Source organism: Carcharodon carcharias, chromosome 26, assembly GCF_017639515.1.
Source record: "Carcharodon carcharias isolate sCarCar2 chromosome 26, sCarCar2.pri, whole genome shotgun sequence".
Taxonomy (NCBI): Eukaryota; Metazoa; Chordata; class Chondrichthyes; order Lamniformes; family Lamnidae; genus Carcharodon; species Carcharodon carcharias.
In genome coordinates this window covers 28,958,537-29,030,625 of record NC_054492.1, presented here as the reverse complement: position 1 = coordinate 29,030,625, position 72,089 = coordinate 28,958,537, and the positions used below count along the sequence as shown (strand labels likewise).

At 43.2% G+C, this 72,089-nt stretch overlaps 1 protein-coding gene across 1 annotated transcript; it reads left to right on the top strand.

Annotated features, from left to right (window-relative positions):
* The first annotated feature begins 17,888 nt into the window (after positions 1 to 17,888).
* anp32a (acidic (leucine-rich) nuclear phosphoprotein 32 family, member A) lies at positions 17,889 to 52,419 on the top strand. The gene is made up of 7 exons (XM_041174780.1): positions 17,889 to 18,173; positions 39,231 to 39,380; positions 40,725 to 40,847; positions 42,257 to 42,455; positions 46,119 to 46,258; positions 50,213 to 50,279; positions 51,287 to 52,419. The coding sequence occupies exons 1-7, from the start codon at positions 18,120 to 18,122 to the stop codon at positions 51,343 to 51,345; spliced, it is 792 nt and encodes a 263-aa protein (XP_041030714.1). The 5' UTR covers positions 17,889 to 18,119; the 3' UTR covers positions 51,346 to 52,419.
* Positions 52,420 to 72,089: the final 19,670 nt, after the last annotated feature.

Here is a 72,089-nt window from a genome sequence, read left to right as displayed (position 1 = left end):
GTTCAGGACATTGAGAAGAGTGTGATGGCTCCACATGTGTGGGAAAGTGCTTGCACAAGTTTCCAGAAGGCTCTGCCACACGCACACTTCTCCCTCCAGAATCACTTGTGGTCTGGCTGTGTGAAGCTGAACTGCTAGTTGGGGGAATGCAGTGGGAGGACTCGCAAAGCCTGTCAATGAAGCTGAAGGACACCATTACACATTATTTAGTGAAAGTGAATATATTTTCAGCTTATATAGTGACACCTGTGCAACCACTTGTGATCAGAAATTCTTAACTTTTCTTGGCCTACCACTTGCCCTGACATCTGCAGCAGGGCTGGAGACAGCCTGTGCAATGGTTGCCTGTTGCCCTCTGATGGCTTTGGTGTGGGTCCTCTGGGGAGCCGAGGCCTGAGGGGCCCTGGCTTGCTTTGGCTGTCCACCTGTGGTGACAGAGGACGAGGTTGAGGAGGTCACAGGCAAAGGAGGCTCAGAGGGAGTGGACAGCCTCTGAGATTCCTGAGTGGATGACCCAGGGGTGTCCAGCTTCCACTCCTCCTCCCTTAGGGTTCGCAAGGGCCCCAGCCTGACTCCTTGAGGGGAAGGAGCAGCTAGAGGGACTTCGAGGTGCCCTGTTTTCCCCCTTGTGTTGCCACTGCAGGAATTCACCCGTGGGTACTGCGATGGGGTGCAGGTCTGCATGCATCTCCTTAGTCTGCTGGACCAGGATCATCATATCATCCTCCGCCCTTCCCACAGAGACCTCCATATGTGCACATGTGAGCACCACTTCATCGGAGAGCAGACAGATGCACTCTTCTGACACACGTGCCATTCTGTTGAGGGATTCCAACAGCTCTACATGATGTTCCTCCACCTTCTGCTGACTCTCCATAATGAGTTGGGAGGCCGAATCCAGAGGCTCGTCATCTGACTCAAACCACACAGATGCCTCTTTCCCAGCAGTGCCCGGAATGCTGGGGAGCTTGGCTGAACCTGCCTCTTCCTGCTGCGGACATGTGTGGTGAACCTGAGCCTGCTCTAGTCTAGGTCTCACCAAGGTATGTATCTCTATGCTGGTGGAGGGTATGGGTAAGCGCTGTGACAGGTCTTCCAGGCTGCTTATTTTCAGCTCTTCAATGGAGGAGGTGTCCCCTTAGCTGAAGGTGCGGACCTGGATGAAGCTGAGGGAGTGGCTGGCTGAGGTTGTCAGTCACTTGGATGACCCAATGGTATCCAGCTGCCACTCCTCCTCCCTGTGAACCAAAATAGTGATGATTAGTGCATGACAGTAGAGTCAAAAGCAGGAGAGAGAGCACTTGCAGTTGCGTTGATAGAGGGATGATGTGGTGCAGGATCCTCACAAGGGTGTTCACCGCCAACCTCAACATTGCCGCAGGCACAGTCCATGTCCTCACCAGTTAGTGCGAAGGCATGATCCTCAAATTGAGTGAGGGGCCTAATATGGGCCACTCCACCCCCAGTCTTGGACCTCACCTGGTGCTGTGAGCCAGCTTCTCCTGCATGAAAACAGATGGAGAGAGTGAGCAGGACACATGGCACTGTGTGGAATGTTTGTGTGGTGAGTGGAGCCATGGACGGGATGAGAATGCGAGCTCGAGAGGGTATGAGCCTGATGGAGATGTGAGGGTGTGTGTGTGAAAGTTAGTGGTGTTGACCCTTGAGGTGTGAGCTCCCTGTGGATGTGTGATGGGTTTGTGAGTGCGAGTTGAGACTGCTGAGAGGAGTGACTTACCCTCGCGGAATGGATTTGACCATTCATCCTCTTTCGCCACTGGGTGGCTGTCCTCTTTTGCAGATGTTAATGCTGACCACCACTGCCACTGCCTCCCATGCAGGATTGGTTACCTTGCTTGCTGGCCTTGACCCAGAGCGGGGGGTAGAGGACATCATGGCGGGCCTCCACAGCGTCCAAAAGGCTTTCCAGAGTATGCGTCACTGCACCGGGGTGGGGTGGGGGGGGGGGGGGTGGTGGTGGGGTTGCTGCCACTTTCTTGCCTTTTGAGGCCATGTCTTCAGCCCTGTACTGTAAGCACTGAGAGGCGTGCGCGCTGCTGCACTTTAAATATGATGCCCGGTGTGGGGTAGTGGTGTGGTGACGGCCTGGCAGGCAAATCGGAGGCCACCCACCAGCGAAATGGCGTTTTTCCCTGGAATGTCTGATGAATGAGGCAGGATTGGGACGGGAAGGTGTGAAAACCCACCATTGCAGCCAGCGGGTGAAACATTCTTTTTCCCGCACTTAGTGCAAAGCTGGGACGATTCTGCCCTAAGCATATTAATGTTGACTACATTAACAACCTTGCTGCGTGCTGTTTAAATGGAGCACCTTAACATTTATCCTGGCAGGTATCCAGCAGCAATTTCAAATGAAGTAACTGCAGGAACAGTAGAAGGATGAGGATGCCATAGCCAAGACTGGCATAATGCCCTGTATTAGTGGGAACCATGAGAGTCATTATTTTTCAAAAACCTTGATTATTCAGGTGTAAGGGCTATTTCAAATTAGTCCCAACAACAAGCAGATTATCTTTAGGCCACGCAATGTACAACAGGCAGAATAGATTAAATAATCGTCTTTGGATTTTTTTCAAATATTGCCAGAGCAGAAAGTGTTAGAAGCTAAAGAAAAATATTCCAGCATTTCAACTATTAAATGGTAATGATGCATTCTGAAAAAGTGGGTACTCCAGACTTGTCAAACTGCACAATCTGAATGAAGCCAGCAGGGGTTTAACTCTGAGCTATTATATATATATATATATATATATATATATATTTATATAATATATATATATTTATATATATTATATATATATATATATATATATATATACACACACACACAATTTATATGCCAACTTTGTCAGATGCTGAGGCTTTAAAGTCATATTTTAATGAGGAATTGAATGATTTTACTTTTAAAAAATAAATATTCATTTTTTGTGTTATTGTGAATACATTTTTATTTTGTTTCCACCCTTACTTTGGACTTAGAAATTTCAGTTACTGAAAAAAATGACTCTGACCTTGAAATTCCAATACAGCCCCACCCTCAGGTATCACAGGTAATTACAAAAATGTGAGCATGTTTATTATGAAATGTCCCATAAAGTCTGGTTTACAAATAATGGAATGCAGCCCCAAGCACTAATTTAATATAGACATATATTAGGGCCAAGTGTTAATCAATCGAGTTACTTAGCTATCTACCTATCTAAAAATGGTGCAACCAACTTTCCTGACCTATGCCTCATGGAACATGTATTTGTCTGGGTATAAAAGTCAGGAGAAAGAATCGCAGACCGATTTCACCAGGCCTCAAACACTTTGCATTTCTGGGGCTCCTCTTGGAGGGGGAGCAGGGACACATGCCACTCACAGAAATACCAATGAGGCAGGAGAGGCACTCTAGCCTCCTGCCTTATTTTCCTAGCGGAATACTTGCTTGGCACATTACACTTGGATATGACTCAACCTTAGGATCATGTTATGGAATTACATGTAATTGAAGTCATGTCTTTATAGAACAGCATATCCCAAGAGTTACCATAATCTACACCGCAAGAGTCTAGTGTATAGAACAGTTCTGTTTATAGATCATGTCCATAGCTCATCAATCACAAAAGGGAATGTCATACCTAATACATTGTCATTACATGTCATACATATCCATAGAATGAAAATAAATCATAATTAGATGTAATGTATTGATAAATAACCAAACCACTCCCTTTTAGGCGAATATTTGCTGTTGAGCATTTTTTTCAAATTGGAAACAGCAGCAACTGCAAAATGAAGCAATCACATTTTCAAAATGAACGAGTCATAATTTCCTTTCCATACACAGGCAGGAAAGAGCTAAATTTCAGCAACCAGACAGCACAAGGAAGCAAACCAGTTTGATCACTCAGATTTTTTTCCAATTGGTTTTGGTGCCCATGTTAACTTATTGGCCAGCCTGGTTTACACCGAGGAAGTAACATTTAAAGCATTTATAATATAATAAATGTACGTTAAATTAAAAATTCACAACAGAAATATTAAACCCATACAGTTATCTCTAAACTGGTGCAAGTCCCTGCAAATACCTTCAAGGCTCAGGAGGCTAGAACCATAGTTTTCTGTATTTTATGACCATCAGTTGGTAAGCTCATTATTGTCTGCTTTATTGCTCCCCAAAGTCAGCATGCAAAACAAGTCTATTTTCCTTCAGATTTTGCCCAATTTGCTTCTTTTTGTAGCATTACTGCCTGATGCATAGAGTACAAGAGCAGGGAGGTTATGATGGTTAGACCTCAGCTAGAGTATTGTGTACAGTTCTGGGCACCACATTATAGGAAGGATGTGAACGCATTGGAGAAATTGCAGAAGAGATTTACAAGAATGGTTCCAGGGATGAGACACTTCAGTTATGAGGAAAGATTGGAGAAGTTGGGACTGTTTTCCTTGGAGAGGAGTAGGCTAAGAGGAGATTTGATAGAAGTTTTCAAAATAATGAGAGGCCTGGACAGAGTAGATAGGGAGCAACTGTTCCTGCTCATAAATGGATCAAGGACTAGAGGGCACAGTTCTAAAGTGCTTTGCAAAAGAAGCAAATGCGAGGTGAGAAAAAAACGTTTTCACACAGCGAGTAGTTAGTGTTTGGAATGCACTGCCTGGAAGTGCAGTGGAGGCAGGTTTAATTGAGGTATTCAAGAGGGCATTGGATAATTATCTTAATAGAAACAGCGTGGAGGGTTACACGGAAAAGGCAGGAGATTGGTACTAAGTTAAAATACTCAGCTGGTGCAGACATGATGGGCTGAATGGCCTCCTTCTACACTATAACAATTCTGTGATTCTGTGATCTCTATTTTGTTGCTATTCATTTTAGAAGTTTTTCTAAGAATCGGACTAATATTTCCATCATTACAAGGCATTGTATACTTAAATTCTTCTTAAGAAATAATGGGTAGTAGTATCAGCTAGTGGTTTGGGAAAACAGTGACAAGTAATGCCGGTGCTGCAATGTGGTGTGCCACAAAGTTATAGGATGGAGGTTTATGCAGTCAGTTCTGCACAAGGCAAATTCCTGAACTCCGGTATATAGCATCAGTGGCCCTTTACACAGACAGCAGTAGACTCCTGGAACAAGCTGGACCTGTTTTATTTGGCGGGCAGAGGAGACCACTTTTTACAAAAGGTAGAAACTGCAAGAAATTCAGAGCCGGTGTGATCTTCTGGACAAGTTTTGAGCTGGGTTAGGTAGAGGAATTTCCCATATTTCTTTCCCTCAAATTGGCCTGGGTTTTCATCTTTTTTGTCTCTCCTAGGACATTACATGGCTTTTGTGTGAGGCAGAGTGTGTATTTTGTTGTGCAACACAAAGTATCACAAATGTGTGGGGATGGCTGGATGGACCAAGAATATAAGAGAAAGGAACAGGAGTTGATCATTCGGCCACTTGAGCCTGTTCCGCCATTCAATAAGATCATGGCTGATCTTCTTGTGTTTCGATTTCCACATTCCCCCCTACCCCGATAACCTTTGTTTCCCTTGCCTGAATCTATCTACCTCTGCCTCGCAAATATTCAATGACCCTGCCTCCTCTGCCCTCTGAGGCAGAGTTGCAAAGTTGCACAAGCCTCTGAGGGAAAAAATTTCTCCTCATCTCTGTCCTAAAAGGGTGAGCCCCAAACAGTGCCCCCTAGTTCTGGACTCACCCAGAGGTTTTTTTTTTTCCTGTCTGCCATTGTTTGTGTTATGGGGAGGTGATAAGGGATGGAGCTGGACATTCTATCCACTCGAGTGAATTCCTTGTCAACCATCCTGAGAGTGGCTTTGGCGGAAGACTGAGAGCACAAGCCTTCTTGCACTCCCACTAATAATTAGTGTGATCTGCAACATTGTCTTTAATTATTTTATGGAGCGCGTGGACGACCCCGTTAATTTTTTTTTTGCTCATGATAATTTAAAGGAGTGGACTTGGGCATGACCTGTGCAAGGTTCTTTTGGGTTGTTGCTTGACCATGAAGCTTACAGGGGACGTTAGTAAGCTGCAGAGAGGTCAAACATGATGGGATAGAAATTTAAAAAGGAGAGAATTTTTGTTTTGCTTTAGAGATTAGACCACTAACTTCTGTACTGAGCACATCAAGGTGACAGAATTGTGCAACACTTACAAATAAAGGAGTGTACAAAGCCCAAGGATTTTGTGATATGTTTGAAGACATTTGCTGGAAAATGTGGTAACTCACTGTGTTTCTAAGTCTACTACTAACAGAGCAAGTTCTTGCCAGTGTTATAAAAAGACATCTATCTGAGGTCCAATTATTTCCAAAAAGTCAGAGGAAGAATGAAAGAAAGACTTGCATTTATATGACACCTTTCATAACTTTGGGATGTCCCAAAGTGCTTTACAGCCATCCCAAAGCAAAGTAGTTGGTGGTCACTGTTGGAAGTGAGTCAAACCAAATCTACTTATGCAGTTTCCTAGTGACCAATTATAGAGTAGTGATAGTTTCCCACATTACAATAGTGACTATATACTTCAAAAGCACTTCATTGGCTGCAAAGCACTTTGAGACATCTGGTGGTAGTGAAAAACGTTATATTAAATGCAAGTCTTTCTTTAGTAGTAGAGTTGCCAAAACTGGTTGGATATATTCCTGAATGTTTCATCACATGGCCCCCTGCCTCCAACTGCCCCACCTCCTTGCACCCACCATTGGACACCCAACTAAGGCCTTTCTATGTCAACTGGAAAGCAAGAAGACTTTTAATTACCTGATTGGATGATTCGTGACTATCAGCCAAGCATCCATTTTTTCCTCCAATATTTTAATATGTAAATATAAGTGTTCAAAGAAAACGAAAAATTATTTTCTTAATGCACCCATAATTTTTCTCCAATGTCGCTCACAGCAGTCCTGGGAATTAATCTTTCATTCCTAGAGAATCCAGGTCAATCCTGGAGGGTTGGCAACCTTAGATCGCAGGGTCATGTGACCACACAACCTGCCCATCATTTCAGTCAGGCAATGAAAGGGGTGAACAGGAAAAGGAGGGGAAAAAATCTTTTAAAATAAAATTGGGCCTGACGTGTATGTTCTGCAAAATGTTCTTGCTCTATAAAATTTCTTCCCCTCGTCTCCTAAAGACATGAACTAATCCAGGGGTACAATTCCACAGGTGTCAATGTTACAGGTGGGATTAGGAACTTAAATTCTCCACTACGAATCTGGCCATCCTGTGTGGTCATTTTACATTTATTGCTTTTCTTTCTATGTGGTCTCACTTTCTACCTCACTTGGGGCACATGAGTCAGTCGACTGTGGTCAAAAACAATTTTATTCACTGTTGAAGTGAATTTATTGAGTTGGCTGTGCTACAAACATTCAACAAACAGACTGTACCATCTGGCTAGAAGGTTGAGTTTTTATTATGAGAACTGAACACCAAAACTTAAGGATATATTTACCTAACTTGTATCCTTACTTCTTCACTAAACATCTGTGTAATAATACTTATTGTTACCAAAGAGTTCCCTCTTGTGTACCATCTGTATATTCAGAATTTCTAATCTATACTACTCTTTATGTCAATGTTCATGCAGTCTTTCTATCATCTCTCTTCTTTAGATTAAAATTTTATTTGTTGCTCTTATTTTCTTTGTTCTGTCTCAGATACACTGGAAAGAAGAGATTCAAGCACCCAAATCACATTTATTGCATGACGACAGGAAATTGTGACTGAGTGAGATCTACCTATAACTTCACCAGCTAACCAAAAACATATTGAATGTTTAAAGAGGACCTGTTTTTAAAAAACATACAAGAAACGATACTGACCAAAGATGGCTATCACCAGTCTCCTGATGTCTGGTATTGCAACTTGACCACTTTTCTGGAAAGTTCCGATATGAATTGCACTGCAGACCTGCCTTGACATGTTGCATGGAATTTCACACCTTGGTGGGTGCTAAGGTCCACTTCAAAAGTGAGACTTTTGAAAGGAAGGCATTAAAAATGCAAAGTGTTGAATTTTAATCAACAGCAGGCAGATACATTCCGAACGCGCTCCCTCTCTCTCGCGCTCTCTCTCTCTCTTGCGCACTCTCTCGTGCTCTCTCTCTCTCGCTCTCAAGCCAAGATTATCTCCAGCAAAGAGCAGTTACCTGGACTTCAGTGCAACTCAAGGATTTTAAAGGAAACCAACTAACTTCAAACGGCTGCAACATTCAACAATCAATGTCTCAAGGAGAAACAAAGCACTTAATCGTATGTTCTCTTAACTTTTATTTGGACTCTAACTTTTATTACTCCTGACAGCTGTGTGAGTATGTCGTCGTGTCTTTTGTTATTTTTTCTCGGGCTTAGTATCTAATAAACTTGCTTCTTCTTTGACTCAAGAAAACCTGGTTTGATTGACTCCTTATTAAAAAGGAAACACATTTGGATTGGAAAAGGCATCTATGGGGAAACGAAATTTTAAAAAACCTCTTTGTAACCAACTGAAGAGGCTGTATAAAGGGGAGCCAGTTCACTCCTCTTCACCCATTTAACACTATATATTAGGAAACTCTTACATAATGCATGCACTTCCTCTCCACAAATTCTACTTCCTAATATTATTTTGGTGATGCTGTTATATCATTATTTACCAATATAAATGCTATGTCAACATTTCCTGTTACATCTTGCTGTCAACTGTTCTGGTGTACTTTGAAGATCTGGCTACTAGGTGCCTCTATTGACACAGTTTCTGAAGTCTGCCATCCAACTGTGCCAGCATCTTGAATATATGAAAATATATTTTATACTCATCAATTTGCCAAGGGGAATTTACTAACTATGAAATAAATAAGAAGAGCAAAATTGGAAATCCAGATGTGGCTAGTTGCATTTCTGATTAGTAAATAAAATATAACTAATATACAGCATGGTTGGGCTTGTGATCTCAATGCTCAAATGTGCACAGTGCATGCATGTTTAATATTTTTGTCTTTTTTTCAGTAAAATGCTAAGACACAGGGGAGGTGGTGGCATAACAGTATTGTCACTGGACTAGTAATCCAGAGACCCAGGGTAATGCTCTGGAGTCCCAGGTTCGAATCCCACCATAAAATGAAACCATTGTCAACTGCAATGAAAACCCATCTGTTTCACTGATCCCCTTTAGGAATGGAAATCTGCCATCCTTACCTGGTCTGGCCTGCATGTGACTTCAGACCCACAATAATGTGGTTGACTCTTAAATGCCCTCTGAAATGGCCTAGAAAGCCGCTACGAAATCGATAAGGAATGAAACTGGACCGCTCAGCATCGACTTAGGCATCGGAAACTACAATGGCAAACTCAGCCCTGTCAACCCTGCAGAGTCCTCTTTATAACATATGGGGGCTTGTGCCAAAATTGGGAGAGTTGTCTCACAGACTAGTCAAGCAACAGCCTAACACAGTCATCATGGAATCATACCTCACAGACAAGGTCCCAGACACCACCATCACCATTCCTGGGTATGTCCTGTCCCACCGGCATGACAAACCCAGCAGATGTGCAGCACAGTGGTGTCCAGTCTAGAACAAATTACCCTGGGAGTCCTCAGCATGGACTCCGGACCCCATGAAATCTCATGGCATCAGGTCAAATATGGCAAGGAAATCTGCTGATTACCACGTACTGCCAGCCCCCACCATGGCTTCTCTCCCCCTTAACTGATGAATCCATACTCCTCCATGTTGAACACCACTTGGTGGAAGAACTCAGGGAGGCAAGGGTGGAGAATGTACTCTGGGTGTGGGACTTCAATGTCAATCACCAGTAGCACCAGCACAGATCAAGCTGGCCTAAAGGACATGGGTGCTAGATTGGGTCTGTGGTAGGTGGTGAGGGAACCAGCAATTTGCCTGCCACAGATGCATCTATCCATGACAGCATCAGTAGGAGTGACCACCGTACAGTCCTTGGGGAGAGAAAGTCCCAACTTCACACTGAGGATACCCTCCATTGTGTTTTGTGGTACAACCACCATGCTAAATGGGCTAGATTTTGAACAGACCCAGCGACTCAAAACTGGGCATCCATGAGGTGCTGTAAACCATCAGCAGAAGCAGAAATGTACTCAACCACAATCTGTAACCTCATGACCCGGCATATCCCTCACTCTACCATTACTATCAAGCCAGGGGATCAACCCTGGTTCAATGAAGAGTGCAGGAGAGCATGCCAGGAGCAGCACAAGGCATACTTAAAAATGAGGTGTCAACCTGGTGACACTATAACACAGGACTACTTGCATGGCAAATAGCACAAGTAGCAAGTGATAGACATGGCTAAGCGATCCCACAACCAATGGATTAGATCTAAGCTCTGCAGTCCTGCCATATCCAGTCATGAATTGTGGTGGACATTTAAACAACTCACTGGAGGAGGACAGTCCACAAATATTCCCATCCTCAGTGACAGGGGAGCCCAGCACATCAGTGCAAGAGATAAGGCTGAAGTATTTGCAACACAATGTTCAGCCAGAAGTGCCAAGTGGATGATCCATCTCAGACCCCTCCAGAGGTCCCCAGCATCACAGATGCCAGCCTTCAGTCAATTCAATTCACTCCATTCATTATCAAGAAAGGGCTGAAGGCACTGGATACTGCAAAGGCAACAGGCCCTGACAACATTCCGGCAATAGTACTGAAGATTGTGTCTCAGAACTTGCCACACCTCTAGCCAAGCTGTCCCAGTACAGCTACAACACTGACATTTTCCTGGCCTTGTGGAAAATTGCTCAGGTACATCGTGCACACAAAAAGAAGGACAAATCCAACCCGGCCAATTACTGCCCCATGAGTCTACTCTCGATCATCAATAAAGTAATGGAAGGGATCATCAACAGTGCTATCAAGTGGCAGTTGCTTAGCAATAACCTGCTCACTGACACTCAGTTTGGGTTCCGCCAGGGTTACACAGCTCCTAAATTCGTTACAGCCTTGGTTCAAACATGGACAGCAGAGGTGAGGAGAGAGTGACTACCTTTGACACCAAGGCAGCATTTGACCAAGTGTGGCATCAAGGAACCCTAGCAAAACTGGAGCCAAAAGGAATCAGGGGGAAAACTCGCCACTGGTTGGAGTCATACCTGGCACAAAGAAGATGTTTATGGTTGTTGGAGGTCAATCATCTCAGTTCCAGGACATCATTGCAGAAGATCCTCAGGGTAGTGACCTTGGCCCTACCATCTTGCTTTATCAGTGACCTTCCTTCCATCGTAAAGTCAGAAGTGGAGATGCTTGCTGATGATTGCATAATGTTCAGTACCATTTGTGACTCCTTAGATACTGAAGCAGTCCATGTACAAATGCAGCAGCTGGACAATATCCAGGTTTGGGCTGAAAAGTGGCAAATAACATACACAAGTGCCAGGAAATGATCATCTCCAACAAGAGAGAATCTAACCATCGCCCCTTGACAGTCAATGGCATTACCAATGCTGAATCCCCCACTATCAACACGCTGGGGGTTACCATTGACCAGAAACTGAACTGGACTGGCCACATAAATACTGTGGCTATAAAAGCAGGTCAGAGTTTAGGAATCCTGCGGTGAATAACTCACCTTTAACATAATAAAATATTCACAGGTGTATTATGAAACAAAACCTGACACTGAACCACATAAGGACATATCAGGTCAGATGACCAAAAGATTGGTCAAGGAGGTTGGCAGGTTTTAAGGAGTCTCTTAAAGGAGGAAAGCAAGGTGGAGCAATGGAGAGATGTAGGGAAGTAATTTGATAGTATGGGACCTAGGCAACTGAAGACATAGCCGCCAATGGTGGAGCAATTAAAATTAAAATCGGGAATGCCCAAGAAGCTGATGAGCATAGTATCTTGGAATGTTGTTGGGCTGAAGGAGATTACAAAGATAGGGAGGGGTGAGGCCATGGAGTGATTTGAAAACCAGGATGAGAACTTTTAAATCAAGAAATTGCCGGACTAGGAACCAGTGTAAGTTAGTGAACACAGGGGCACTAGGAAACATGACATGATACAAGTTAAAACACAGGTAGCAGATATTTCCTGTGACTGATATTTATTTGTTTGCAATACCTTTTCTAAAATAACCGAAAAGGAGATACAGGGTTGTCCTTGACATCAAAAACCAAACAAAAGTGTCCGCTTTTTAAAGGGACAAATTTAATTATGAAAACAAAAGAAACTTATAAACCTAAATAATAATATTGCTGATGGTGTCCACGAAATACTTCAATACTTTCAGTGCCCACTGGTCGTGGAAGGCCTCACCAGTATTGGTGGGCATTGCATACTTCGTCGACAGGGTGTGGACTGTACCATGGAAGAGAGGGAGGCAACCTCCCCATCCACCAGCACCAATCACCCCACCACCCCCTTACGTCCCTGCCTGCCACAGCAGCATCCACCTGTAGATGTCCACCTTCGTCGTGCCCAGGAGCAGATCAGGAGGACCTTCGACTTGCCCATCTCCACCCCCCCCAAACCGCCTCCTCCAATGGGTAAGCAAAGATCAGGAGGGTGGAACTGGTTGGCCAAGAAGTTGAGCAGTTTCTTCAAACAGTGGAAAAGGGGCTGTAACATACTGCACTGCACAAATACATGGAACTCAGGCCACAAAGGTAACAGGCATCCTTGAAGTCTGTAAAATAGTTTAAAAATCTATTGTGGAACTGCTCCATTCAACATTCCCCATGCCAGACCACCAATGGTGCAGGGGAGCACTCTCCCAGACAGAGCTTTCTGCTGGACAGAAAGTTAGCATGGCTGTTTGGCTATGTAACTTAACATTATATTTACGTTGTTAATCGTTGCTTTTGCATTAGTTGGGCATAAACACCATCAGGTCCACTGTGAATCCAAACTCTCTCCGCTCCACTTCAACCGTCCCTATTTCAACACCATTCATAAGAACTAGGAGCAGGAGTAGGCAATTCAGCCCCTGGAGCCTGCCCCGCCATTCAATACGATCATGGCTGATCTCATTTCGGCTTCAACTCCAATTTCCCACCTTCTCCCCATAACCTTTCAACCCGTTACTAATTAAAAATCTATCTCCCCCTTAAATTTATTCAGCATCCCAACATCCACTGTACTCTGAGGTAGTGAATTCCAGATTCACGACCCTTTGAGAAAAGCAATTCCTCCTCAATTCTGATTTAACTCTACCAACCCTTAGCCTAAAAATATGGCCTCTTGTTCTAGAATGCCCCACAAGGGGAAACATCCGCTCCACGTCTACTTTATCTATCCCCTTTAGCACCTTATATACCTCAATTAAATCTCCCCTCATCCTTCTAAACTCTAGCGAGTATAGGCCTAAACTGCTTAATCTCTCCTCATAAGACAAGCCCCGCATCTCTGGAATCAATTTAGTGAACCTCCTCTGAACCACCTTCAATGCAACTACATCCTTCCTCAAGTAAGGGGGCCAAAACTGTGCACAGTACTCCAGGTGCGGTCTCACCAATGCCTTGTACAGTTGCAACAACACTTCCCTATTTTTATACTCTATTCCTTTAGCAATAAATGCCAAAATTCCATTTGCCTTCCTTATTACCTGCTGTACCTGCATACTAGCTTTCAGTGATTCATGCACGAGGACACCCAGATCCCTCTGCACTGAAGCATTCTGAAGTTACTCTCCATTTAAATAATAAGTCACCTTTTTATTCTTCTGACCAAAATGGATAACCTCACACTTATCCACATTAAACTCCATTTGCCAAATTTTGGCCCATTCATCTAACCTGTCTATATCCATTTGTAAATTTCTTATTTCTTCATTGCAACTTACTTTCCCACCTATTTTGGTGTCATCTGCAAATTTAGCTCTTGTACCTTCTATCCCTGAATCCAAGTCATTAATATAGATTGTAAATAGGTGGGGCCCAAGGACTAAACCCTGTGGCACCCCACTAGTTACAGCTTGCCATCCAGAAAAAGACCCATTTATCCCGACTCTCTGCTTTTTGTTCAGGGAGTGTGTGTCTCTTGCTTTGTTTTCTTTGTGCAGTACCTTGCACTGCATAAAGCCTCATCCACAATTGATCTGTCCACATGCATACTTGTCCAATTCACTTCAATTTCTGAGCTGCTTTTTGATTCTACTGCTCCTCCCAATTTGCTAACGTCATAAAAATGTGACCACTGTCTTTTTTTATTCATTCATGGGATGTGGGCATCACTGGCTGGGCCAGCATTTGTTGCCTATCCCTAATTGCCCTTGAGAAGGTGGTGGTGAGCTGCCTTCTTGAACCACTGCATTCCATGCGGTGTAGGTACACCTACAATGATGTTAGGGAGGGCATTCCAGGATTTTGACCCAGCAACAGTGGAGGAACGGTGATATATTTCCAAGTCAGGATGGTGAGTGGCTTGGTGGGGAACTTCCAGGTATGTTGTGTTCCCTTGTGTCTGCTGCCTTTGTCCTTCTAGATGATAGTGGTCGTGGGTTTGGAAGGTGCTGTCTAGGGAGCCTTGGTGAGTTACTGCAGTGCATCTTGTGAATGGTACACACTGCTGCCACTGTACATTGGTGGTGGAGGGAGTGAATGTTTGTGGGCTACTTTGTCCTGAATGGTGTCATGCTTCTTGAGTTTCGTTAGAGCTGCACTCGTCCAGGCAAGTGGAGAGTATTCCATCACACCCCTGACTTGTACCTTGTAGATGATGGACAGGTTTTGGGGAGTCAGGAGGTGAGTTACTCGTCACAGGATTCCTAGCCTCTGACCTACTCTTGTAGCCACAGTACTTATATGGCTAGCCCAGTTCAGTTTCTGGTCAATGGTAACTCCAGGATGTTGATAGTGAGGGATTCAGTGATGGTAATGCCATTAAACGTCAAGGGACGATGGTTGGATTCTGTCTTGTTGAAGATGGTCATTGCCTAATACTTGTGATGCGCAAATGTTACTTGACACTTGTCAGCCCTAGCCTGGATATTGTCCAGGTTTTGCTGCATTTGGACATGGACTGCTTCAGTGTCTGAGGAGTCGCAAATGGTGCAAAATATTGTGTAACCATCAGTGAACATCCCCACTCCAGGATTTTGACCTAGTGACAGGGAGGGATGGCAACAGTGTATCAAGTCAGGATGGTGTGTGGCTTGGAGGGGAAACTTGCAGCTGTTGGTATTCCCCTATCTTCTGCCCTTGTCCTTCTAGGTGGTAGAGGTTGTGAGGTTTGGGAATTTTTGAGCCCAAGCCATTGGCATAAATGAAAAACATTAGTGGGGTCCACCACTGAGCTCCCTCTCAGTACTCCCAACCATCCCACCTAACTCCACTCATGTGTTGTTAAGGCTTTTTCACTGTCGACTTTGAACAAGATTCCCAGTTACAGAGCCAATTAAAGAAACAGAGTTCTGTTTGATTAAGAATAATATGCATCAAAAACATCACATTTTTCAACAAAAAATAAGTAATCCTTGACATATACCTTTAATAGAACTAATATTATGTTTTTAAAGTTGCATGTTAAAAATTCGCTTCCTTTACCCTTGTTCAAAAAGCTTTTCTGAAAAGATTTTTTTGCTTCTTGCTTTATTCAACAGAAGTAAAAGACAAGACACATTACTGTATTTCTGAACTAGTTATGTCACCCGGGCATCTCCAAGACGTTAAAATTAATGGCGCACAACACAGGCTAAAGCATCTCCAACAAATTAATTAATGTGCAGATTCATTCCAAATATGGGTGGGTGCAAGATTGTCAAAGTATTTTAAGCATATTTTTTATTAAGAATGATTTGGAATGGAACCAACCTGAAAATAATACATAGTTAATATATTTTGCAACAAGGTGGATTTTTTTTTAAAAAAATAGACCCTGCTACAAGTCTTGCAATGTTATTCATTCGAAAAGAGATTAAAACTATACAGATTATGAACGAAAACGCTACACAGCTCCACAAAGCTGGTGGGAGCGGTCAATGGTTGTTGGAGGGGGGGTTGGAGTAATGCGAATGCAATGCATTGTACAGACGGTTTAAAGAATAGCTTAAACCCCATCATTTGCGCACACGATGCACGCAGTCGCTGGCAAAACAGCAAAAACTTCGGTCGAGGGGCCGCCTGGTGACACACCCCAGCAGCCGAAAAAAACATTGAGAGGTGATCCGCGCAAGGAATTAAAAAAAATTATGGTGCAACAAAAAAAATGCCTTAAAAAGGGAGGGGGGAAGGGGTTCGCTGCAAAGTCCAGCTGTCGCGAAAGCTCGACAAGAGGACGCTATTATTGCAAATCCTATGATTGCATTATTTTTTTCTCTCTAAAACAAATGCACGTTTACAAAGACGGCCATGCCGCGTTGCAGCAGAGAAACTGTTGCGTAGTTACTGGGTCTGCATTATTTCTGTGCCTCTAGCGCGGCGCTGGAACTCGGCAGAGAGCGCCCGTGGGCAGGAGGTAAAACCACTTGCTTTATTTCATAGTTTGCATTGAGAATCGAAAGGTTTGATGTTGTGGAATTTGCAATTTTTAATGTTCTTTTTTCTTAAAAGAAAAGAAATGTTGCGAGCAAGATGGCGCCCGGACGCACACGTGACCCGCTGTATTATTATTATTATTATGATTATTTCTTCTTTGGTTACATCTGTTGTCGCCGGATTGGACGGTGGCTGTGCGTGTCCCCGCCTTGTCTCCTGCACGGTGCAGTTGGCTGTTCTGTGCCGTCAATCAGGCGGCCAGCTATCCCATTGGCCGGGCCGACTGTCAATCAGGCGAACCCCTTCCCCCATTGGTCCACTGGCATGTCGCTCAACTCAGCATTTCTCTTTCCCCCCCCCGCCGTCAATTCTTTGTTAATTATTTTCTCCCCCCCCCACCACCACCACCACCTCCTCTCTCTGGACTTGTAGTTAAAAATTGCGTGTGACGCACATTAAAATTTATAGCACTTCATTTGCTCCTGTGCATATGTACAAAAAGTTATAAAAAATAGGCATACGTGCCGCTTTCAATAATTTGAAATTTGCACTTAAAAAATATTTCTCTCAATGATTGGATAATAAGGTAATTAAATTTTTTGCATGCTAATGAAGAACCATGCGAGAAGGACGTTGACTTGTGTGCCTCATGACATGACAATGCCCTACCATTTTGTTGTGTACAGTAAGCGACTGTTGCTTGGGTGCTATGCTGTGTTATTTTGATGACTTGCATTAATGTGTAAACAAATCGAACGGCGATTTTAATTTCTTCTTTTGATTGAGGCTGGATTAGTTTTTGCAACTTAAAAAAAAATAAACAACGCCACGTGATGGGTGCTGTTTTTCTTCTCCCTCCTCTATCTCTCTCTTTCCCCCCCCCCCCCCAGCCCCCTCTCCTTGAAAAGGGATCCACAAAAATGTTTTAAGGATTTTCTGGTGGAGTTTTTGTAGCGCCGTGTTTGCTCGCTCTCCTCTCCTTTTCAAATGTTAACCTGAATCCCGTATGTTTCTCAATTCAACTATCGACATTGCAAAAACGCTGAACTTTCACAGTGAGGAACTTCTTCGGTTGGGACTATTTAAGTTGCAGCAACCCTGTCTTCGTATATATAATAATGTGTTGAGCTTTATTATAGGTTTTTATTTTTTCGTTTAAAGACAAAAGCAAGTTGGGGTTGGGATCGCAAAATTGAAATGTCACGGGTTGCGGGGGGGGGGGGGAGGCGGGCGTTTGTGGAACGAGAGCCCTTTTTATATTTGCACCCATATTAAAAGACGCCATTTGCCACCATGTCTTCGCTCTGGGCTGCGAAGGGCCATTAAATGCATTGGGGAGGGAGAGAGAGAGAGGAGGGGGGGGGGGGATGGTGGAAATCTTAGCTGCAACCCAACTTAACAGCTTCGAGCAGCTCCCGCCCCCGGCCACTTCTCCTCTCTGTCATTGGCGAGGCCCTGAGCTGGAAGGATCCTACTTGGCGAACTGGCATGTCCATCAGTGCAGCCTTGTCCCCGCCCTTCCCCGGGAGTTAGTTATCAAGTTGGGTTGGCTGGGCGGTGTAGTGGCGTGAGCTTGTATTACAAGCAGATCTCTTCTCCCTGTGTGAAACAGCATTTTGGTGACCACAGACAGCGTTTGACTTCATATTGTGTATAAATCAGCCTTGGTGGCAAAGATGGATATGAAGAAAAGAATTCATTTAGAGCTACGGAATAGGACGCCTTCAGATGTAAGATTTGTCAAAAAAATACAACTTCTAGACTTGATTGAAACCTTGCTTTTTTTTTTCTTTTTTTTAAAAAAAAGGAGGAAAAATAGTTGATCTGGGAGTCCCTGTGTGTTTATACATGGAGCGGTTCCCATACCTGCTTTCCCAGGAATCTAGTTGCAAGTGTGTGAAATATTTTATCCTGATTTTTAAGTGCGTGTAGTTATTGTTTTGAATTGCTAAAATTTAATAGTGTAGTCAAGGTCTTGTAACCTCAGTCGGATTGGATGAAATGCACCAAGAGTTTTGCAAGAGTCTCTCTGAAACTGATTACTTAATATAGCTGGAGCCGGAGCTCGGCAAACTTTTTACATTTTTTTTAAAAAGTGGAACGTTTGAAGTTTGTAAGACGTGTGAAAGGAACTTAAGTAATTAAAGATACAACGAGATATTCCAATCGGTGATCAAGGGAGAATGGGGAGCCATATTTGCAACTTCATAGTCATGAACGCGCCCATTCTCGGATATTTTTCTAAATTACAAAATACTCTAATAATGAACAACAATCCGAGGTTAACAGGACGAGGTGGCTGAGGTTAATCTCTTAGTTGGTTTCTTTTGAGAGGTTTTTAACCTTCTGCTTCTTTTAACTTTAGGTATAAAATCTTTTTAGAATAAGCGAAAGACCTTGTGGGACAAAAATAGTTGCTGTTTGACATGAATCTCTGCATTACGCGCGTATGAGCCTAGTGTGGATCATTTTGGAGACTGTAAATATGTTTAAAATGCACAGGAGACACAGCTTTTAAAGCTGAAACCTGCAGATTTCGCCTTCAGAAAGATTATAAACTCGAGTAGCCTCGACTGTGACAAAACTTGTTTTTAACGCACTTTTTTGATCTGGTTTTTGAACTCGCTTTTTATTTTTTTTAAAGAGGGAGAGGATGGGGTATTTAAATTACCGATTGCATTAAAAGTATTGTAATTTTATGGAAGGTTTTTGGGGCTGGTGAGGTGGGGGGGGGGAGGAAATATGATTGCATTTTTTTTCAATACCTCGATTCCTCAAATATCTGTTCGTGGACGATATCCCAGCAGGTTTACAATAGGAGGGAGGGAGGGGGGGGAAGCAGAATAGCTGTGCGTTACCTCAATTGATGTTTTTGTAACGTTGGTACAGTATCACCGAAAAGGGGGAGGGTGGATTTGAGTTGAGCTTGCAGCTTAAGCGGTGCTTTTTTTTTGATTATTTACAAGACGTTTTATCCTTTTGGGGGAAGGAACGGAGAGAAGTGCAAGTGTTAATAATTTACCCAAAAAAACCTGCCTCGGCCCCAGCGACACCAGCATTTGAGAAATTGGGGCCAACTTTGGAACTTTGTACCGCGTTGGCAGGATCCGAACCAGCAGAAGTAGGACGGCCGCCATTTTATTAAGGGCTTGGAATTAGAAATGAAGAATATAAATACCGCGCTCTTGAAGGGCTTTCTTTCAAATTAACCTGACGGTGGACCAGGAGGGAACGACAATACGGATTGGGTTTAAAGCGCTCTCGGGGGAAGCTGGTGGAGCCGGGGAGAGGTAACAGGCGAGAGAGAGAGAAAAACAACAAAAAAAAATGCCAGGACGAAAATACAGTAAGGTTACGTCATTGGGGAAATCGAGCCCATCAGCTTTTTTTTCCCACCTCGAGATGATTCTTGGTGTTGGGAGAGAATGGGGGGGGGGGGGGGTCAACTCTTCAGGAGTTATTATTTTAAAAAGAAAAATTCGCATTCGGAAGCTCTTGCTGGTTTGAGATGTGGGGGTGGAGAGGGGGGAGCTGGCGTCAGGCGGGTAAAAATATTGATGCTAAATCATTGAGAATAGCAGCCCAGGTAAAGTTTGCCTCCTTGCTTTGGCCCTGGTTGCCATTTTGTAATGTAGCGATTGTGTGGAAGGCGATGTAACAATTGTTGGTGTCGAACGTTCCAATTTGGAACTCTGCAACTTTGCAGTGGCAACATTCAACGTTCTATCGGGAGCCGCCGGCCAGCAAGGTCACCAGGGTCCTCCCTCAACTGTTGGGTGGGAAGGGGTCGTTGGCTCATTCTATAATCAGGACAGGATTTTGAGCGAGTGGTGCCCTCTCTGTTCCAGCCAGATGTGTGTGGATTTTCACTAATTTTAATACATAATTCTCCCCCCCCCCACCCCAGATGTTAATTTTCACACTGTACTGAGTTGGTGTGACTGCAAATCAGTCCTGTTCGTAACCATGCCTTTCTGATGGGTTGCGCTTTTCATGTTATTGTTGCACGGGGGGGAAGGGTGAGTTTGGTATAGTTTCTGATAATTGTGTGAATCCTGCACTAACTACTTAAGCCATGGGAAAGGAGTGCGACTTATACGTGAGGCACAAACACACAAAGGCCCTGTGAAACAGCTCCTCCCGAGTTTGTGGTGTGTTTCTTCTAGTTCCGAGTTTTAATCCCATGTTACCACAGCCCCAAATTACAGTACAAATGGACAATTGCTCTATGTTCTGATGCCATTGTGCCTTTTTTAAAAAAAACATTTTGATCGAGAACAGGCCACAATTTGACACTGGACAGTTGCACAACTCAGCTCTATATCCAAATTACTGTTTATAAACTTAGCATTTTTATGTTATTGTTTCCATTTCTGGCCTGACTTGGGTGTGCTTTATTTGTTTCTTATGTAAGTTTGCATACAGTTGGTTTGTAGCGGCTTGGTGATTTGCCATGGACCATTTTTAGTGTAGCCATGAATGGTGACACTGCATACATACAGTCTCAAGTGTGAATGACTGTTGCTGATGATGTAGGGAGTGTGAAGAATCCATTTCTTATGTTGCAATTAGGGGGCAAACAGAAAACGCACAGATTGGCTAACATCTTGAAGAGAAGTTTTGAGGCTTTGACTTGTTTCTTTCATTGTGCAAGGATGAAAATACAATGAGTTGAAAGGGAGAGTAAACTTGCCAATGATTTTTTTTAAAAATGTTAGTGCTGGGGCACTGTAAGTTTATTCATTTTGAAAGCACTGTTGGCATCCTGCACTCTTTCGGAATCAAGTTTAGTACAACCAGCTAAGGAGTTAAAGCTTTACCTCGCTACTTTCTGCCCAATGTATGGAGCTTGTAGCCTCTTGAGGGAAGTGGACATTAGTGCGATTAATGGTGAGTTTCTGAGCTGTGGGCCATTGCTCTCAAGGGCACATGGGGAGCCCTCAAGCTAAACAGTCTATGCTGTGCTCAGACTTAGAGACCTGAGAATTTAACCACCTGTGCCATCCAGGCATTATTTTAACATTTTGCTTCCAGTTGAGGATTTCATTGTCAGTGAGGGTGGGTTACAATATTGAACCTGAAATGACCAATGTGTTGCTAAATTCAATGCATTGCAGGCTGATTTCTTAGATATGTGGGGTAGATACTGTACAATTACATTTTGAAGTACTAAAACTTTTAGTTCTTGCAAAAGCTTTTTAGAATATTTCTGTTTGGAGGCATGATCAAGCCATTGGGCCCATTGAAGCCCATCCCTCCAGACTGCATCTTAAACATCTTGGCTGTTTATGCCTTAGTTGCACTGTCCGGTAGATCATTCGTATGTCTGCATACAATGTAGCTTGTGTGTTGCATTGACTTTCACTGTGTTAAGATTTGCATCTGAATGTTTAGACTGGTGTAAAGTAGGATTTGACAATATTCGGCCTTGAAGTAGGATTTTGGGATGTGCACACCTTGACTGGCTCTTAGGTTAAGGATTTGATAAGTCTGTCCATATGCATACTATCCCATTTGGAGATGTGGAGTGGATGACAATGATGATAACAATGAGCTTTAGATAGTTGTTTTAAAAATCCAGCTGGGTAGTAGACTAGATGGACATTTTGGCTGAAGAGGTCATGTCAGTGTTGCAGTCTATTCAGAGTAGCAAACATGACCTGACTGCAATTTGTATATTAAAATGAAATGAGGTAATGTAACAGAACCTTTGAATGGATTGGCAAAAGTATACACTGTTTGGAAATGGAACACTTTCCATTTTGGGCATCTGGTGTTAACATCAAGTGCTATCAGGTCAGGTTTGGCATGTGAGACTGCAAGTAAAACTTTGTTCACTACCTCAACAATCTGCCTTTGCCCGAACTCCAAGAGTACTGACGATACACCATTACATCATTGCCAGTTTCCTCTCCATCTCCGTTCAGTGCAGAATTAAACACGATGTTATGTTCTGGGCAAGTGGGCTGAAGCTGTACATTATCATTTGAGGTTGGAGGGCACGGCTTAGTATAGAATTTACAGCCATTCAATCCAACTAATCCATGCTGATGTTTATACCCTACACAGGGCACCTCCCACCCTACTTCATACAGCCCTGGTCTAATCCTTCTGTTCATTTCTTCCTCAATCACTTATCTGGCATTTCCTTAAATGCATTAACATGATTTACCTCTACTCCATTTGGTAGCAAGTTATGTAAGCACTGTAAGATCACTTTTTTGGGACCTTTCTCTATGTTAAAGAGTGCTATATAAGTGTAAGTTGTTGTTGTAAAGTGAGCCTGGTGACCTTAGTTTGAACCTGTCTCCAACAGTGGCTTGTGGACTTCATGTTTTCTCGTTTAAACTCACAAGTTGCCTGTGTTTTGCTTTTGATTGGAAGACGGTTGGGTGGGAGGAAGGGCTTAGGAATTCTAATATTGTTGTCAACAACATGGGTCGTCTTGATGCTAAGCCTCTGAGAATTATTCAATCATTTTCTTGAGTGCATAATTTCTTATTTGTGAATCAGTTTTTAGCCGTGTGTTCCAAGAGAACTATGGAATGCAGCATTATCAGCTTTGGGAACCTGTTGTCAACATTGAGTAACAGCAGCAACTTATACGTAGCTAAACGGACATTCCAATACACTTCATGGGGATATTTTTGAAACAAAATGTGACACCAAGCCACAAGAGGAGACATTAGGTCAGATAGCCAAAAGCTTGCTCAAAAAGGGATAGGTTTTAAGGAGTGTCTTAAAGGAGGAAAGTGAGGCGGGGAGGTTTACGGAGGGAATTCCAGAGTTGGGGCCCAGGCAACTGAAGACACAGCCGCCAATGGTGGAGTGATTTTAAAATAAAGGATGCTCAAGAAGCCAGACGTAGATGAGTATAGAGGAGGGGTTTGTGGGGCTGGAGGAGATTAGCGATGGGGAGGGGCGAGGCCGTGGGAGATTTGAAAACCAGGGATGTGAATTTTAAAATCCGAGATGTTGCTTGAGTGGGAGCCAGTGTAGGTCAGCGAGCACGGCAGGGTGGGAGGCGGGGGGATAGGGGAATGAGCAGCCGTCTTGTCAGGCATAGCATAAAGAGTTGATCAATCTCTACTCTTCCCTTGCTGCATTCGCACAATGTTTCATTTCTACCCTGGACTGAGTTACTGTAATAAGCAAGTTTGAGAATCTGCACTGCAATCCCACATTATTAGGGATTGTATTGACTCGCCAAGGCTGAAAAGGAGCATTGAAACCAGCACGGTCTTCACTGAGTTTGAGCACAGGTCTTGCGTATGAACATATGCATTAGGGGCAGGAGTAGGCCATTGGCCCCTGGAGCCTGTTCCGTCATTCAGTAAGATCATGGCTAATCTGATTGTGGCCTCAACTCCTCATTCATACCTACCTCCAATAACCTTTTGACTCCCTTGTTAGTCAAGAATCTATCTAGCTCTGCCTCAAAAATATTTGATGACCCTGCCTCCTCCACTCCCCAGGGAAGAGAGACAAAAAGACTCATGACCCTCTTGAGGGAAAAAAATGTCTTCTCATCTCTGTCTTAAATCAGAGACCCCTTATTGGGAGTTGAAAGACTGAACGACTCGAACATTTCTTTTGAAGGCAGTGAAGAGTTTATTGTAGGCTTAATTGTATGGATTCTTGGTTTGCTTTTTGTTGACGGCCCTTCAGTAGAAACTGGCCGTAATCTCAGACCGAATAGTTGAATTGCCCTCCAATGAATTAAGTGATTTATATTCTGAATGTGCAATTGTTCAGATTTTCAGTTCGGAGTCATTCACTTGTGGCCGAGCTGTTAGCTTGAACTTTTTATTGGTGCCTCGCGCATAATGGAACATGATTGGTTGCAACCTTATGTTGGGGTGTGGTGGAACTTTGACCTGGGTATGTATTTTTTGACCTGATCAAATCAGCCAGGGCGCACAATGGTAATTGTACTGTGGAAATGTGACTTAAAGAAAGGCACAGTGGTGCAGCTATGGATATTGCAGAGTTTTGCTTCACTATCTGCAGTCAAGCAATATCTGGATTTTAAAATCCTCATCCTTGTTTTCAAATGCCTCCCTGGCCTCACCTTCCCCTATCTCTAATCTCCTCCAACCCCAGAACCCTCGGATATCTGCACTGCTCTAATTCTGGCCTCTTGTGCATTCCCGATCATAATTGCTCCACCATTGGTTCAGTTGTCTAGGCCCCAAGCTCTGGAATTCCCACTGTACGCTTTTCAGTCTCTCCCTGTCTCGCTCCTCCTTTGCAGCGCCCCTTAAAACCTACCTCTGACCAAGCTTTTGGTCGTCTGACCTGAACTCTCCTTATGTGGTAGGCGTCATACTTTTGTTTTATAATGCTCCTGTGAAGCACCTTGGGAAATTTTATGTTAAAGGCATTAGATAAATACAAATTGTTGTCAGGAAGAAACTGTAGAATGTTACCTCATGGATTAGTACCCAGTAGATGGCAAGTGCAAGATGGGCTGAATGGCTTTCCCTTGTTCAATCCTTTCTTCCATTTTAAGATGAAGGTTATCTTGCATGTTTAAAAATGTGGAAATTGTGTATGGTTTTCTGTACTTGCTTTGGTCCCTTGATTTTTAAAAATGCGGAATGAATCCAAAAGCAAATCTTAAGAATTAATTCAAGGCTCAAGTATCAGGACTGCAAGCAACTTGCTGAAGGGAAGTTTTGTTCATAATGACCATCTTTGCTTGTGGCTGCCTGTGAAGAATTTGTTAAAATTGTGATTTTCAGTTGTACTCTATTTAAAAATACGAAGAGGTGGATTTTGCTGTACTCATGCCTACGAGCTAGAAATAATCTGGGCGATGGCGGTCAAAAGCTTGTCTGTATGGTTGTGGGCATGATTATGGTCTTCAGGTTTGTCACTGTTTTCACTGAGTAGATTTAACTGGGGAATTGAAAGGTTTGGGCTCGATGTGGATTCCCTCACCAAATTGGTTTTTGAAAGCATTAAGAGGAGCTTGGAGATGGTTGAGAATGGAGGAGTAAGTTGTTACGTTGTACTTTTCACATCCTGGTTGAGTATTAACAAATTCTGGAGTGACCTTCTCCCCCAGTGACTGTAATGGTCCTTTTCCAGAGTAGAAATAGACCGTTTTCAATCCATTTCCTGTTGACTTGGGCTTACAGTTTTGCCAGCCGCGTTACTGGGATAGAATATTAGAATGTCTTTCTGCAATTGAAATCTGCTTGAAGCTAAAATGGGGTGCCAGAAATGCTGAGAAGTGTTGCTCTCGCAACACTATAGCGACAAGCTTAAACTTACCACGGGTACGGTTTTTAACTTGATGCCTTTTGTCAAGCAGGCTGGCCCAATTGACTAGCAACCAAGCCAAGTCGCTAGGTTGCAGACAAAATCTAAAGTTGTTCAGAGTGCTGGGAAGTAATGATGAGAGCTGGACTAGCCATGAATGTGACAAAGTGCCATTGACTGTCAAAGGAGACAATTGGCGTTCAGAACAATGGATAGAAAACCCATTGTTTTTATGGACGTTAATATTGTGTAGATCAGAGAAGGTAGTTTAAATAGTTCATGTTCTGCTACAAGAACAACATGCAATTACATCACACCTTTAACCCTATAAAATATATCCCAAGACACATCACAGGAGTGCTATCAAACAAAATTTGACCGGGTCTGTTGGAGATCCACAGTGGCAATGGATAGTTTCTGTTCGTTAGGATTGGGCAGAATGTCAAATGTGGAGAACGAAAAAAGACTTTTTCAGAGCAGTGCTCTGGTTCATTGTTTGGCCTTTTGCTGGGACATTAATGCCCCTAGAATTGCCACCTCTCAGCTAATTGGTAATTCAGTTGAAAAACCTCATTCCACTTTGGAATGCTCTATTTTGAATCTTTGAGTCTGGCTTTCAATCTGGCCCAAAGTGATACAGTCAAAGTCTCTCTGCTGGTGGTAAGAGTCCTTTGTGAATGTTTGGACAGTCTTGACTCGTTTCTTGGACATGCGTCACAGCCCAGGCACGTGGGAAGTTGTAGGAAAACCTGGCTATGTTCTGGGACTGGTGGGAAAACAGTCTCTGGAATGTTGGCTCTTGCATAGCAGGTGTTGTGGGAATTTATTTACCACACTGAATTCTACAAATGAAGTCGTCTTTCTCTCCCATCCAGCCACTCTCTGGTCAGAAAATTTCAGATGGGGAGCTCCTTTTCAAAATGTTAATTTTCCAAATACTGCACCTTTTTATTTCACACAAGTGATTCAAAATGTTTTCAGTTTCCACTTATTTGATACTTTCCATGCGTAATAGTCGGAACGAGGAGTTCTGGAGATCGTTGAAGAATAGTTTGTGGCTCGGAGCTATAATGACGAACAGCTTCCTACGTTACAGCAATGGAAATACAGACTTCACAAAATCGTAACCTGGTAGAGCCATGAAAATATGACTGCTTTCCAGTCACTCAGTCATTTTGATATGAAACAGATTCCTCTATCAATCAAACTGAGGGAACCAATTAAAATCTGTAATTTGTAAATGTGGTATAAAAGATTGAACAGCACATTTTGGGTATTGGGATAGAGATTTTAAAAGTTTCATCCAAGCGTGGGCTGTTGTCGATTTGTTTTGTATAAAGTGATTTGTTTATTCGGTCTGCGCTGACTAGTGCAGTCTTGGAACCAATAGAATTGCTCTCCCAGTTAACTGTTTATAAGCTAGAATTCTCTGTACATTCCTCTCTTTAAATACAGTGCGTTGGCAGATAAATTAATCCAGGCCATCAGGAGGTTTTTTTTTAAGTACTAATATTTTATGCCATTGAGTTTTCAAAAGTGTAATCTAGAAGTGGCTTTTTGGTAACTGGGCAATCCAGCTGCCTCGGCAGCTCAGGTGTTTTGCCTGGTTAGTGACTCAGTCTTCCAGAGAATTACACAGAATCTACTGAGCAGACACAGACCATTTGGCCCAACTGGTCTTTGGTGGTGTTTAAGCTTCACACAAGCCTCTTCCCACCCTACCCTGTATCAGCATGTGCAGTAAAATCTTTATCTGGCATGCACAGGGAATGGGTGGTGCCGGTTAATGACACATGCTGGTTAACGGAGAGTCCAATTTACTGATGGAATACAGTGCAAAAGTTGTGGCATGAACTAATATTCAAGTATTCAGGAAGTAAAGAACGGTTTTCTTCTTGCTTCTAATGTTCAGCAGTACATTAAGACATAAAGTATAAAATACAGTGTACAGGGTCCTGAATAACTTTGTAATTGTTTCCACTTAGTAAAGTGACGATTCACATTTGGTGGGGTGCCAGATAAACTCAAAGTTTACTGTGCTGCTTTGTCTATCTAAATACAAACCTGGTAGACCCCAAACTTGATTCCTGGGTTGGCTGATCTTGCCAGGGATTACCTCTGGGTTTGGGAGGGGGAAAGGTTCTGATCTCAACCTCTGGTGTGGGCGATCGACTTTTGGGAGAGAGAGGATTGTCGTGGTCTTTGACGCAGTGGTCGAGCAGCCATGGTACTAACACTTTCAAGGATTACAGAGGAGCACTGCTTCCTTGAGTGAGTTACTGCAGGCTGTTTGGCATCTATGCCATCATCTCCTGCAGGAGGGGAGTGTATTTTAATTTTGATGAGTTGTTTGTGTTTTTGTCAAGAGTTTTACAGTACAGCTAACAGGATTGATGTAGCGCAGAACATTTAACATTTTTTTTTACTTCCACTATCTGATTTTGAATTCCAACTTTTCATCCTCTCTGTCGGGCTTCTGCCTGGGAAGTTTGTGGTGTGGGCCTCTATGTTGGAATCTCCAGCCTAGGCTTAAAGGATGGATCTGTGCAAAGTAGAAGGGTGGCTGATTTAAGGCTTAGTGGGAGCCCTCTTGCCTCATGAGTTCGAAGGTTCTTTTTTTTAATTCATTCATGGGATGTGGGCTTCGCTGGCTGGACCAGCATTTATTGGCCATCCCTAATTGCCCTTGAGAAGGTGGTGGCGTACTGCTGCAGTCCATGTGGTGTCGATACACCCTCATTACTGTTAGGGAGGGAGCTCCAGGATTTTGACCCAGCGACAGTGAAAGAATGGCAATATATTTCCAAGGCAAGATGGTGAGTGACTAGGAGGGTAATTTCTAGGTGGTGGTGCTCCCATGTATCTGCTGCCCTTGTCCTTCTAGATGGTAGTGGCCGCAGGTTTGGAAGGTGCTGTCGAAGGAGCCTTGGTGAATTTCTGCAGTGCATCTTGTAGATGGTACGCATCTACAAGATGTGAGCTCATAATCTAGGCTGACACTTCCATTGCTGTACTGAGTGCTGCACTGTCTGAGGATATAATGTTAAACTGAGGTCCCATTTCCTCTCTCGGGTAAAAGAACCCGCCGTACTATTTGGAGAAGCGGAGGGGAGTTCACCCGGTGTCCTGATCAATATTTATCCCTCAACCAATGCCTGAAAATAGATTACCAGGCCATTGTCATATTGCTGTTTTTGGGAGCTTGCTATGCACCAATTGGCTGCTGCCTTTCCTCCATCACAACAGTGACTACATCGCTAAAGCACTTCGTTGGCTGTAAAGCACTTTGGGGAGTCCTGAGGTAGTGAAGGGTTGCAAGTGTTTTATTTTCCTGTTGGCTTGAGTCAGAGTTTAAGACTGACTTCTGGAGGAAGATGGAGAACTTTATCCTGCATCTGGTCAAAGACGTGGCAGCCATGGGAGTGCTTGATAATGAGGAACTACAGTAAAGGTAAGTTTCCCAAATGACGGCCTCTCGAGTTGGAAAGCGTTCCACGGTGAGGGTACCTGAGCCAAGTCCTGGAAATCCGGATTGCTGTAACCTGGAGCTGGTTGTCTGAAGGTTCAGATCCCAAATTCCACTGTTCAAGGAATGAATGGAATTCTCCTCTGCCTACAGGATCCTGCCAGAGGATTTTGGCTCCTCTTGTTCCAGTGGGTTTGGGTCAACGGCTCCCCCAACTTGGAGTTTTGAGTTGATAATCCTGCTCACTGGCCACCAGGATTGCTGGTGTGGGAAGCGGAAAAATCACTTAGGAGCTGTGGTAGAATAGAAAGAGCTTTTATTGTGCTGAATATTTTAGTACAACGGAGCCTCGGCGGCCCATGTGTCAAGTATAAATCAATGCTCCTTCTTTGTGTATCTTTGGATGCTAATACTAACATTAGTCGTGTTCTAATTAGGATTTATCCACCGGTGAGCTATCTAACAAGCCCTTTTCAAATTTCCAGGCCCAACAAAGCTTGAGGCTAATGAGTGAATAAGAAAAAGGAATGTAAATGACAGCTTGCATATTTAATATAAAACTTCGCTAGTTGCTTCACAGGTGTTTTATCAAACCCTATTTGGCACTGGGCCACATAATGGTGATGTCAGCAGGGACAGGTATTAAGGAGCCTTCCTAAAGGGAGAGAGATGGAGAAGTTTAGGGAGGGAATTCTGGAATTTGGGGCTAGGTAGCTGAAGACAAAAGCCACCTGTGTTGGAGTGATTAAAATCGGGGGTGTGTAAGAGGCTTAACAATTGAGGAATATAAAGCTTCTGGTGGGTTGTTGGGCCTGTAGAGGTGAGGTCATGCAGAAATTGGAAGATGTGGATGAAATTGAGATGTTACAAGACCCCGTTGCCACTCTTGGTGTGGGCTGTGGTTCTAGTTCCCTTCTGACCTGATTTTGATACAAGGTAATAAAAATGATAAAAGTTGTGCTAATTCCTCTCCTGGATCTGTTTAAAATTGCGTAGTAATTGTACAATATTTATTTGAAGAGGGCCACCCCAGTGGTGCAATTTACAGCGTGACATCACTGCAACCTCTCGGATAGCCAAGGCAGGAATAAAGGAGTGGCATTAGCCACTATTTTTGTGCTAGAGTGAGGATGGGGAGAAGCTGGGGCTCGTGCCATTGACAGAGAAAGAAAGTGTGTGGGTGTTGAATGAGGCAAGGCTTGTGATGCTGTCCACGGTTGAATACCCTGCCAGCTCCTGCTGAATACTTAAAGACTGGCAGCGGGGCACTGGACTATCTTGAACCCTGCAAGACTGCACCTACATCCAAGAGGTAGAACCTGTCAAACAGAGAGGGAAATCAAATTTGCAAAGATTGTGGTTTAAAGGTTTGGGCATGCACTTAAAAGCTCAATGCAGCTTCAAGCTGAAAGCTGACCTGCAGTGGGTGGGCACTGTCCTTTCCACCCTTTTCTTGGCTGGCACTGATGTTCAATCACCCATTGATGATCTGACCTGAAGCTAAGTATAAGTTATGTGAATGGCAAATTTTGTGAGGTGCTGAAACACCTAGTTATCCTGCTTGATCAATAAAAAAAAAAGCCCTCTGAGCGCCAACTTAAAATTATTAACAATGCTCTTTGACAGTTGCGGTCAGAATTATTAGGAATTTGTGTGCAAGTTGTTTCTTGTATTCTCCTCTCCAAAGGCGATGTTGACTCTTGCTGATGTCTGGTCCTGTGGTGCCCCTCCACTTTTTTTTGTAAGCCAAAAGTAGGAAGATGCAGTGTTTTGTAAAACCTGCTTAGGATCAACACCTCTTTCACTGCAGCCTCTGAATGGACTGTTCCTCAAGGGGAACCAGTAGATCTTCCCAAAGCTGGCTGTGGAGGCAAGTTCCAATTAAAATGGGATGTTTGTGGTTGTGTACAGTGCAACCAGGACATGCATTACATAATACTTTGGAACATGAAAACTGTTATATGTAGAAACATTTCAAATAGGAATGGCACAACACTACACTCCTTGACTTGAACTTGTAGCTCTTCACCAACTTTATCGCTGGTGTTTGTGTATTGATCATATTATACCAGACCAATATCACACCTGACTAAACTAATGTATTTCATTGTTTTGTGCTGCTTTTGATCTATTTATGACCTTTAGCAGCCAACACCACCACCTGGAAGCTCCCCTCCTAGCCACTCACCATCCTGACTTGCAAATATATTGTTGTTCTTTCACTGTCACTGGGTCAAAATCCTGGAACTCCCCCCCCCCCCCCCCCAACAGTACTGTGCGTGTACCTACAACATATGGATTGCAGCAGTTCAGGAAGGTGACTCACCCAGCTTCTCGAGGGCAATTAGGGATAAGCAATAAATGCTGGTCTAGCCAGTGACACCCGCATCCCACAAATTAATTTAAAAAAAACTATTGGTGCTATTCCCTCATTCAAGCCTTTTGTCACCTACAGACATGGTTCCTCCCAATTCTTTCCTTGCCAGCCTCCATGAAGTTTCAGCTCATTCCAGAATTCCTCTCTAGACCCTATTCCTAAATCCTGCTTGCTGTCACCCACCCCAAATCCTTGTTAACCTATATTTAGCCTGGAACCTTAACAACTGAGAACTGAAATCCTTAGCTTAGTTTATATCCCTTTTTGATGATCTACCATTGGCTTCTGGCTAAGCAATGCCTCAATTTAAAAAAAATAAATAAATTCATCCTTCATGGCTTTAACCCCTCCCTATCTCTGTGATCTCCTCTGACGCCACTACATCCCTCGGAGACATATATGCTCACAGATTCTGGTGTATTATGCATCCCCAATTTTAATCGCTGTAGTTTATAGCTGTGCCAGAGTTCGAAGCTCTGAAATTCCCTCGCACCTCCCTGCTCCTCTCTTCCTTTTAAGATGCACACTCCTGAAACCTACCTCTCTGGCCAACCTTTTGGATATCTGTCCTAATATATTTTCCTGTGATGCAGTGTCAGATTTTACTTGACCACAATCCTGTGACTGCGTGTCTTGATGTTTTTAATTCCTGTACATCATAATTGCTACAAAGTTTTTTTTTTAATGCCCTCTCCATTTCTTCTCTAACCACCTCCAATTGTACTCTTTTTTTTTTCTTTCTCTCGATCTTTTCACTTCACCCCCTCTTCTGCCCCACCCCTCCCAAAACACCACCACTGATTCCTCCTCTGAATCCAGTTCTTGTGTATATCTCTGTCCTTTTACTCCACCACTAGCAGCTGTGCTTTCTACTGGGCTCCATGTTCTGGAAATTCCCTTGCTAAACCCCACTGCCTCCCCATCTCTGTTTTTAAGACCCTCCTTTTTGAAAGGCCACCTTTCTTGACCAAGCCTATGTCACCTCTCCCAGTTTCCCTCTTCTGATTGACTTGATACCCTTTGTGCCCATGTTTAGCCCCTTGGGCTGTTGACCTTGAAAGATGAGATGCAAAATGGTAGGTTTATTAACTGATGAGTTGCTCTTTGGGCACACCTCAATTTGCCTTTCCAATCTATCTACTGCTGGGCTTTTTCATGGCCCAAATGGTCATTGGATGAAAATTCTGCACTACCACTGTTATAACTCACAGATCTTAGTGATGATTGTCTGGCATGGGAGATTTCACTGAACAGAAAGGGGAATGGGGGGGAGGGGGGTAGCGGGAGAGGAGAGTGGGGCTGGGGGGGGGTAGAGGGAGAGGAGAGTGGGGCTTGGGAGGGGGGTGCAGGAGAGGAGAGTGGCGGGGAGGGGGGGTGCAGGAGAGGAGAGTGGCGGGGAGGGGGGGGGTGCAGGAGAGGAGAGTGGGGCTGGGGAGGGGGGGTGCAGGAGAGGAGAGTGGGGCTGGGGAGGGGGTAGGGAGGATTTTTTTTTGTTTGATCGTCCGTCTTAACAAGGGTTGGGTGACAGCAATCAGGGATTGTCAACAGTTTAATGTTGCTTAGCTGATGGTTTTTGGTCTGGTGGAAAAAGACGACAGCTGGATGTGAAGCTTCTTGCATCAGGAGAATCTAGGGCATTACTAACCTGAGCAACATCCACTATTAAGGTCTGAATCACAATGCAAGGGGAATAGACTGCTGTGTGAGTGCATTCTTATTTTAAAAGATAACCCAGGCTGCAGCACAGCAGGCTGCCCTGTGTGATGGGTCTAAGATCCTTGAACATAAATGGATCTGTTCAGGATCAGTTGGCATTACTCGGGGTTAAATTCAGGATTTAAATCCTTCTTTCAACAGCCCGTTCACACATTTGTCTCAACTGCTCCTTCACTCTGTCATGTTGGTTTGAAGTATGAATGATGATGGGGTATTGGGAAAAAGATGGGAGAACTTTTCTTTTTTGGAAGCTAATTTCAGCTGTAATCCTGAAAGCAGGAAGTGCGGCAACTTGAGGATTTTCAATGTAATCCGAAGGCTTCATAATTAGTTTATCCATATATAAAATTTGAGCTGTGAGCATTGTTTTTAAGCTGCATTGTAAGTGAGGTGAAATGAAGTATACCAGATAGGTTTTTTTTTCATTCCTTTCCATGCAATTTAATTTGATATTACAGCTCTTGTACAGGGCAAACTTGCTGAGCTATTGAGTAGAATGGGTCTATGTTCTCTGAAGGAATAATATATGGCTTGCTGAAAGATATAAAATTCTGAGGGTGTTTGACAGGGTAGATGCTGTGGCTATTTCCCCTGGTTGAAGAGCCGAGAATGAGGGGTCATAACCTCAGGCTAAGAGTTGGCCATTTTAGATTGCGATCAGGAGAAATGTCTTGGCTCAGAGGGTTGTGAATCTTTGGATTTCTCTGCCCAGAGAGCTGTGGATGCTCAGTTGTTGACCATATTCAAAACTGAATTTGATACCCTTTTGGGCACCAAAGAAGAGATTAAGGATCAGGCAGGAAAGAAGAGTAGATGTGGAAGATCAGCCATCATTTTATTGACTAATAGAGTAGACTCGAGGAACCATTTCCATTTCTTGTGTTCTTATCCTCTTAAAAAGAATAAATGCCAAGGATGCATTCGTTTTACGAGCTTTTATTATGCTTTCAGAAGGTGGTCCTTGGAACCTGCATTCAAGATTTATGTGGGGCTACTGTACTTTCCATAAAATTGTCTAGTGCTTGTGGTGTCAACATGTTCTCTCTCTCGATCACTACTTCCCACATAAGTTTTAGTTTTGCTTCTTCACCAGCAGTTGTCTCAGTTGGTTCATGTGTATTTGTGCCCTGAAATTGGGCTGTTAGGTTTTAACCTGAAGCTAGATCTTCAGGGCTAACTTGCCGTTGCCATTAGTTGATGTTGGTACCTGGCTTCAGGATCTTTGATGCAATCGCTGCCACCTTTGTTTAGTATCACATGATTTCAGTGCTTCAAGACTTTTATGAAACAGAATTTCCTGGCCTCATCCAGCCCTCTGCGGGTAGCACTGTCTTTCCTCAAGAGTCAGAAGATTGGGTTCAAATGTCCCACACCAGACACAAACATCCTGCAGTCCAGAGCACATGGAAGGAGTGCTGCACTGTTGGAGGTGCCATCTTTTGGATGAGCCATTAAACCAAGACCCAGTTTGTCTGCTTGGGTAGATGTAAAAGATCCCATGGCACTATTTCAAAGAAGAGCAAGAGAGTTCTCCCTGCTGTCCTGGCTAACCCTTAACCAACATCACACGCTCAGATTATCCGTTCATTATCACATTGCTGCTTTTGGAGGACCTTGCTGTGTGCAAATTGGCTGCTGCGTTTCTGACATTAAACCTTTAGCTGTATAATGCTTTTGGACATTCGGAGATAATGAGAATCTTTTTCTCCCCTCACTTCGTTTCAGGACCATTATATTGTCAAGAATGTATGAATTACGTTCATCTTAGTACAAAGAGTTCTCAAACTCCACTTTTTTTCCCCAAAAGGTACAGCTTCAACTCCCAAGTCAAGAAGAGAATTGTGTAAGGGGCACTCTGGAGCAGTGGGAAAAAGGATTATCCAGATAATCGTTTTTATTGTTGGTTACAAAGTTCGGGAGATGGCCCACAATATCAAAAGAATCCAGTAACAAAAGTGATTAAACCTCTCATTTGCAGAGTTTAATACTCCACATCCATGAAACTTCCAAATATGTTGACGATGTCAAAGTGCCCATTGTACAGCGCAGAGCCAAAACCATCGCTGAAGAACTGCCTTGTAGATATTAGGCCAAAGAAGATCTTTCTGGAGGGTATCTTAAACGTTTTTTTTGTCTTGTTGTATCCTCTGCTTTTGGCATACCAGCATCTAGTAGGCGCCTTTGACCATTTTCAATTGCCTCCATTTATATGAATGACTCACATAAAGGCCCAGTGCGATCAGAATTTGGTGACTAAACCATCGTTGGCCTTGGGTTTAGCTACCTTGGACAGCAGTCTGTGTAGTTCCTTAATGATGGGATAGAAAACTTGGATCATTTCTTCTGCAGGAGCTAAGTTGGCTTTCCCATATTTAAGACTATCCTCTCTTTGTAGCTTGTGGCTGAATCCCATATGACTTTTCCATTGCTAAACCCACCATGGGGAAACAGCCAGTAAAAACTAAAGGCACCTGTGCCTACAGAAGACTGTCAAGAAGTTGGAATGATTGCAGCACACACCATTTTGCTTGAGGAAATTTGACAAAGATAAAAATCCATTGGGTCATGAGTATAAAGTGTGGAGCAAGGAGTTATTTATACCATTTAAAGCTTTTCCTGTTGATCATGTCATCAGCTGTAGGGTGGATCCCTACCCAAAGTAGATCTCCCATGGGAACTCCTGCAGTGTTTCTCTCTGTCCTAGCAGAACTAAATCAGACTCTCAAGCAATAAAATGCTGGCCTTGCCAGCAAGCTCATAACCCAAGAAAAAAGAAAAAACAAAACATCAGTGTCTTTTTAACTGTGCAACCTTAATTATTGATGCTTGGCCTAGCATTTCTGAAGTAGTTTCAGCATTATGTTTGTTGTTGAACTGCATTTTGGAGTACTATAATTCAACAGCTCAGGTTTTGGTGGAAATAAAACGGTTTAGACAAAACATTTATTTGGATGCCTTTGTTGAGATCGAAGACTGCAGTTACACATTTCGTTCTTAGGCTCACTGTTCAGGGGGAGAATATACCTTTGCCTACATCCCAAGAGGGAGCTAGAGTTAGAATTTATTTTATTCTTTCATGGGATGTGGGTTTTGCCGACAAGGCCAGTATTTGTCGCCCATCCCTAATTGCCCTTGAAATGAGCAGCTTGCTAGGCTATTTCAGAGGGCGGTTGAGAGTCATCCATATTGCTGTGGATCTGGAGTGACATGTAGACCAGACCGGGCAGGGATGGCAGATTTCCTTCCCTAAAGGACATTTGTGAACCAGATTGGTTTTTACAGCACTCAGCACTGTCAAAACTGATAACTAGCTTTGAGTTTATCCAGTTTTATTAATTAAATTTAAATTGCACCAGCTGCTGTGGGGATATTTGAACCCATGTCCCTGAAGCATGGGCCCCTGGATTACTAGCCCAGTGACATTACCACAACACCATGGATAAAGAAGACTTTCATCACTTGTAGAGCCATTATGGCATTGAAGGAGGCCATTCAGCATATCTGTGGCAGCTTCTCAAATTTCTGTGCTTGCCTATCTTTCTTGTGACTAACCCTTTCTGCAATGAAAAGGCATTCACCAGGATGGGCCATGGGCCTAAGGCAGAGTCATCTGGCTTTGTCTGTGGGGCAGAAAGTTTCCGGGAGGATGGGAGAAGTTTATATCGAATATGCTCATCAGATATTGGCATAGTTCTCCATTCCTATCTCTGGCTAAATGTCATTTTTAGAAGCTGAATAGAATACATCACTTTTCTTTTTGATAAAGGAAGATTTGGCTTGTGGATCTTTTTGATGCTGAGTATTATGGCCCTAGAGGTGGGATCTGCTAACAGGATTTAGTATCTGGAGCTCAAAGGTGTGATGCAGCAACTGAGGACTTCTTGAAAGAACAAATATGATATCTTCATGGCATTAAGGCCCATTAAATGGAATAAGTTTTATTGTTTGAGAAAACCTTTGTAACCAGTTAGACTCTTGATATTCCAGCAAACGGATGTTATTTAATCAGGTTACATGGGAGTTTTGTTCAATTTGTCCCTCAATCGGTGGCACTGTTAGCCACCATTTACCACGTCTGCTGAAGGGGAAGTAATACTTCAACTTTCTGAGTATATAAATTTAGAAGTACTTCTTTCTATGTAGTGGTTTCCTCTGTTGAGTGAAGTTTCTGAATTGGCACCAGATGTATTTCCTTGCACCTGATGTGGGCTGAACGGGAGCAACCTGTATGCAGCTTGATCTGTATATCCTGGTCAGTCTCATGGATGGTACCTGTCAGGCTATTTGTAAGGCAGCTATCTGTGTCAGCTCACTACTTTTCTCTAAACGTGCATCCAGCAGCACATCCCTTCGGCTGTTTGCAGCAAGCACAGTACTGACCCTGCTCAACCAACTCGTGCTTGCAAAACTCCTTTAACATTAGACATTATGTTCTGTGGTTGGACAGCACTTGCTGAACAATCCCAAGCGTGCTAAGAACTACACTAACAACCAAATCTAAGATTATCAGTTGGGCTCGCAATGTGGCTCACTTCTGCTTGTTAGAAACTACATTTATTCATATGCAGGGCACAGCCCCTGTAGGCAAAAGGAACATGTCCAGGCATTGCACCATTTTTGGAATTTAAACAGAAGCGTTCTGGGGAGGAGGTTGGGAAAACAGTTGTTCCCTGGCAATGCCTTGACCAATCAAAAAGTCCCCTTGCCAACCAATCAGCAGCCCCTTCTCATGCAGTATAAATTGTTGCTCCCTTTGAAATTTGGCATTCTTGCATCTGTCCTGATGAGTGCAAGATGGAAAGCTTTAACAGCATGTCTCTTCTTTCTTGCCCCCAGCAATAAACATGTATTTCTTCATGACTGTTCAGGACGATGAGAAAAAATTGACAGTGGCGCTCCCAACTTGTATCCTCAGAATTCTGCTGTTACAGACTGTATTTGAATGGTGTTTTGACATAGTAGATTGTGCCCATCCTCATTCTTTGTAAGACAGCTTCATTATAAGAAGATCCAAGCTGCCGCATATGGTGGATCTGATGCTCTCCTTGTCCCTGCTTGAGTCTCTTGTTGTCTGACAGTGATTTAATTGAGGATGTAGTTAATGATGACCCGAAATTGGAGAGACGGGCAGTTGCATCTGATGCAAGCTTTTAATATTTCTCAGCCAACACGTCCAGAGTTGCCCACACTGTCGCTGGGTTAAAATCCTGGAGCCCACTCCCTAACCGCACTGTGGGTGCACCTACACACAGACTGCAGCAGTTCAGGAAGGCAGCTCACCACCACCTTCTCAAGGACTATTGGGATGGGGGCAATAAATGCTGGCCCAGCCAATGAAGCCCACGGCCTGTAAATGTATTAAAAAAAAACTATCTCCTTATCTATCTCTTTCCCCACCTTCCTTTGTTGCTGCTATTCCTGTGTTGAACAAAGTTGTCTCAACTAAAAACTTATAATTAGGAAAAGAAATTCAACTCATTGACGCAGTTGTTTTTCTGTACATAGTACAGTACTGTAACTCAAAGCCAGTTTCTAGCGGGTCTCTCTCCCTCCCATAGTTAGAGCATGGTTGAATAAATTGTTTTTAAGTTGTGCTCCAGAGCTATAAAGCAGTCATCTGATGAAATTCATGACTGCACTAGTAACCAACTGCTCTATTGTTGAAGTTTTCACCTGTATTTCTGTGGGTTTTGCAAGAGGATTACTGGAAGTCTGCAAGAGCATCTAGTCCCAGCCTGTTTGGCCAGGCAGAGCCTGACCAGAACATTTAAAAATTCTGTTGACTTGCTAGCGTACATGAGCAGATGCAAAAGGACAGTTCCGGTGTACAAATGTTTGAAAACTGTCATCTAGCAGCGAGGCCTCCTGCGCTGTTTTATGTGGGCAGTTGCACCAGTGAAGGCTGCAAAAATCTGTTCTCCCAGGGCATTTTTCTAGTTTGTTTTGCATCTCTCTCCCCAGGTGAAAGAACTTGTTCTCGACAACTGTCGTTCAAATGAAGGCAAAATTGAGGGGCTCTCAGATGAGTTTGAAGAATTGGAATTCCTTAGCACGATCAACGTAGGCTTATTGTCAGTCGCGAACCTACCAAAGTTAAACAAGCTAAAGAAGGTAGGTAAAAAGCCTTCTGGCTGCTTTTGATGTCCCCTGTGCTTGCCAGTAGTGCCACGATTAAGTAGCTGCATGATTCTGGGGTGAAATAATGTCGGGTGGGGTTTAAAAAATGCCATTTGACTGAAATCTGAGGCAAGAGTTGACCACTGTCAAATGTGCATTACTGGTCACTTGACATGTACACAGGAAGCTTCTTGGGCAGTTGCTCAGTAAATAATCCAGCATTTAATTGATGTGTAGATTTGTTGGTGGAAGTGGCTCCATAGTGCACAAACTTGTTTATTTGACGTTTTAACACTGCTGGCTCTTAAACCCTAATTTTGAGCTCTCCTTAAATTTTAGCTTGGCAGTTAATAAATTAATCTGACATTCCAAGAACGATGATGGCTGCTATTGGGTTGGGTCCATTGGTCAACAGTCTTAACAATTATGTTTCTAGCTGTTCCTTATAAGATGACAGTTGTCCACCTGCAGTGTTTTTCCACATTTCCCTAATTCTTGTATCAAAGAACTTGCCATGTTGTTCTATTCAATTTCTTTTTCTGTTTGTGGCTAGAAGTAGTGGGTGGCATCATAGACTTGATGACCTTCCTCCACCTCAATTTGGTGTAGAACCTGCCCCCAGTGACAGTGGATTAAAACTTTGGTATTAATTCAGGAAAAGCTTGGCAAAGAAATAGTTAATACCCTGCTTGTCAAAGTGAAGGGAGGTCCATGATTGAATATAAACGTGTTAGCAATCGTTCCGGGAAGGTTCGCTCGACTCAATCCTGAGATTGGGGGCTTTCTTATGAGGAAAAGTTGGGTAGGTTGGGCCTGTATCTATTGGAGTTGAGAAGATAGAGAGGCGATCTTATTTAAATGTATATGATCCTGAGGAGACTTGACAGGGTGGGTGCTGAAAGGATGTTTCCCCTTGTGGGAGAAACTAGAACAGTTTAAAAATAAAGGAGTCTCCCATTTAAGATGAAGATTAGAAGAATTATTTTCCCTGAGGGTTGTGAATATTTGGAACTTTTTCCCCAAAGACTGGTGGGGGCAGGGTCAATGAATATTTTTAAGGCAGAGGTAGATAAATTCTTGACTATCGAGGGAGTCAAAGGTTATCAGGGCAGGTGAGAATGAGAAGTTGAAGCCACATTCCATTCAGCCATCATCTTATTGAATGGCAGAGCCGGCTTGAGGGGCTGAATGGCCTATTCCTAGTCTGTGCATATGAATACATGGACTCTACTTGATGGACTGAGTGCTGCTTTTGTCACTCCCAGGTTAAAAAAAATTATACTGATTTCTAGTTTACATCAATGCTAATGGTGCAATGTTTAATATATTTACATATAGCTTGAGCTAAGCGATAACAGAATCTCAGGCGGGCTAGAAGTGTTGGCAGAAAAATGTCCGAACCTCACACATCTCAACCTCAGCGGCAACAAAATCAAAGATCTCAGTACAATAGAACCTCTGGTGAGTACCTTGAACCTGAAGTCTTGAGTCATGGTTGATCTCAGCATGAAGTATTATCCACCCAGAACTGGGTGTGAGTGTAGATATTGATAAAGCTATAAATAGTGATGTGCGGAGAATGTGCTTTCACAATAAATCCCAACTGGGTGAAGGCCACGTGCTTGGTAAATTTCTTCTTTCTCCATCTGCTAATTCTCACTGGATGTTTCTCTGATTTATAAATCCGCTTATCACTTCTAAGTCATTTATCTGGTGGGATTTATTTCAAAAAATGACATTGAGTTTTAAGAAAAGAGCAAAAGTTCAAAAAATTAAGACCATTTATTGAAGGTGAAGCCTGTTACAAAAATTTGAGTAATGGACTTTTAAAAAAGAAAATCCTATTTGTATCCAATTCCACCTTTTTGGATCACTTTACAAAGGTGCTGATTGAATGCAATTCCTCAAATTGATGGGCAGGTGTTTGGGATTTTAAAATTTGTTATAGTTATTAACCTTGTGTTGCTTCAGAAGCCAACTATATAATGTTAACTCAGTTCCCCGGCAAAGTTGGCTCCAGTGAACTTTTTTAAGCCCGTAAACTCCTGCAAAGTTGCCTCCATTGGAAGGAACCTGCTATCTGGTGGCCCCAGTGTATAACTCAAGAATAAAATCAATGGAGGAAAAGACACAGCTCAACATTGGTTAATGCGGGAATGATGGAGTGGTGGGAGTGTCACTGGACTAGTAACCCAGAGGCCCAGGCTAATGCTCTGGAGACATGGGTTCAAATTTCACCAAATTCAATCAATAAATCTAGAATATAAAACTTGTCTCTGTAATGGTGACCATGAAACTATCATCAATTGTCATTTAAAAAAAAACATCTGGTTCACTAATGTCCTTTAGGGAAGGAAATCTGCCATCCTTACCTGGTCTGGTCTACATGTGACTCCCAACCCACAGCAATGTGGTTGACTCTTAACTCCCGTCAGAAATGACCTAACAAGCCTCTTGGTTAAAGGACAATTGGGAGTGGGCAACAAATGCTGGAACTACACCCAGATCCCATGAAAGAATAAAGGGTAAAAAAGGAACATATTTCTTGGAATCATAGAACGGAAGTAAGACACTTGGTCCATTGTCCTTGTGCTGACTCTTTGAAAGTGTTATTCAGTTGGTCCTGGAAATTTGCAAATTTTTCTTCTAATTATACATCCGATTCTCTTGTCGTCGCTTCTTTATTTGTATGGGATTGTAAGACACTCAAGAATTTTTAAGAAATCTTCATCTAAAGTAATTTTAATCTCCATCTCTGGTAGACTGGTTTTTTGGAGGCTTTGAACTGTCTCTTCTGCCTTGTGATCCAAATTCAAACCTAACACTTTCTGGGGGTTTTTTTTCCCTTCCCTCCCCTTTTTTTCTCACAGAAAAAGTTGGATAACCTGCGGAGTCTAGACCTTTTCAATTGCGAGGTAACAAACTTAAACGATTACAGAGAAAATGTTTTCAAGTTTCTCCCACAACTGACGTACCTAGATGGATACGATCGTGAAGACAAAGAAGCACCAGACTCGGACACTGAAGCATATGTAGAGGGGCTAGACGATGACGACGAGGAGGAAGATGGTACTTTATCAGATTTTTGTGATTAGACTCCTCCTGTCTTTCTCCCTTCTTCAATGTTATATCTGTTGTTGTGCAAACTTGCCCCAGTTTTGTCCATAAGGTATTGACTTGTGAGCTGGTGTGGCTCCATTCACTGACCATTGGGAATCTGATGGGAAAGAGGGCAGCAGCAGATGAGTGAGTCTGTCCTCTCCACCTTCAGATTTTCCCTCTTTCTCCCCACCCTCAAATCTCTTGAGAGGTGGAAAGAAGCCATCAGCCAATCACAAGAGAGGAGGGGGGGGTGGTGAGAAATAATGCTGGGAAGTTTCTCTTTGACCCTGAAGGCAGTCAAAAAAAAAGCTCCAAGAGATCAATGGAACTGTCCCCTTAAAGCCTTTTATATTTCATCTTCACATGAGCTTGGACGATCGTGAGTGTGCCCACACAGTTGTTATGACCTGGGCTAGTTTACCACAGCAATCTGATTGCCCAACACTGTCTCCTTGTATTGTTTGAAGAAAGGGTGAGTGAGAGCAAAGTTGGGAAGTGTCGGCTGCTGCCTCAAGACTTGACAGTAAGAACCTCCAGGGAAGCAGGTTTGATTTATAAGGTAGCAGAATGATATGTATAGGCTACGCTCCAACTTAACCTGCAAATTGGCTGCAATTTTCTAAAGCAAATGAAGTTAGAGTAACGTGTGGGTTTTTGTAAGAAATTCTGTTACCCTAGACTATAACATCAAGGGCCACACGTACCACATCACCCAGCAGCATCTGATTATGATTACAGTGGACTGGCCTCCCCTATGACTCCAGTGTTTTGGTATTCCATCCTGTTTCCGCAGCAACCGTTGAAACATGGAATCTAATGTTGAATACAACACGACCCCGTCGGCTAATTCTCAAACTGCTCCTCTTGTCAGCTCCGCCCCCAAAAGGTCAAACAGATGGCACCAAGGTTTTGGCTGCTGTCCAACTCAGCACATCTGAAGGTGACTGTTGACCATTTGCCAAACATGACTTGTTTTCATGGATTCATCACGTGGAAATCTACCAATTCGATTACTGAACATTTAGCGCACTCGTATCAATCTTCCCTCTGTCTCCTAAAAGCACTAACCAATTTATTTAAAATGAGCTAGTACCCAGAGTAAAATAGAGAAACTTGATACAGACCCATTAATGTTAACATTATTGAAGACGGGCAGTCACTTCAAGTCTGTATTGTAGTTTGAGGTTTTGCTTCAACACTTCGGGGGTTTAATTCTGACTGGTAGTGCCCCAGTTAATTTGCTTGTCTAAAATTCCTTCGTGTGCTATTTTAACAGTCATTAAATGGGTTAGTGACTGCAGTGTGTAGATGTATTAACCAGTGTGCCATCAGACCAAATTAAATCCTCCATATTTCATAAAAGTATACTGTTTTAAAGATTCCTAATCAATAGGGAAATCTAGGCTTTCAAATAATCTCCAGGAATTGAGAGGGGAAGAGACAGAAAAGCTGAGCTGTGCCGAACAAGTGTTAAACTTTATCAGATGTCTCACAAATGGAAAAAAATTATTAGAAGTTACCTAGAAATATCCTTATCCTATCGCAGCTTGTAATACTTGTATAAATTATGTTCCCATCCTTGCTTATTAGCTATACTAATCTAATTTTACAAATTAAAAGAAATAAACTCCAAATCCTGGAAATAATAATAAAGCTGCTGTGACTGCACGATTGCCCCCAGGGAAAGGGTTGGGTATGTAACCTGACCTTCCAAGTATTGCTCGACAGGCTGTGTATTTCCAGCATTTTTCTTGCAGAATAAACACCACAGACCAAACACACAAAGTTTGTGAAATTAACGTCACCAGTTTGTAGTGGTTGCAGAAGCAGATTTTTTTCACTTGAGAGTTGGTGAACATTGTGTGTTCTCGCACTTACTGAACATTCAGCACCTAGCAATTTTGGGACCAATGAATCAAGTCCTGCATGAGCAGCGGAAGCGTTAAATTACACACTTTCCTCAGCTTTTGTGTTAATGTCTGTGGGGGTTGACCAGCATGTATCTGCATGTAGACGCGTAGAATCATCCTGCCATCTGAATACTTTGTAATGCTGCATTTAAATGAAAAATTTTAACCTGGGACTACTTTATTAAAATTGAAGCATGCACTGTAGAGTCAAGTCAATGACCAGCTACAATATTGTCAAATCCTGCACTAGTTTTCCAGCTCTGCAGTGTTCTGAGTCTGGTGACGGGACAGTCATTCGTCTAATTGTTCATTGGTCATGCATTCGCTATCGTTAGTCTCTGTTCATTTTGAACTTCCTTTCTGTTGATCTAAAGTGGAAGCAAAGTCGGACAGCGTTTTTGTATTTAAACTGTAACCCCATCCATTTTATACTGAAGAACGAAACCTACCTCTGATCTGCAGAGTCAAATTCTCGTGTCTGGGCCATTGCAGTGTCTTGGAGGAACCCTGTGCATGCCAGACTGGCTGCATTGAGGGTTGTTCCCTGGAGATGACCTATTTGGAGAAAATGGTCTACAAGCTGTGCTGCATTCCCATAGAAGGGGGAGGGGGAAAGTCTCTTGTGTTTATTTTTTCACTCTCCATCCCCTTCTTAAGGCCTTGGTAGTATAAAAGAATAGCTTTTCTCCCCCTATTTTCTCATGGGATGCAATGATCATTGGCAAGGCCAGCTTTTATTAGCTGCCTCTAATTGCCCTCGAAGGTGATGGTGAGTCACGTAGTCCTGTTAGGGAGAGAATTTCAAGATTTTGACCCAGTAACAGTGATTATTGTTCCAAGTCAGGGTGGTGTGTGATTTGGAGGGGAACTTGCAAGCTTTGGTGTTCCCTTGCTCTTGCAGCCCTTGTTCTTCAGATTGTAGAGACTGTGGGTGTGGGAGGTGATGTCAAAGGAGGCTTGACAAGTTGCTGCAGAGAATCTTATAAATGGCACTGACTTAATGTTGAGCTCTGTCCAAGAGTAGCAACATCAGGACTGCGGACTGCAGCCTGATATATGTGCACAAACTCAACCATCTCCAGTCGTATTTTACGCTAGTTGTGGCAACTAATGCCCACTTGAGGAAAATAACCTAGAACTATAGATTAATATTCTTGTGAAAGTTGTCTTGCACTTAAACGCAGCTCTAAAATATTTGTCTGTGGCTATGTAACTGAAACCAGTTGTTGGGATAGTCATAGTTCTAGCTGACGTGCGAGTGGTGTCACATTGGATGTCTTTCAGTTGTGCTCCATTTATTTCTGTCTTCTACCTTTCTTAAGTACATTTTGTAGGGAAGGGATGAGAGACTGAGAAACAATATTGTTGCCTGTTACAAGTGATGTGTTTATGAGCAATTTTTTTTCAAAATCTGCCTCTTGTGTGTGGACTTGTTTAGCCACTTGTTAGGTCATTATCAATAATTCATGATGGCATAGTGGATTCTGGAGAACCAGCTGCTTGACCCAGTTTTAAGAATATACTACATAGTCCCAATTCTCTCAACATCACATTCATGACAGTTTAGATCATGTATGTGCATTTTAAATAGCCCACATTCTAAAGATATTTGGATGCTGTTATTAGAACCTCCATTAAGGATGTAATGTATAATTTAGAGAGCATTGATTTCCTTTCATGTTGTCTTGCATTGATTTAATTATTTATTTTAAATGTACAGAAGTTGACGAAGAGGAGGAATATGATGCTGTTCAGTGTGAAGAAGATGAAGATGATGAAGGGGAGGAGGAAGAGGAAGATGAAGATGAAGAGGAGGAAGATGGGGAAGAGGAAGAAGAAGCCCTCAGTGTAGAGGAAGAGGTATTATAAAAGGCCCATCCAATAACATAGTGAATCAGTGACTGGCATTTGAAAAAGTACCTCATTGATGCTAAACTCCTTTGAGACATCTTGAAGATGTGATAAGGTGCTATGTAAATGCACTGCCTATCTTTTAGTTTGAATTGGGTTATGTTCATTTTCCCGTTGAGCTGCAATTTTGGATCAGCAGTACAAATTTAGGTTGAATTGGCTCATGAAGCAGTACAGCCCTTCACTACGCACCATAACTGAGGGGATCTTCTCCCCGGTGGGTTAATCACACACTCACTATGTTTAGCAGTGTGCCTGCTATTATCAGTTTTCAGTATGGTAGTGACGGAGTGCTACATCGTCAGATGAAACTTCAAACTGAAGCCCGATCTGTCCCTTTGGGTGAATGTTAAGACCATAAGACATGGGCCGAATAGCCTACTTCTGCTCCTATCAAGTCTGCTCTCCCATTCAATGAGATCATGGCTGATCTGATAATCCTCAACTCCACTTTCCTGCCTTTTCCCCTAAACTCTTGATTGCCTTACTATTTAAAATTCTGTCTATTTCAACCTTGAATGTACTTAACGACCCAGCCTCTACAGCCCTCTGCAGTAGAGAACTCCACAGATTCACCACCTTCTGAGAGAAGAATTTCCTCTTCATCTCTGTCTTAAGTGGTTGACCCTTTACTCTGAGGTTATGCTCTCTGGTCCTAGACTCTCCCACAAGGGGAAACAACCTCTCAGCATCTACCCTATCAAGCCCCTTAAGAATCTTATGTTTCAATAAGGTCGCCTCTCATTCTTCTAAAATCCAATGAGTACAGGCCCAGAGTACTCAACATCTCCTCGTTAGAAAATACCTCCATACCTGGGATCAACCTAGCGAACCTTCTCTGGATTGCCTCCAATGCCAGTATATCTTTCCTTAGATAAGGAGACCAAAACTGTTCAGTGTCCTAGGCATGGTCTAACTAGTGCCTTGTATAGTTTTGACAAGACTTCCCTATTTTTATACTCCATTCCCTTTGAAATTAAGTCCAACATTCTATTTGCCTTCCCTATTACCTGCTGAACTTGTATGTTAGCTTTTTGTGATTCATGCATGAGGAACCCCAAATCTCTCTGCGCCGCAGCCTTCTGCAGTCTTTCTCCATTTGAATAATCAGCTCCTCTTCTCCTGCCAAAAGTGCACAGCCTCTCATTTTCCCACATTATATTCCATCTGCCAAGTTTTTGCCCACTTGCCGAACCTATCTATATCCTTCTGTAGACTTTGTGTCATCCCCACCACTTGCCTTCCCACCTATTTTTGTAAAAGATTCCATGGCACTGTTCCAAAGGGCAGGGATGTTCGTCCCGATTTCTTGGCCGATACCTATCCCTCAATCTCAATCACTTTTTTAAAAAAGAAAACGGACTATCTGGTTATTATCTCATTGCTGTTTATGGGAGCTTGCTGTGTGAAAATGGACTGGCTGCCGGACTTCCTATTTAATTAACAACAGTAACTACACTTCAACAGCACTTCATTTGCTGTAAAGTGCCTTGGGGACTTCCAAGGAAGCACTCATAGAACTTGTATAAATGCAAGTTCTGTTTTCCATTTGCAGATTTTGAGTAATTAGATAGGCCGACCTAATTGCTAGCGTGGGGAAGGCTCCTGACCACTGGTTCTGAGCGTCCTGTGTAAAATAAACTCAACAACTTGCATTTATATGGCACCTTTTTAACATAGTAAAATGCCTGAAGGTGCTTCACAAGTCAAAAAACTGAACCACTAAAAAACCTTTAGTCCAAAAAAGCTGCAACCCTGTCTTGGAAGCTAACTGACTTTCAGCTCTAATGTTCTGAATTGTACAAATTCAGTCACAATGAGTTTCATTTTTTAAAATGTGCGCACCAAACCAGGAGGTTTCAACTATTGTGTGCTCTTACTACCCCATTGGCATCTCAATCTTCAGCTGTTACGCCAACTCACGCTGAAACTTCTTTCATCCATAGAATGTAACTTCCTCCCTTCAGAGGCTTCCCCCCCCCACCCCCGCAACCCCATAAGATGTCCCCTTTCCTAACTTATGGTTTTCTTCCTCCTCTCATTTCTTTCTCCCCCTGCCAATCTCACTACTTTTCCCAAATCCTCTGAAGTAACTTGGGGAGAGTTTAACTAGGTTAAAGGTGCTACCTAAGTGCATTTAGTTGCTGAACACTGCCCCATGCCCCACCCCCCCACTTCTGAACGTATGGAAAAATCCCCAAATAATTATATGTGTAAGTCCTGTAATGTAACTTGGCCAAACAGATTTTTGGGGACAGTCATCAGTGTAGTTTAAATGGACATGTCTTTATCAGATTGGCAACCAAAAATCATCTCTAGATATTCTGTTAATCTGAATCTTGGAGAGGTGGTGCAGAGGGAGTGTGCTTTGCAGAGGATGAACAATACGTGCTTTTAGTTTTTTGTTTGTATATTTAAAAGCACACACAGGAGGGGAGCTAAGTGGTTCAGTCCACTAGACACGGGCCTTTCACCTTTCGAGACCAACCTGTAACTTGCACTAGTAGGGAGCAGGCTTCTATCCACTGGTCCTGAACATCCGATGTAAAATTAACTCAACAACAGCTTGTGTTGACGTAGCACCTTTTTAAAATAAATGCCCCAAGGCACTTCACAAGAGTATAATTTGAAAGCAAGCCACATAAGGCGATAATAGGGCAGATGACCGAAAGTTTGGTGAAGAGGCCGTGTTTAAGAAGTGTCTTGCAGGAGGAGAGTGAGGCAGAGAGGTTTAGGCAGGGAATTCCAGAGTTCTGGCAGTTGAAGATTCTGCCACCATTAATGGAGCTGTTAAAGTTGTGGAATGTGCAAGAGGCCGGATTAGGAGGAGCAAAGGTTGGGGTCCTCGGCGAAAGGTGGAGCATGACTATTCTGACTGACAAAGCACATTTATTTGATTACAATCTTAACTGAACTGTTGACATTAATATTACAGCATTGGATTTTTTTTAACCATTTCTAGAGAAACATGAGAAATTCTCAAGAATGGGTTGAGTCCAGGTTCGCTTTGCATTGCATTTCAGTGATAGTTGTAAAGTTGTCTTTAGTGAAAGATATTGGTTGGTAATTAAGGCTTAGCGTTTCATAAGCTGTTTGTTTACTGTGATGCTGTACTGGATGAAGTGATTCCAGACTCATTTGGTATAGACTGGAATCTCGTAAGAGGGTGGAAATTGTTCTTTGTGGTATGTAAATATGGTGCTTGTTTGGATTGAAAGCTGTGGCAAAGGAATAATGGCTCAAAAAATTAGTCCCCTCGGAAAAGATATGCATTTGTAGTGTCCTCTCAAGTTCCTCAAATATTTCAATGTTTCAGGGATATTGAATTGCTGTCAAAACCACTCGCTGCCCTGGGGCCCTGCCAAACAGTTGCCATTTTGTGCACAGCAAGGAAAAATCCTCATCACTCTGGGAGAACTAGCTGCTTGCCCTAGAATCCTTTATACTCACCTGAACTACTGGAATATGGAGCTGTATGCCTCGGTTAAATCTCGCCCAAAGGATCGCACCTCTGGAAATGCAACATTTCCCTTCAGCCTAGCTCACCATTTAGAGGCCTTCAGCTGCCTCGGCCCTAAGCTCTGGAATTCCCTCCTTAAACCCCTCTACCTCGTGCTGTATAAGACACTCCTTAAAACCTGCCTTCTAATCATCTGCTTGTATATCACGCTGTGTGGCTCAGTCTCTTGTTTTGTTTGATGCTCCTGTGAAGTGCCTTGGTAAGCTTTGCTGTGTTAAAGACACAATGTAAATGTAACTTGTTGCATGCTTAAGCCCAGGAATGGGACTTGATCATAAAGCCTTGCAACAGGTGAGAATGGTGCCAATTTCAGGTCATGTTGAGCATTGTGTTTATGGTACGTTGTTACCACTCAGTAACAGAGGGCTGTCTTGATATTATAGGAGGATGAGGAAGAGGATTTCAATGACGGCGAACTAGAGGAAGAGGAGGAGGAGGATGAACAATCAGGTGAGTATCAGGGGCTCCTGATTTGTACCTTTTGATAGTTGTGGTTGGGCATTGCTAGGCTGATGAGGCTTTGAGATTGGAGTTTCCTCGTCAGTATATTCTAATGTTGGACATATATGTTTTTAATACACCAACCGAATCCTGCCTTGTGCTCCTGAAATGGATTTACTAAAATCGGTATCACCTCATTCATGGTGGGATTTCTTGGGGTATAATCTGAGCTGCTAGTTTATTGCATGAGAATCTGGCTTCATAACTGGATCATATTTCATGGTTTCGTCAGACCCGCAAACCAGAGGACTCGGGTATACTTTTTTTTTCAGCCATAATTCTTTCTCTGGGACATATCTAATGCCCTAGATCCATTTATCTCCAGGCTAATTAAATGTGGAGGTTGGAGGAGGTGATATTTGCTGCCTGGATGAGTGCAGTTCCCAAAACACTCGAAGCTTGACACCATCCAAGACAAAACAGCCCACTTGATTGGCACCCCTTCCATAAACGCTCTCCACCACCAATGCACAGTGGCAGCCCTGTTTACCATCTACAAGATGCACTGCAGAACCTTACCAAGGCTCCTTAGGCAGCCCCTTCCAAACCCACAACCATTACTATCTAGAAGGGCAAAGGCAGCAGATGCATGGGAACAGCATCACCTGGAAGTTCCCTTCCAAGCTATTCACCATCCTGACTTGGAAATATATCACCCTTCCTTCACTGTCATAGGGTTAAAATCCTGGAGCTGTTTCCATAACTGTACTGTGGGTGTACCTACACCATATGGACTGCTGCGGTTCAAGAAGGCAGCTCACCACCACCTTCATGGGTCATTAGGGATGGGCAATAAATGCTGGCTTAGCCAGTGATGCCTACATCCATAAATAAACTTAAAAAAAAAACATGGCGATCGGGTTGTATGGCATGTCCAGTAAACTTTGGACTTTACTCTTGGCTCTGGCATAATGTCTTTTTGTTTTCTCTTCCCCACCTCCCCCCTTTCAAAATAGGAGTCAAAGGACAGAAGAGGAAACGAGATCCTGAAGATGAAGGCGAGGAAGATGATTAAATAAATTTCAGATGTTAACCTACTGTGATTGTTTTTACCTGTTTTCTCTCCCCCCTGCCCCAAATTCCGCACCCCCCCCTCCCCCCCCATGTTGCTATGGGAACGATGAGTTGGAAGAAAGCTCCCGTTACTGCTGCTCTGAGATGTTCGATTTTGTTGGGTTTTTTTTTTCTGTTGTGAATTTGGATGAGTTACAAAATGGGTAGGGCCCAAAACTCTGTAATATCATCTCCTTTTTAAAAAGAAAAATATAGTGGGTGGCTGGAGCAGCTATGATAAATCATATCCCAAATCATTTCCACAGCAACATATACCAAATAGCATATTCTAAAGAAAACAAAAAGAGGGTGTGCTTGTATTGTGCAGAAAATGGCTGCCAGTTTTGGAAACTGAAGCTGGTTTTTTTTAATTCCCCTTCTCACACCCTGCCCCCCGCCCCCCCCACCCGGCTTTCGTAGGCGTGAGTAAAGTTTTCTGTAAATAGTGACCAAAACTCACTCGTTCTTTTCCACCATTTCCCTCACCCGCCCCCATTCATAGCCCAAATTCTGAAAATGGCACCCATTTGAGTCATAGTCCTAATCGATGATTGATAGTGTAATACACAGTTGTAATAAAAAAAAAAATTAAGTTTCAACTCTGTTTCCCGGCACCCGTGTACTACTTTTTGGTCTGTAAAATATAATCTGAATACCATAGAGGGGAAGAAATACCTGCATTTATTTCCCCCTTGTGCTGTACACTTTGATGAATTTTTTTACAAGCCTCATTATGCAGAAGAATAAATATAGCATGTAGTGTTGAATGGGCATGTTTTCATACATTCGAGGGCATCATACTAATGCAGAATTGTATTTTCTTATCTTGGTGAAGTCAGTAAAATTGACTTGGGGTGGGAAAAAAATGCCTAGTGAATGTACAGAGTTTTACTTTCATATCCGGGGTGACTGTATTCCTAGTTGATATTTCATCTGTACAAAAGATCACCGCAGTTTTTTCTCAGCAAAGCCAAACCTTTAGTTTTGTGTCTGTTTTTTGTCATTCAACAGTTTCAATAAATCCTTTTTTTTTATATACAATTTTTTGTGACTTCTTAACAGAGTTAACAATCTGGAATGCATTGTCTGAAAGGATGGTGAAAGCAGATTCAGTGGTAGCTTCCAAAAGGGAATTGGACAAATGCTCGGAATGCAGAAAGAGATGAGGGGGTGGGGGCGGGTGGGCTTTGACTAATTAAAAGGGCCAACATGGGTGCACAGTGGGTCAAATAGTGTCCTTCTTGGTTATATGCTTCAATGATACTGCACCAGTGACCTTTACCAACATTGGGGCCCTGCAGCCTGAGCCAAGTTACCGTACATGGGGCCGTTACTGTGAACGTCAGCTAGATTTGAGTCCCAAACTCTTCGTTCAGAAGCCCTACAGCTATCAGTCTTCAATTCCATCTGGGGCACCCGATTCCCCCACCGCCATCAACGCTTGATCTTTCGACATAAAGGTGCTCAATACTCGTGCAGCATAATTACTCATGATTGTACAAGCCTTTGTAATTGAACATCAAAAGTGCAAGGATAGTAATGGGAGCAGCAATTCTAGATTTAGACATTATTGCTCTGTTTCAGGCACTGACTTTGCAAACTGAATGGATACCTACTTCTAGGAGATTGAAACTGATGATTTCATTGAGGAAGTTGAGATCCGGAAATTAAGTTGGCGGTCTCGTTTGAGGAGCTACGGCTTGCATGCCCTGCTGCGGTTCAAGAAGGCAGCTCGCTGCCATCTTCAAGGGGCAAGTAGGGATGGCAAAAATGCTGGCCTAGCCAATGATGCCCACAAACAAATTATTTTTTTTTTTAAAAAGGTTTCTCTTGGGCAGGTTAGGTGGTTTTAGGAATTCTGTGAACTGGGACACAGTGACCCTACCCATAATATAAAAGCAGCTTTGACGAGATATTGAAGGATGTATATATGAAGCTTAAATGCACACTGTCAATAACTAGATTTGCATCAGTTTCTTTGCATTGGGTTTGTACACTTCTCCTAACTGTATTATCTTTGTTTTTAAATTCTGTATGTTCAATTATACACCTGCCCAACAGATTTCATGATATTTATGAGGGTGGGGAATGGATAAGATTGTGATGCATTTAGTTTTGTTGGCTGGCAGAATGGACCAATGTGTCTTGTCTTAAATGCCAGTGATGGATAAAACAAACATATGTTTAAAACTTTGAGCCATTCGTTGAGGTGCACACAGCCTGAATCTTCCATTTCAATAACAAATTGAAGCGTTAGGTTCCCTGTCCCTGGTAAAGAGCAATCAGATCCTTGAGTGTGACAGTGACAGTCAGTTTGGCCCCTTCTGTAGTCTCAGAATGCCAGAATTGTTACAGTGCAGGAGGAGGTCATTTGGCCAATTGTCTGCACCAGCTCTCCAAATAAGCAGTTTACGTGGTGTCATTCTCCCACCTTCTCCCCATTACCCTGCACGTCTTTCCTTTTCAAATAACAGTCTAATTTCCTTTTGAATGTCTGGACTGAACCTGCCCACACCCCACACTCAGGCAGTGCATTCAAGACCCAAACCACCTACTGCTTGGGGGGGGAAAAAAAACAGTCCTCATCGCTTTATTTCTTTTGCAAATTACTTTTGGATGTGTGCCCTCTTGTCACTGGCACATTGCTATGGTTCTGTAAATGCCAGTAGTTTGCCTCAGTAACCAATGTCCATGTATGAGTTTAAGACAATGAGGGAGAAAAAAAATTGCAGACATGGGCAAAGAGCAGGTGAGTCGGCCCAACTGGATTGTTCTTCAAAAAAGCTGGTGCAAACTCAATGGGTGTAATGGCCTCCTGTGTCGTACTATTCTATGGTGGATTAAGCAATTGAGGATTTGGCAGGAGAGTCCTGTTCCTATTAATGCATGTACATCTCCAACATGGGTTCTTGAATGGTGCACATGAGTAGAATCATTCTTTTGTGCAGCATTGGAGGAATCCAAACTCACTTTCCCTTTCGGCACTGATTCTGTGCCGAATATCTTAGTACCTGCCCTTACTCGGATTTGGAATAGAGTGGAGGATCGGACCTGTGTGTTCTCACTTCCACGTGCTTTAGACCAACGCAATGACATGATTTGTAAGGGATTCAGTTGGGAGCATTGTCCTGTCTTGCTGTGCTATTGTAGGACTTCATGCCTGCAATTTTCCTGATGGTGATTCACTGACATGAGACATATTCCCTTGGGACAGAATCAGAGACTAGTGCACTACTTTACCTCTGTACCATCCTTCCAACAAAAACTCTAACCTTGCCCAGAAGTTCCATTATTAGTGTCATCCCCTGTTCTAAAGTCTTGCTCGGCTCTCGCACCAATTCCCGTTCTATAAATTCCTCGTTGACTCTCTAACTTAAGAGTGGAAGTTCTAAGGTTTCTGTTCAAACTCAGCAAAACATTTTGCCTGAATTACTTTGTACTCTGCAATTATATACTGTTACAAATGTGATGTTTATAAGATTGTTTTGGATCTATCTCTAATTTAGGGTCGAATGGAGAAATGAAGGGGATCATATGGCCTGTTCTGAATTCTGCCCAACAACAAACTTTGATGGCTTGGTTGTTAAAGGGGGCCCCAGATTGTTGTACTGGGAAGGAGGTGCAAGATGTTCTTACCTGTGGACAATGGCAAAGACACCAGTGAGACTGGATGGACTGTTGCCTCCAAGTCTCACGGAGGTGTCAAAAATATTAGATTTTGTAAACGATTATACTTTAAACTGTCTTATTTAATTCCAAGATAGAATGGTGATTGGGTTTAGAAGACAGTTAGTCATCATTTCTATCTGAACTTAGGGGGGCATGGGTGTGTAGTGGTAATGTCACAGGACTGATAATCTAGAGACCCGAGGCTCATGTTCTGGGGACATGGGTTTAAATCCCACCCCAGCTGCTCATAGAATTCAAATTCTGTTAATCTGCAATATAAAGCAAGTGACCATAACATCACATCATTATCACGATTGTTGTAAAAACCCATGGCCTTTAGGGAAGAAAATCTTACCTGGCCTGGCCTGGCCTATGTATGATTCTAGATCCTGAGAAATGTGGTTGATTCTTAATGGCCCTCTAATGGTTAAGCAAGCTACTCGGGTCAAGGGCAATTAGAGAGGGGCAACAAATGCAGGCCTTGCCAGGGACGCCCATATCCCACGACAGGATTTTTTTAAAAGGCTCACTGTTGCCATGGGGAACAGGCCATAGAAAACCATTGTAGAATTGGCTTAAAATACCCCTAAATCTCGGAGGTGTGCAAGAATCTGAGAGAGAGGTGGAGGCAACCAGAGTGTTGTTCACTGCCGAAAGAGAGTGAGAGCTTGTGCTCAGATTGAAGAGACCAAGTTTGTGAGTTTTTAAACCAAGCTGGAAGATTTGTGTAGCTTTGGCTAGAGGGAAGAATCTCCAGGGTAACCCTCACTGTGAAAGTAAGCTTGGGGATTAGAAGTTAACCAGCTGGAAAAAGAAGCAAGGCATCGGGAGCTGAGAATAGCTTTGGACTGCTTTCTGGAGAATTAAGTATCCACTTCAGGAACAGACTATAACCATGGAGGGGGATTTTCTGATAACTTAAGTTCAATGGGGAAATTTTTCTGTAGTTAAAAGTATAAGTTGCTTCCTGAAGCCTGGTCACTGTTGCTTTCAGTTTGTTGCAGTAAAAGTCTGAAAACTTGAAATCTTGTGTGATCCTTCCAGTCAGTCACTGCAAATTCAAATAAGTCTTAGAAAGGCATCAGTCTCTGTGGGGATTGTAACAATCCCAAATTCCTCTAAATCTCTACATATCTCCCCAACATCAAAATTCCATCTTCAGCTTTTGGTTGTCTCAACATTCCCAGACCCTGCTGTGTCCATTCACCCCCTGTTTAAACAAGAGGTCAATTGGCTTCAGTTTCTGTATAAGATGCAATGGGGAAAAGGCTTCCTCCTGTGTTGTATTATTCTGAGCACCATCTTTAGATTGGATTCTGGTATTTTCCAGGATTTGTACAAGCGTGTGGGGCATCATTGTGATTCCCAGGGGTGACATAAGGGTTGCGTAATTCTGAGAGGCCGGATCCTGATCAGATTCCAGTAAAAGGACGTGAAAATTTGAGATTCGCTGATGAGCACAATTAAGATGGTTTAATTTTCTGCTAGTTTGTTAGATTAAATGGATAGCTTGTCTTAACATTTTTTTTCTTAAAACTCACATTTGTTTCAGGTAAAGGAAAGTGAATCACAGGCGATTAGACAAGCAAAATACTGTTGATGCTGGAACTCTGAAATAAAAACAAACTTCTGGAAATACTTCACAGGCCTTGCAGCACCTGTAGGGAGAGAAACAGCTAACCTTAAAAGTGTTGCGATGAAAGGTTCTCTCTCCACAGATGCTGCCAGACCTGTGGAGTGTTTCCAGAAGTTAGAGTGAGTCTCTCTTGGGCAGTAGTCCCAGTCTTTGAGTCCTGAATGATCTTACAATGCTTTGCTGAGCCCTGTGATAGACTGACTTTAGGACTGCAGATACTGTTTCCAGCAAGAGTAAGAGTATGTCTCTGGTTTCTCAGAACAAGAGGGAGGGAGAGAAATTGATAAGGAATACAATATCCTCTGAGGCAGGAGTGAAATCTTATAGCTTCATGGTTCAATTCCTTCTCCCCTTGGGTAAGGGAAGTGAATTAGAGTATGTGAGGGTGTGTAAGAGAATGACTGAGTGAGTAAATATGAGAGTAATAGCTCAAATTCCCTACCGAACCCCCTTCACACCTCTCTTCCTTTTAAGATGCTCCTTTAAAACCTCTTTGATCAAACTTTTGGCTTTCTCCCTGAATATCACCTTATGTGGCTTGATGTCTAATTTTGCTTTATATTGCTCATATAAAGCACCTTTAGATCTTTAATCAAAGGCACCATATAAATGAAAGTTTTTATTATAACCACTGAAGAGAGAATTGAGTGACAGTGGGATTCAGGAAGAGTAAGCAACTGACTGTGTCAGAGATGACTGGGTCGTCGGTAGATTCCTCATTCGAGAATGCCCAAGCTGTAAATGACTTCATCGTCTTCTATGAGCTCTCTCATGACTGAAGAGTCCGATGTAAGATCAGCATTGACGCCTACAGAGCTGGCAGTTCATGTTGGTGCTAGAGGGAGTTTCTGCAGCCGTGCCAACTCTGGCCTTTCTCTAGGCATGTCGCACACTGAGTTTGGTAATAGATGATCCTCAAAACATGCTGAACTGAATTTCAGCGCTTGCCTCCATGAGGGCCAGTTGGCTGCTGTGTTTTCCCCAAAAAAGGTGGTGTGCAATGCAAAAGTTTGTAAGGTTCTTTTTTAGGATGTCCTGTCATTTGTACAGACCGCCTTGATATTGGTTACCCTGAGAGTTCCCCATAGAAGATGTGCTTGGGGATTCTGTAGTCATCCATGTGGGAGACATGGCCTGACCATCTAAGTTGAGTTTTCTGGAGGGTGGGTCTCCATGCTTTTGAGCCCAGCACAATGAAGGACCTCATTATTTGTGACCTTGTCTGTCATTGAATTCCCACAATGGGCTTCGGGTGTCTTTGGTGCCTGCAGCAGACCCAAGACTGCACCATATAGCAGAGTGGCAAGGATAATGGCTTGGTAGAGTTGGATTTTATACATACTTTTTATCTAGTTTTAAGGTAGAGATAAGACTGAGTTGAGAGTTTTAGTGAATCTGGGAGGAGAGTGAGTCAGTGAGTGATGATATAAGTGGTAATTCTGGGGAGACAACATAGCTTATAATTTCCAACCTCAGCACTCACCTATCCCTTTCACCATCCCGCAGTCGTGGCAGAGTTGGGAGAAGCAGTGGGCAAAATTCAATTCTTATGAACTGTAAGTACCTCCCAAGAACTCATTCAAGATTCCAGTGCAGCTAAAGAGTACAAAGCTCATTTTGTGTTGTATGGCTTGTACTCAAGGAACATTGGCATTGGAAGACCTATATAATTGATTGTAATTTACTCCTGTTATCTATCACTTATCATTTTGGCACTTCACCTGTTGTAAACATGTCTTTTCACAATAGTACCTGAGTGAATTTGGTGTCAGATTAAGTAGATCGTCTAGCAGCATTGTCTAGTAAAATAGAGGAGACCCCAAACTAATGTAAAATGCATGAATTCTCCACAAGCTGAATAGCTCCCCTGGAGAATTCATGAATAGCACAAAAAAGTCTGGGATGTGTAACAAAGACCTGCGTTTATATAGCATTTTTCACAGCTAATGTGTCTTTTGAATTGTCTTTTGTATCTTTTAATGCCTTTATTAACATTTTTACTGAGGTCCTCAGCCTCTCCCAAAAATCTAGGCTTGGACTTGATATTTTTGTTCGGAGCTGGGAACCTGAACTGAATTTGGAATGTGTGGTCTGAACGTATGCAGGTTCCTCGTCTCCCAGGATGCATCTGTAATGTTCAGCCAGCTCAACGAACAGGAAGCTCTTCTTTAGCTCCTAGTCATTTTCAGACAATTTTGAAAACCAGAAGACAAATTTCCAAAGCTTTTCCTTAGGTAAAATTTACCTAGAAATTAGGATGGAGGAATTGCTCTTGTGAAATCACACATTTGTAGCTTTTGTTCTGTTTTCTAAATTTTATTAAAATTATTAAATGGAGAGAAAGTGCATCTTTCTCTGATTAATGTTCCTTAAATTCCCAAAAGAAATGCAAGTTGGATTTGGAAGTCCATCAATATCACTTGTGTATTGATGACAGAAAGGGTTAATTCTAATTGAATACGCTGGTGAGAGAGGGATTCTAATTGCTAATGAGGTGGGAGTGGGGTAGGAAGAGAGAAAAAGAAAGGTGTTTTTGTCATTATAATTTGATTAAATAAAGGTTCCATTCTGAATGCCGGAAAGCTCCTGAGGTAGGAGAGTGGAATAGGAATTGGTTAGAAGTGATGGTTTCTCAGCATCTACCCTTGAGGCCTCAAGTGAGGGAGGGTTAAAGTTAAGATGACTGATACTGGAGCCAAGGGAAAGGATAAAGTGCTCTAGTGAGTAGTTCAGGAGGTAGTGAGGCAAGGGGGTGTGATGGGTTTAAGGGTGTGGGAGGAAGCAGTAATGTATGTATTGGGTGTGAAGCCTCTGAGAACCACTTTTCTCCTACATTCCAAATGTAACCTGGGGCCATTGTTGGCTCAATTTCCTGTCACGGCACATCTCACCTGCTAAGAAAACAGAAGCAGGAATAGTTCAGGAGATGAAAGTAGCAGATATGAGCAACACAAAGGCATCAGAGATAGGTTAGAAAGTGATTATATCTTCTGATTTTCTGAGTTACAGGAGATAAGCTATTTATGTGTTTGATTGTAAACTGCTATATAAACATTTCGTATGGAGACTTTCTTGTTAACATGTCTATGTTTGCATTTCATTGTGTCAGTAGGTAGTGTTCGAATGGAAGCTTCTTGCTCTTCAGGTACCATGCCCTAAGAAAGCATTGGTGACCATGGACTTCCATGTTAATCTTGCTCTGGGAGTTTCGGTATTATTTAATGTGGAGTAGAGCTTCTGTTTAGTTGCACCGTATTTTCCCCACCCAAAATAGGTACGATATATGAAAGATTGTGGAATTTTATGCACAAATTACATTTGGTGCAAATTGAGTTTCTGAGATTTTTAGCACTAGTTTAGCAAATATTGTGTTAAAAGTTGACCCCACCCTTAAAACCATCGTGTTTGTGTTGTGTCTAAAAGAGTGGTCGTATTTAATCCCACACTTTCTGTTTTTTGTCCGTAACCCTGTAAGTTCCTCATCCTCGAGAACTTGTCCAACTCCTTTATATTTATGGGAACGGCTTCTGCTGTCCTCTCAGGTAAAGCATTCCAGATCCCAACAGTTTTGAGTGGAAAATTTTCTCTTCGCCCTCTCTCTAGATCAGCTACCACTCACCATCCTGACTTGGAACAATATCGCCATTTCTTCACTGTCGCTGGGTCAAAATCCTGGGACTCCCTCCCTAACAGCACTGTAGGTGCACCTACACCACATGGACTGCAGCAATTCAAGGAGGCAGCTCACCAAGGGCAATTAGGGAAGAGCAATAAATGCTGAACTAGCCAGCGACTACATTCCATGAACGAATAAAAAAAAATTATGGCCTCTGGTTATTAACCCACTTGCCAGAAAAAAATAGTTTTTCTCCATCGACTCTATCAAAACCTCATCTTAAATCTCTATTAGGTCACCTCTTAACCTTCTGTAGTCCAAAGAGAACAACCCTAATTTTTTTCAACCTCTCCTCACAGTAAGACGTCCCATGTATATTTCAATCACTTGTTTGTTGCGGCTCAGTGTACATCTTACAATTAGAAACAGAGGCCATACCAAGTCTGCTGTTTGGGGTGAGGGGGGGCTTTCTCTTCAGCAAGCACTATGTTGCATTCTGTGAGATCATGAGACTAGTCATGCCCCTAGTCAGCTCCTGGACTGCTGTCCAGAAAGGTTGGATGGGTAATGGATGGGAATTCTTAAGGGCTACATTTTCCCCACAACCTCAAGCCAAAAATGTGACCTACCCCTGACCGAATGGAATGAGAGAAAGAGAAGCGAAAACATGAGGGAAAAAATAGCAAAGGTATTGAGAATAGGTAAGAGAGATCATCCTCTCAGACTTGCTGAGTACACTATAGTTCAGCTGCTAGTAAAGCATTAATCAGTCTAACCCAGACCATTATTTCCAATGATCAAGAGGACCAGATAAGCATACATGTGAATTACCTGGAAAAACTCAGCAGGTCTGGCAGCATCGGCGGAGAAGAAAAGAGTTGACGTTTCGAGTCCTCATGACCCTTCGACAGAACTGAGTGAATCTTAGGGACGGGGGTGAAATATAAGCTGGTTTAAGGTGGGGGTGATGGTGTGGTTGTAGGGACAAGCAAGCAGTGATAGGAGCAGATAATCAAAAAATGTCACAGACAAAAGAACAAAAGAACACAGGCGTTGAAGGTGGTGATATTATCTAAATTATAGTGCTAATTAAGATGGTAGGGCACTCAAGGTACAGTTCTAGTGGGGGTGGGGTGGAAAGGCTAGCAGGGCATAAAAGGTTTAAAAATAATGGAAATAGGTGGGAAAAGAAAAATCTATATAAATTATTGGAAAAAACAAAAGGAAGGGGGAAGAAACAGAAAGGGGCTGGGGGATGGAGGAGGGAGTTCAAGATCTAAAGTTGTTGAATTCAATATTCAGTCCGGAAGGCTGTAAAGTGCTTAGTCGGAAGATGAGGTGCTGTTCCTCCAGTTTGCATTGGGCTTCACTGGAACAATGCAGCAAGCCAAGGACAGACATGTGGGCAAGAGAGCAGGGTGGAGTGTTAAAGTGGCAAGGGACAGGGAGGTTTAGGTCATTCTTGCAGACAGACCGCAGGTGTTCTACAAAGCAGTCGCCCAGTTTACGTTTGGTCTCTCCAGTGTAGAGGAGACTGCATTGGGAGCAACGAATGCAGTAGACTAAGTTGGGGGAAATGCAAGTGAAATGCTGCTTCACTTGAAAGGAATGTTTGGGCCCTTGGACGGTGAGGAGAGAGGAAGTGAAGGGGCAGGTGTTGCATCTTTTGCGTGGGCATGGGGAGGTGCCATAGGTGGGGGTTGAGGAGTAGGGAGTGATGGAGGAGTGGACCTGGGTGTCCCAGAGGGAATGATCCCTACGGAATGCCGCCAGAAGGGGTGAAGAGAAGATGTGTTTGGTGGAGGCATCATGCTGGAGTTGGCGGAAATGGCGGAGGATGATCCTCTGAATGTGGAGGCTGGTGGGGTGATAAGTGAAGACAAGGGGGACCCTATCATGTTTCTGGGAGGGAGGAGAAGGCGTGAGGGCGGATGCACGGGAGATGGGCTGGATACGGTTGAGGGCCCTGTCAACGACCGTGGGTGGAAAACCTCGGTTAAGGAAGAAGGAGCATCATCAGAACAGATGCGAAGGAACTGAGAGAATGGAATGGAGTCCTTACAGGAATTGGGGTGTGAGGAGCTGTAGTCGAGGTAGCTGTGGGAGTCGGTAGGCTTGTAATGGATATTGGTGGACAGTCTATCACCAGAGATTGAGTCAGAGAGGTCAAGGAAGGGAAGGGAAGTGTCAGAGATGGACCATGTGAAAATGATGGAGGGGTGGAGATTGGAAGCAAAATGAATAAATTTTTCCAAGTCCCGTCGAGAGCATGAAGCAGCACCGAAGTAATCATCGACGTACTGGAGAAAGAGTTGTGGAAGGGGGCCGGAGTAGGACTGGAACAAGGAATGTTCCACATACCCCATAAAGAGACAGGCATAGCTAGGGCCCATGCAGGTACCCATAGCCACACCTTTTATTTGGAGGAAGTGAGAGGAGTTGAAGGAGAAATTGTTCAGTGTGAGAACAAGTTCAGCCAGACGGAGGAGAGTAGTGGTGGATGGGGATTGTTTGGGCCTCTATTCGAGGAAGAAGCTAAGGGCCCTCAGACCATCCTGGTGGGGGATGGAGGTATAGAGGGATTGGATGTCCATGGTGAAGAGGAAGCGGTTGGGGCCAGGGAACTGGAAATTGTTGATGTAACGTTAGGTGTCAGAGGAATCACGGATGGAGGTGGGAAGGGACTGGACAAGGGGAGAGAGAAGGGAGTCAAGAAAACGAGAAATGAGTTCCGTGGGGCAGGAGCAAGCTGACATGATCGGTCTGCCGGGACAGTTCTGTTTGTGGATTTTGGGTAGGAGGTAGAAGCGGGCCGTCCGAGGTTGGACGACTATCAGGTTGGAAGCTGTGGGAGGAAGATCTCCAGAGGAGATGAGGTCAGTGACAGTCCTGGAAACAATGGCTTGATGTTCAGTGGTGGGGTCATGGTCCAGGGAGAGGTAGGAGGAAGACACTTGCAGACACTTCCTCCTACCTCTCCCTGGACCATGACCCCACCACTGAACATCAAGCCATTGTCCCCTTGTCCTCACTTATCACCCCACCAGCCTTAGTCTACTGCATTCGTTGCTCCCAGTGCAGTCTCCTCTACATTGAAGAGACCAAACGTAAACTGGGCAACCACTTTGCAGAACATCTGCGGTCTGTCCCAAACCTCCCTGTCGCTTGCCGTTTTAACACTCCACCCTGCTCTCTTGCCCACATGTCTGTCCTTGGCTTGCTGCATTGTTCCAGTGATGCCCAATGCAAACTGGAGGAACAGCACCTCATCTTCCGACTGGGCACTTTACAGCCTTCCGGACTGAATATTGAATTCAACAACTTTAGATCCTGAACTCCCTCCTCCATCCCCACCCCCTTTCTGTTTCTTCCCCCTTCCTTTTGTTTTTTCCAATAATTTATATAGATTTTTCTTTTCCCACCTATTTCCATTATTTTTAAATTTTTTATGCCCTGCTAGCATTTCCACCCCACCCCCACCAGAGCCCTACCATCTTAATTAGCACTATCATCTAGATAATATCACCATCTTCAATGCCTCTGTGTTCTTTTGTTCTTTTGTCTGTGACATCTTTTGATTATCTGCTCCTATCACCACTTGCTCGTCCCAACAACCACACCACACCGGCGCCTCTCCACCGCCACTTCTCCCCACCCCCCCCCACCCACCCTAAACCAGCTTATATTTCACCCCCTTCCCTAAGATTCACTCAGTTCTGTTGAAGGGTCATGAGGACTCGAAACGTCAACTCTTTTCTTCTCCGCCGATGCTACCAGACCTGCTGAATTTTTCCAGCTAATTCTGTTTTTGTTTTGGATTTCCAGCATCCGCAGTTTTTTGTTTTTCTCGACAAGTATGATAATGTCAAGTGAAGTATGATTATGTAACAGGGTCATGTGATAAATTTCTGCATGGTTCTAGATACTCAATTTTAATCACCCTACATTAGCAGCCATACCTTCATTGCTGAGGCCCTAAACTTTGTAATTCCTTCCCTAAACTTCTCCAGCTCTATCTCTCTCCTCCTTTAAACCTACCTCATTTTATAGTGGCTTTAATGTAGTAAAACATCCTGAGGCCCCCAGCATCACAGATGCCAGTCTTTAACAAATTTGACCGACACCTTGTGATATCAAGAAACAGCTGAAGGCACTGGATACTGCAAAGGCTATGGGCCCTGACAATATTCCAGCAATAGTACTGAAGACTTGTGCTCCAGAACTTGCTGCACCCCAGCCAAGCTGTTCCAGAACAGCTACAACACTGGCATCTACCCGGCTATGTGGAAAATTGCCCAGTTATGGCCTGTACACAAAAAACAGAACAAACCCAAACCAGCCAATTTCTGCCCCCTCAGTATACTTTGATCATCTGCAAAGTGCTAGAAGGGGAGGTTGAAGTCCTATCAAGCAGATTTTACTCAGAAATAACCTGCTCACTGACTCTCAGTTTGGGCTCTGCCAGGGCCACTCAGAACCTGACCTCATTACAGCCGTAGTCCAACCTTGGATAAAAGAGCTGAACTCCAGTGGTGAAGGGAGAGTGACTGCCATTGTCATTAAGGAAGCATATTACCAAGGGTGGCATCAAAGAGCCCTAGCAAAACTGGAGTCAATGGGAATCAGGGGGAAAACTCTCCATTGGTTGGAGTCATCCCCGGTACAAAGGAGGATGGTTGTGGTTGTTGGAGGTCAATCATCTCAATCACGGACATCACTGCAGGAGTCCCCCAGGTTAGTGTCCTCAGCCCAATCATCTTCAGCTGCTTCATCAACGACCTTCCATTCATCGGAAGGTTAGAGTGGGGATGTTCACTGATGATTGCACAATGTTCAGAACCATTCACAACTCTTCAGGTACTGAATCAGTCCATGTTCAAATGCAGCAAGACCTGGACAATATTCAGACAAAGGCTGACAAGTGGCAGGTAACATTCGTTCCACACAAATGCCAGGCAATGACCATCGCCAACAAGAGAGAATCCAACCATCTCCCTTTGAAATTCAATAGCATTACCATCACTGAATCCCCCACTATCAACATCCTGGGGGTTACTATTGACCAGAAACTGAACTGGACTAGCCAAATAAATACGGTGGTTACAAGAGCAGGTCAGAAGTTGGGAATTCTGTGGTGAGGAACTCACCTCCTGACTCCCAAAGCCTGTCCACCATTTACAAGGCACAAGTCAGGAATATGATGGAATGCTCCCCACTTGCCTGGATGAGTGCATCTCTGACAAAACTCAAGGAGTTTGACACTGTCCAGGACAAAGCAGCCCACTTGATTGGCACCACATCCACAAACATTCCCTCTCTCCACCATCAGCACACAGTGGCTGCAGTGTGTACCATTTACAAGATGCATTATAGGAACTCATCAAAGCTCCGTCAACAACACCTTCTAAACCCACGACCCCCAACCAGCTAAAAGGACAAGGGCAGCAGACACATGGGAACACCACCACCTGGAAATTCCCTCCTGACTTGGAAATATATCGCTGTTCCTTCACTGTCACTGGGTCAAAATCGTGGAATCCCTCCCTAACAGCACTGTGGGTGTACCTACACCACATAGGCTGCAGTAGTTTAAGAAGGCAGCTCACCACCATCTTCTCAAGGGCAATTAGGGATGGGCAGTAAATGCTGGCCCAGCCAGCAACACTTACGCCCCGTGAAAGAATTTTTAAAAAGCACTTGGTCATCTACCCTAATATCCACTTATGTGGCTTTAGTGTCAAAATTTATTTGAAAATGCTCCTATGGAGCATCTTGGGATATTTTACTGTGACAAAGCTGCTATAAAAATGGATGCTTTAATTGCATAAAAACTGGGTTAGGCAAAAAAAAAATAATGGTTCCAGAAAGTTGCATGCTTAATAAGAAAAGGTGTTGTGATATGGCATGCCGGTGAGTACAGGCCAGTGTTTTAATTCCTGTTTTAAGTTCATCTTCAATGTCCTATGTCACTATTTGACCTGCACTGTTGCTCAGTCAGGTGGAACCAGCTTCCACCAACCATCGCCAGCAGAGGCATTTTGAGTTTGATTCTGACATGGTCCAAGCTGCTTTTTGAGCCTTTTTATGGGTGGTTCCTGCATTCACCCAGCAGAGGGTGCAGGTATCTGTACTTCACCTTTGGAGGATGTTGCTCCATGAGCAGAGGGCACTATCATCTTTTACTCAATTTTACACTGTTGCACAGTCCCATTACAGGCATGACCCACTTCGACCATTAAGCCGAAATGAAATTTTTCTCTTTTTAAATAATTTTCTAAAGAACGTATCGAACATGGAGCAGGAGTAGGCCATTCGGCCCCTCGAGCCTGCTCCACCATTCAATAAGATCAAGGCTGATCTGATTGTAACCTCAGATCTGCCTCCCACCTGCCCCGGTAACATATCATCCCCTTGCTTACCAGGAATCTATCCATCTCTGCTTAAGAATATTCAAAGACTCTGCGTCCACTACCTTTTCAGGAAGAGAGAAAGAATTTCACCTCATCTCTTTTTCAAATGGGCGACCCCTTATTTTTAACAGTGACCCCTGGTTCTAGATTCTCCCACAAGAGGAAACATTCTCTCCACATCCAATCCACCCTATCAAGACCCCTCAGAATCTTACATGTTTCGATCAAAAACATAGAGAACATATCCTGATCAGAGCCAGAATATACTTTGAACACTGCAAAGCAGCACATGTGATGTAACACCAGTCTGATCACAGTTGCATTCATCCACATTTCCAAAATGTTGTTATAACCAGAGTGATCCGAATTATTTATCTTTCCTTCCTACTGAGGTGCTGATTTGTGCTAGAGGATTGTTCCACAGTCTCTCCTGTACCATAAACCTCAACTGATTGTTATCTTTACTGGGGAAGCTCAGCTGGATTTCTTCTGTCTGATCAGCCTAGGAAGAGTGTGTCTGTGTAGACATTAGGTGGGGTCAAACTCCAGCTTGATGGTATTGCCCTACATGATAGGTTAGATTAGTTATTCTCTTTCATTCATTCCAGCCAGTATTTATTACCCATCCCTAATTGCCCCTTATTAAGGGGGCATTCAAGAGTCAGCCACACTGCTGGGGGTCTGGACCCTAATGGGCATTAGTAAACCAGGTGGGTTTTTACAACAATGGTTTCATGGTCATCATCAGACTTTTAATTCAGATTTTTATTGAATTCAAATTTCACCATCTGCTGTGGTGGGATTTGAACACAGGTCCCCAGAGTATTACCCTGGGTCACTGGCAACACCACTATGCCACCACCACCTGCCTACAAAGGGCAAGCTAGAACAGTGAGTATGTTTCTAAGAGATCATTGATGTCCACAGAACCTTTTTCCAGGATGAGTGACCATATACGTGAGGGAAGTAACAAGAGGGAAAGTTGGATTCACCACCTTAAACATACACTCCCTTCCCCCTCGACACACAGTAGCAGCAGTGTGTACCATCTACAAGATGCACAGCAGCAACTCACCAAGCCTCATTTGCCTGCACTTTCCCAATCCGTGACCTCTACCATTTAGAAGGATAAGGACAACGGAAGCGTGGAAACACGACCACATGCAAGTTCCCTCGAAGCCACACACCATCCTAACTTGGAAATATATTGCTGTTCCTTCACTGTCACTGGATCAAAATCTTGGAACTCCCTTCCTAACAGCACTGTGGGTGTACCTACACCATGGACTGCAGAGGTTCAAGTAGGCAGCTCACCACCACCTTCTCAAGGGAAATTAGGGATGGGCAATAAATGCTGGTCTGGCTGGCAATGCCGACATCCCATGAAAGAGTAAATAATAACTTTGGCCCAATAAATGTTGTTAACACATTTACTGGATAATGATTTAATGAAATTTTTGTGTTTGCACATCATAAATATCTGTTGACTTTCTTCCTCATTGGTTTACATCTTTATATTTGTATGCTTTTTTTAAATTGTTTTTTCACTGGTCACAAAGGAAAGATGAAGATGATATTCAGCCCATCTTATTCATCCTTCCTGAAAAGGTTTGATTCCCATGTTGCACCTTCTAACTGTCTCTTGAATGCCTCCAGAGTTTTTGCTTCCACTACCTTACAGTTGTTCCAAATATTGATCAACCTGCGTGAAGAAATACTTTCCCAAGTTCCATATCCTACAAAACCTTCTCCTTAAACAAAAAGATTTAGGCTCATGCTCCACTGCATTGGTAGTGCTGCATTAGATTTCAGATGAGACATTAAACTGAGCCCTCTCCCTGTTGCCCATATAAAATCAATGATAATTTGCCTTGCAAGTTGCGGGTAGGGGAGGTGAGATGGCATTGTGGCTAGACTAGTAATCCAGCAACCCAAGGTAATGCTCTGGGGACCCAGGTTCAAATCCTGCCATGGCTGATGGTAGAATTTGAATTCAATAAAAGTCTGGAAGTAAAAGTCATGAAACCATTGTCAACTGTTGTAAAAGCACATCTGGTTTTGGTTCATTAATGCCCTTTAGAGGGGCCCTTCCTTCATTTAGGGAAGGAAATCTGCTGTCCTTACCTGGTCTGGCCTACATGTGACTCCAGAACCACAGCAATATGGTTGATTCTTAAATGGCCCAGCAAGCCACTCAGTTGTACCAATCAGCTGCAAAGTCTAAAAAGGAGCCCATCAAACTCCCTTCCTACACCACATGGTTCAAGAAGGCAGCTCTCCACCACCTTCTCAAGGGCAGCTAGGAATGGGCAGTAAGTGTTGGCCCAGCCAGCAAAGCCCACATCCTGTGAATGAATTTCTAACAAGTGCAAGATGGAAATAAAGCACTGGCCCTCTATTGGGGAGCTGGCTGCCTTCTTAACAAACCAGGATTGCAAAAATTAACTGTGTAAATATTGAGGAGAGAGTTAGAGAGGATGAATTCAACATAAAATCAGGCACAGAAAGAGAAATAGAGAGGGCAAAAAAGATTGGATGAAGAAAGAGAGAAAACGTTTTTTAAAAACTTCTAGATCTCTGGCAATTAAAGCAAGAATGAATGAGATTCCACACTTAGTTAATTATCAGTGCCAGAGAGGTTGACTGGGAGTAAATGTTAATCCTTATCTCATCTTCAAAGTTGAAATGACTTGATTTTGTTTTCTGTGGCAAGTTTACCTTGTATCTGCTAGGTAAGTACGGGAAATCTGCCCAATGCCATTGATTGGCAAGTGAGACAGTAAGAGGGGGTTCACGAGAAGCCAACAGCTATCACCAACTTCTAGATGCCTGTGTTTAATCACACATCTGCCCTTGTGTGAAGTTGCTGTGACGTTTGCAGTGAGCGCTATTATCCTTGCCTTATATTGACAGCAATATTTGGGCCTTTATTAGATTTCCATGACTACTTCTTCCTGACATGTTAATACAGCAGAGAACCTTTGGCTATCCAGCTTCTAAATTATTTGCTTACTAAAAATTATTGAGTTCTTTTTCTTAAGAGTTTGGAAAGCGAAGTGGAAGATGCAAGTATTACTCTTGCCTTTCCAGTTATGGATTTAAACAGAAGAGTGAGTGGCTACCGTAAGCACATCTCTCAAACATCCTCTTTTAACCATGATGTTCTGATATTGAACATTGTCACTTGGGAAAAACTGTGCTGAATCTCAACATGACAAATGCAGAAAACCACAGTCTTGCTGTAGGCACTGTCAAGCTGGCATCATATCAATGTAACAAGCGAATATTGTCTGCAGATATAATTAATCACAAAATTCAAAGGGACTTTACAAAACAAGCTCTTTTAATGCATAGCAGCTCCAATAATTTGATTTCAGGTTTCAATTAAGATTGAAGAGAAATACCTGAAAAGAAATAATGTGCAGGGCTCTGCAGAAAGAACAGGGGAGTGGAACTGCTTGGATATCAACAACCATTAACTGAAACTGAATTGGACCAGCCGTATAAATACTGTACCTACAAGAGCACATCAGAGGCTGGGAATTCTGCAGCGAGTAACTCATCCCCTGACTCCCCAAAGCCTGTCCACAATCTACAAGGCACAAGTCAGGATGCAATGGAATACTCTCCACTTGCCTGGATGAGTGCAGCTCCAACAGGACCCGAAGCCTGACACAATCTAGGGCAAAACAGCTTGTTGGATGAGCATCCTATCTACCATCTTAAACATCACTCCACCACTGGTGCACAATGGCAGCAGTATGTAGCATCTACAAGATGCACTGCAGCAACTCACCAAGGTGAGTTTGACAGTACCTTCGAAACCCACGACCTCTACAACCTAGAAGGACAAGGGGAGCAGACGCAAGTGGAGAATATTCCATTGCATCTTGACTTGTGCCTTGTAGATGGTGGACAGGCTTTGGGGAGTCAGGGGATGAGTTACTTGCTGCAGGATTCCCAGCCTCTGATGTGCTCTTGTAGGTACAGTGGGAACACTACCACCTGCAAATTCTCCTCCAAGCCGCACACCACCCTAACTTGAGAATATATTGCCCTTCCTTCATTGTCGCTGGGTCAAGATCCTGGAACTCCCTCCTTAACAGCACTGTGGGTGCACCTACACCACAGGGACTGCAGCGGTTCAAGGAGGTGGCTCACTACCACTTTCTCAAGGGACAATTAGGGATGGACAACAATTCCTGGCCTAGCCAGTGATGCCCACATCCCATGAGAGATTTTTAAAAACTCTTTCAAAGAGCTAGCACCAGGCAAGATGGGCCTGCTCTGATGAAAGGTCATTGAACTGAAACATTAACTGTCTTTCTCTGCAGATGCTGCCTGACCTGCTGAGTATTTCCAGCACTTTCGTTTTTGTTTCAAACCTCCTTCGGTACTGTGTGATTCTGCAGTTCTCGGATGCCGGTTGGATGAGATCAGAACTGATGATGCCAGAACATCTTTAGTATATGAAAGTAGAGTCCAGCTTCCATTACAACACAAATGCGACATGGGTCTTCCTGAAAAGAAACTTGGCCAACCATCCTCTCACACATACAAAACATTATTCATCTCATTGGTCATTGTAGGAACTTCCTGATCATTAAGTGACTGCCCAGCATGTCTATATATCAGTTGCACTTCAGAGTAGTTAATTGTATATGAGGTGCTTTGATGCATTTCTTACAGGAGCAATCATAAGTCTCTAATTAACTGACAGTCTTTCTTTAACTATTGATAAGTTGCACAAATGAGTCATAATCGAACCTTTTGGAATAACATCTCACAGTAAGGACACAGAGCACACTGACAGATCGCATCATCTAAAACCAGCAAAATAAGTCCCATAACGTGATGACTGGGGGCATGATGGGTTTGCCCTCTCAGTTCTGGGATTTGGGTTTATATCTAACCCGGAAAGTCTCCAAAGTTCAAATATAGCCAGTCAGCATTCACTCCCCAGTCCTGTACATGTTGGTGGGGTACAGAGGGCCTACAGCACCACTGCAGCTGTGCCAGCCCAAAGTTAGAAAAGGAAGAAAGCAATAGAAAGAAAGAATTCCATTTCTATAGCACCTCAGGATGCTCCAAGTATGCTTTTTAGCCATGAGGTACTTTTTTTGAAGCAAAATTATTGCAACATAGGAAACCTGGCAACCAATTTGTGCACAGCAAGCTCCCACAAACAGCAATATGATAATGACAATAAAACCTGCGGTGTTGGTTGAGAAATGGATATTTTCCAGGACATACAAAGAACTCCCTTGTTTCCTTTCAGAACAGTGCCAAGGGACCTGTTATGTTCACCTGAGAGAGTGGATGGGGCCTTGATGTAACATCTCACCTGATAGACAGTGCCTTCTACAGTGTAGCAC

Bases quoted from the DNA above. Each gene is read 5' to 3' on its own strand.
- anp32a (XM_041174780.1), top strand. From the start codon at position 18,120: ATGGATATGAAGAAAAGAATTCATTTAGAGCTACGGAATAGGACGCCT. The intron at 46,259-50,212 runs GTATTATAAAAG...TTGATATTATAG, and splicing joins CCCTCAGTGTAGAGGAAGAG to GAGGATGAGGAAGAGGATTT. The intron at 50,280-51,286 runs GTGAGTATCAGG...CTTTCAAAATAG, and splicing joins GGAGGAGGATGAACAATCAG to GAGTCAAAGGACAGAAGAGG.